We start from the raw sequence: 72,089 nt of genomic DNA, 5'->3' as shown, positions 1-72,089 counted from the left end.
CCTCAAGTTTTTCTCTGTATATTTTGCTATTTTTTGCCTAAATGGTGTCACCCGGTGCTGTCCGCACATCCGCCCCCCCCCCCCTCGCTACGCCTCTGAGGTAAACTAACCTAACCATCACCTACCACCATCAACCCTTAAAAATTCTACCGCGAAAGTATGCAAACAAAAAAAAAGTTATCTTTTTGATCAACAATATTCAGAAAAAGATTCATCAGCTTAGGATTAACATTTGGACCGACCAAATATATTTTCCCGGCGTCGCTAGTTTTTTCATACCTAAAGTAAATACATTACTTTACTTTAGGGGCTTATATAGATCGTGACTTCTTGAAGAACTGGAAGAAGATAGTAAGACTATCTCGGGGGTCAAATTACCACGAGAAGAATTCAGAATTTGAACGGAGCTTGGAATGTTAAAGTTTACGTAAAGTGCGCAGCATGGGTTTGTAAAGAATCCTCTTTACACCTAGCGATCCTTTGGGTAAATGAAGTAAACTTCATTTGAATCTTGACCGCGGTATATGTGATGAAGGTGTGGTCAGCACTTTGCCTAGCCGCCTTTACATTCCCTAGCATGAGTTAGGTACCCATTAGTGCTGGGTGGACTCAGAGATGTTCTACTGACTTGGACCCGGATTCGAACTCGAGACTTTCGGGTCGGTAGACTAGCCCATGTATTTAGTGCGCGCGGTGTTCTAAAAGTCATATAATTATATAATTAGTATTTTACAATGGATCGAAAGGTCTAATGAGCATTTTTCACCTACTTTACTTACACTAAAAAAACATATTCCACGCTAAAAACATATTCCACGCCAAAAACATGCTCCACGCTAAAAACATGTTCCACGCTTAAAAAAACATGTTCCACGCTAAAAACATGTTCCACGCTACCTTATATCCGATGGATGGAATGTAGGAAATGAAAACATACCCCCCCTACACACACCCAAAACGTATATACAATTACAATATTAATATGTATTGTCTTACATGTTAATTACTCACCTAAATAGCAGTGATTTAAAATTTTCCAGTTTTAAAAAAAGAACGCACAATTTTATTTTTTGTTCACGTGGTATCATTAACAGTACATCGTTTGGATAAACTTTTCGGCTCCAAGTAACCCGTCAAAAAAAACACAACAACCATAAAAACAACACACCCAGATATCCGTTACACCGTCGACTAAACGGCCAGTCCCCAGCCTGGCGCGTACCGCGGTTTTGCGTCACGGTTGGGTGAGTTTCACGCCGTCACAACGCGTCTGAGCGCGGCATGTTGTGTGTCCCACATTTCGCGGTGTGGATCCACGGCGTCACCCACCCGTGGTAGTGCCATACAGATCTGACGAGTTATGGACGAGCGCTTCTTTGACAGGGGTCGGGTTAAGTAGTTGATCTGCATGCCAGGAATCTGTCGTTCCACATGAGTGGTCATCGTAGACAATAGTTCCTGGGACTGCGTGGCCTAAGCAGTAGAGTGTAGACTGCTAACCCGAGTCTGAAGTTCGAATCCATGTCGAAGTCAGTAGAACGTCCCTGAGTCCACCCTAGAAACATACGCACTCTACTTCATCTGAACAGCTGAATAACCCAACAGCTCAACAGCTTCATCTCAGTAAAGTTCTGCTGCTTGCAGACGGTAATAGAGAGGGTATGAATAATTGAACATCACACCGGCAAGCTCCAATCTAGAACAATCGCTGTTGCATGTAGAATTATCAGATCATCCTAGTTCACGAGAGATCAGGCCACAAAAGTTTAAGACGTAAATTATGTGCGTGTGTGTGTGAGAGAGAGGGAGAGAATGTGAGCGTGAGTGTAACTGTGAGTGTTAGAGTGAGTGTGAAGTGTGCATGTAAGTGTGTGAGTGTACACAAATGGTGAATGTTAGAGTGTGTGTGCAGTGGATGTATGAGTGTGTGAGAGTGTGTTTACGTGTGTATAAGTGAGTGTCATTGTGTGAAGTGTGTATATGACTGTGTGTATGTGTGAGAGTGTGTATGAGTGTTTACCTGCGTGAGTGTGTGTGGAAATTGGGGATGAATGATGAATGGTGGGGGAAGGAAAGATGGAATAGATCCAATTATACAACCATGTCTTTTGTCCAATCGACCAGAACGGGACTAAATGAAACACAAAACAACAAAGCCTGAGTTGTACACATAATTAAACCATAAAGTTTTTGTTCTGTCAGGGTTAGTGGGGGAGGGGTCACATTGTAAAAACTTTGTTTACGTGTAGCTTTGCTGTGGGGAAACTATGGAATCTGGTTGGGCAAGATTCACGTAATTCGATAAATCAATACGATTTCGTTTTGATTTGTTTTTTGAGGTAGTTAGTTATTCGGGCAGTTAGTTATTGGGACAGTTAGTTATTGGGGCAGCTAGTTATTGGGGCAGTTAGTTATTGGGGCAGTTAGTTATTGGGGCAGTTAGTTATTGGGGCAGTTAGTTATTGGGGCAGTTAGTTATTCGGGCAGTTAGTTATCGGGGCAGTTTGTTATTCGGGCAGTTAGTTATTGGGGCAGTTAGTTATTGGGCAATTAGTTATTGGGACAGTTAGTTATTGGGACAGTTAGTTATTGGGGCAGTTAGTTATTCGGGGAGTTAGTTATTGGGGCAGTTAGTTATTGGGGCAGTTAGTTATTGGGTCAGTTAGTTATTGGGTCAGTTAGTTATTTGAGCAGTTAGTTATTGGGGAAGTTAGTTATTCGGGCAGTTAGTTATTGGGGAAGTTAGTTATTGGGTCAGTTAGTTATTTGAGCAGTTAGTTATTGGGGAAGTTAGTTATTCGGGCAGTTAGTTATTCGGGCAGTTAGTTATTCGGGCAGTTCGTTATCGCGGCAGTTAGTTATTCGGGCAGTTAGTTATTCGGGCAGTTAGTTATTCGGGCAGTTCGTTATCGCGGCAGTTAGTTATTCGGGCAGTTAGTTATTTGAGCAGTTAGTTATTGGGGAAGTTAGTTATTCGGGCAGTTAGTTATTGGGTCAGTTAGTTATTGGGGCAGTTAGTTATTTGAGCAGTTAGTTATTGTAGAAATTGTAGTTATTAAGGAGTTTAATGTGATAGTAGAGTGTGTGTGTGTGTTTATGGGTGTGAATATATGGGTGTAATAGTAGAGTGTGTGTGTGTGTGGAGTGTATAGATGGGTGGGGGTGGGGGTTAACTAACATCAGACACTCTTAAAATTTATTGTGATATCAGTGTGTGCGTTTGTGTGTCTGTGTGTGTGTGTGTTTGTTTGTGTGTGATGCTGTTGTTTGAGAAAATTGGTTGGTTAAAATATACCTGTTTCTTTTCAGCCATTGTTGAAGTATTCTTTTCGGACAAAAAAGAAGGGTGGAGAGGTAGGGGTGTGTGTGTTTGAAACCTCTGAGTTGGGCGGGGAGGGCGAAGGAAGTGCTGCGTGAGTGTGTCGTCGTCATCCCCCCCCCCCCCTCCGCACACACCTTGAGAAAGGCCTGAAACAAGCAGACAATTATCGTGACCTTTACCTGAAATCCGAGCGTATTTTGCACGTAGTATTCAGTGATGACGTAAGTAGGGGAGATAACTGGGCCAGGTGACCACTAGTCAGTGACAGCCAATCAGGGAGAGCGGGGTCACGTGCGCGTGACATGTGACATGGGAGATGGGAGATGGGACATGGGAGATGGGAGATGGGACATGGGACATGGGACATGGGACATGGGAGATGGGACATGGGACATGGGACATGGGACATGGAACATGGGACATGGGACATGGGAGATGGGAGATGGGACATGGGACATGGGACATGGGACATGGGACATGGGACATGGGACATGGGACATGGGACATGGGAGATGGGACATGGGAGATGGGACATGGGAGATGGGACATGGGACATGGGACATGGGACATGGGAGATGGGAGATGGGAACTGGGACATGGGACACATGAGTGTGTTTGTATATGACTGTGTGTGTGTGTTTTTGTGTATGTGTGTATATATATATATGTGTTTGAGATGCGTGTTTGTGTGTTGTATGTGTGTAGGTCCTATATATGTGTGTATGAGATGTGTGTTGTTGTGTATGTGTGTGTTGTATGTGTGTGTTTGCAGGATAAAGTTGGCGTACCGTTAAAAAATGGAGACTTTTTTTTCTAACTATCCGAAACGGAATTAAACCGCTCTAAAGTTATTTCGTTTAGGAAATCAAAACCATTGTTTAAAACGCCACCGACTTCAATCAATTCAATAACATGTTTGTAATCGGATAAGGGCGAAGGATGATTTCACAAATCGAACTGATCGAAAGATCGATAATTTTTTTGTTGTTTGGGGATAGAACTGTGATTTGCCCGTCGGAAGAAGAAGTACATCAATAAAGACACAAAAACACACACATACACATACATACAGTAATGAATATACACACGTACAGACGTAAAGACAAACACAAACACATATATTCGCTAATGCGCACACAGACACACACAGGAAGCCTATATATATATATGTATAAATATATATATATATATATATATATATATATATATATATATATATATATATATATATATATATATATATATATATATATATATATATATATATATATATATATAACTATTTTCTATTCAAACACTATACAAATAAATCGATATCGCTTTATTTATTGTAATTCAAAAGCGCTTATTTTATATGAGCTTTCTTTGTGTGCGTACGGCGACGGACAATACATGTGCAAGTTTAGCCAGAGTTATCATATTGAAACAGCTGGTCCTACTATTGCGTGGGGAAGTTTCCTTTATAAATCGTCAAGCTAAGGGACACAAAAAAAAAAATCCGCTTGCGTTGGCGTAACAAAAACCAGCAACACAAAGGGGAGATAATGATTTATCTCCCCTGGATAAAAAAAAAATAACAATGTTGATCTTATACCGTCAGTGTTGCGCTGTTTCTTCTCTTTTTGTAACGCAAGATAGATTTACCACAAGCAAGGAGCTAACACTCGTTGGGGGTGGGGTTGGGGGGGGGGGGGGGGGGGTGGGGGGTTGCAGCAGAACGTAGTTAAGCAGTAAATTTAAGTGAGATTTGGATGCAACAAGAGCTATTACTTTACACAGCGACGGTCATTAAGAATTTTAACAAAAAATTGTGTTTTTAAAAGATGGACTTCGTCGTAATTCTCATAACAATTTTATAATTGTATTTCTACGTTTATCTGTTGAAGTATAATTTATATATATATATATATATATATATATATATATATAGGCTATATATACGTATATATATATATACACTAACATATATATATATATATATATATATATATATATATATATATATATATATATTTATATGTTGATACACTAACATATATATATATATATATATATACTTACACATATATGTATATTTATACTTACATATATATATAATATATATTAATGTATATATATATATATATATATATATATATATATATATATATATATTTATATATATATATATATATATATATATATATATATATATATACATATATATACTTACACATATATATATATATAAATTTATATATATATATATATATATATATATATATATATATATATATATATATATATATATATATATATATATATATATATATATATATATATATATATATATTTATATATATATACATATATATTTAAATATATATATAATATAATATTATAAAATATATTTGTAGCCTATATATATTTAACCTACATATATGGCCCATATATATATTTATTATATACATATCAGCGAGAGCAACACTTGAGTTAGTTATGTAAATGCGTGTAGACGACTGTACAATGAGAAAGATCAGGTGGCGATCTAATCTTTGATAGATAACAACATAACTTTCCCCAAACGTTAGACAAGTCCTTTAACTATGACTAATATGACTATTTTGGCTCGTGTAATTAAGCTTTCAAACACGCGGTGGCCGTTAAGTCAAAAGTATAGTTGATTGTTGTTGGGTGAAAATCCGAGTTTGGTCTACCTTTCCAAAGTCGCTCATTCTGATACAAGACAATGTCTGGTCGGGTTGGTTAAGCTCATGGTTGCTTAGCCGAACAGTCCAGAGTTCGAATCACCGGACAGGTGAGGCTAGACAGCCACTCATCTAGGGGAGACAACTCCAAATTCAAACAGCTGTCTTGTAGTTTGTTCTTGGTTGGGGAAAGGCTATGGAAGCACATCCAGAAAGAAAAGCGCTCTGAAATCGTAGAAAACGTGCAGTATTTCTAATAACATATTTTCCACGTAATACTTTATATAATACTTCCAACATAAAATTAAGAAGGAAGAAAAAAAGCAGATACAGCAATTACATTTGTTAGGCAACTAACTATCTAGTTTTGTTTCTAATTTTAAAGAGCGGGTTAAATGCTGATTCGTCTAATCTAGAAATAACTGTCAGATTAAGCTATCGAGCTTCATCCGTCCGAGGGTTCAAACTCGACACTTTTTCGATAAGAACTATGAGCTTTACCGACCTGACCACGCCTGACTTTACGTCCGACTTTTTAAGCTATTTTTCTCTACTTCGTCATCGATATCTGTAACGATTATATAATGTAAAGTAACTCTTCTACCTAATATATGTGCTACCCACAAACTGTGTAACTATTATATAATACGAGCTGACCCGCGCCGTAAGCATACACCGCTATTTAGTTATTTTATTTTCTACTTTTCAGTAATTCGTGATTTGTGAACTCCACACTACCCTCTGGGTGAACCACAGCTCCCCAGACTCGTGGGGGTGGTACCGATATGCCTAGAGAGGAGGGTAGGAACGGCTAAGCCCTTACATGGTGGTGTCTCGCATGGTCCCCACGTTGTGAATTTTATATATAGATAGATAAAAGTAACTCTCCTAAGTAATGAAAGTGCTGATAACAAAAGACCAAGGTAGAAATTTATGCCAATAGTATTGCGCCATCAAAGCTGAAACAACGTGCAGTAGTTGTAAACCTGTCACAATCGTTGCCATTTTTTGTCACTTTGTCGCAGTAAACTTAAGAGGCAGCCGTTATAATAATGACATATTTCCTTCTACATGCCATATCAAGTCCATGCTAATTTAAAAAAAAAAACTATTCCTTACATTCGTTAAAATTATAATCTGTTCAAAACACTGATTCAAATTATCATCTGTTTAAAACACGCATTCAAATGATCATGTATTCAAAACACTCATTAAAATTATCTATTCAAAATACTCAAATTATCATCTATTGAAAACACTCGTTCAAATATCATCTTTTGAAAACACTCATTCAAATTATCATCTATTTAAAACATTGATTCAAATTATCATCTATTAAAAAAACTCGTTAAAATTATCATCAATTCAAAAGACTCGTTCAAATTAATGTTAGAAAATGTGGAGTATAATAAAAGGAACATATTGCCATGGTTTCTTCAAGCTTCGCTCACTTGTTTCATTAACTTATAATTAATTATTTACACTAATTGGCTTTTTGAATAGATAGCCGCATAAGAGATTAGGCCAATGATTACAGATTGGAAAGTAGGATTTTAAAGTTAGCTTTCCATCAGATCGTGTTTGAGATAAGTGAATCCAGGTCAGTTTAAATGTGATTTTTCTACAGCTGTTGTAGTGTATCACTGCAGGTCATAAAATGTAACTTTTTTTTTGTTTTAAACAATTAGGTCATATACACTCAGAAAAGTTTTTTTTTTTTTTTAAATTTTGTTTGCTGTAAGTTAATTTGTGTTGCAATATTGGCTTAACTTACGAACCTCCGCCTCCCCTTCCCCACCACACCGCCCATCTTGAGCTTACACGAATATATATATATATATATATATATATATATATATATATATATATATATATATATATATATATATATATATAATATATATATATATATATATATATATATATATATATATATATATATATATATATATATATATATACATTGGCTTGTTTCACGCGTAACGACATGTTACCTTATGTCATTATAATTATCATCGTGTTTCCTTTTCTTTCCTTGTGGAGCATAGGGCCGCTTGTCAAAGCTTTCCAAAGTCTCCTGCTACTCTTTTCAGTGGTTAATTTTAATTCATTAAAACTATTAATTCATTATTCAACACGCGTTTTTCTTATCTTTGTTTCGTTTTTAATTATGATTTTTTTTGGTTCCCATCATCGTTAGTATGTCCTTATTGAAACCTCATTCGGGGGTTATTGTCTAGGAACTGGTGTTATGTCGCTGGTTTTATGTCTAAGGGGTTTATGTCCAGGGTTTATGTCGAGGGTTTATGTCCAGGGTTTATGTCCAGGGGTTCTCGTCCAGGGTTTATGTCCAGGGTTTATGTCCAGGGGTTCATGTCCAGGGGTTTATGTAAAGGGGTTTATGTCCAGGGTTTATGTCCAGGGTTTATGTCCAGGGTTTATGTCCAGGGTTGATGTCCAGGGGTTTATGTCCAGGGTTTATGTCCAGGGGTTTATATCGGGGGTTTAGGTCGGGGAGTTTATGTCCAGGGGTTTATGTCCAGGGGTTTATGTCCAGGGCTTATGTCCAGGGGTTTATGTCCAGGGGTTTATGTCCAGGGTTTATGTCCAGGGCTTATGTCCAGGGGTTTATGTCCAGGGGTTTATATCGGGGGTTTAGGTCGGGGAGTTTATGTCCAGGGGTTTATGTCCAGGGGTTTATGTCGGGGTTTAGGTCGGGGAGTTTATGTCCAGGAGTTTATATCCAGGGTTTATGTTCAGGTTTATGTCCAGGGTTTATGTCCAGGGGTTTTATGTCAAGAATGAAAAAAATGAATGACATAAAAAACGAAAATTCATTTTCATAATGTTTTAATGTAATATGATGTATAAATGTATATATTTTAGTTTTGTAGCTACTGCTGTGTCCTTGGCTTCAGTGCAGACGTTAGGGTCACTCATTGTCTGGAATCAAAGGTTTAGGGGCGACTTCTGACGTCATCATGTGGCTGGTGTTCTATAGGTTTTTAAATCTGCAATAAATTAACAGAAACATCATTGTGATATCATTTTCATTTTCATCGTCATCGTCATTGTCATCATCATCATCATCATAATCATCATCATCATCATCATCATCATCATCACCATCATCATCATCATCATCATCATCATCATCATCATCATCATCATCATCATCATCATCATCATCATCATCATCATCATCATCATCATCATCATCATCATCATTATCATCATCTTCATCATCATCATCATCATCACCATCACCATCAACATCATCATTATCGTCATTATCGTCGTCATCATCATCATCATCATCATTATCATCATCATCATCATCATCATCATCATCATTATCATCATCATCATCATCATCATTATCATCACCATCATCAACATCATTATCCTCATCATCATCATCATTATAATCATCATCATCGTCATCATCATTATCATCATTATCATCATTATCATCATTATCATCATCATCATAACCATCATCATCATCATCATCATTATTATTATCATCATCATCATCATCACCATCATCACCATCATCACCATTATGCCATTATCATCAAAATACGATTAAATTTACGTTCAATGTCTAGGAATCAATAACCCCCAATAACAACCTTGCATTAGCTCGTGTTTTTATAAGAGGTGGTTTGGTATTATTCGAACAGAGAAAGAACAACATTCGCAGTAGCCGAGGGGCGGTCGCCCACCAACCTATTACCTTGAACACCATGAGTGGGGTTGAAATATTTTTCCATATGTATAAAATAATATAAATTTTAAAGTATATATATATATATATATATATATATATATATATATATATATATATATATATATATATATATATAGGGATGTAAGCCCATTGGAGGGGTTATATCCCCAACCCCCCCCCCTTGCCTACGCCACTGCTTAGATTGTTGTGTGTTTGTATGTGAGTGTGTCTGTGACTACGTGTATGTGTGTGTGTCTGTGGGTTTCTGTGTGTATGTGTTTAACTGTGTGTGTCTATGTGTATATGTGTGTATGTTTGTGTGCGTGTGCGTGTGCGTGTGAATGTACGCGTGTCAGTACCTATTTGTGTATGTGTGTGTGCTCTTGTATGTATGTGTGTATATGCGTGTATTTTTGTGTCTATGTGTATGACTGTGAATGGGTCTATCTGTGTTGTGTGTGTATGTGTGTGTGTGTGCGTGCGTGTGTGTGTGTGTGTGTGTCGGCTTAAACCAGTAAGAAAGAATTTCGATCTGCAGCGGTTACGTATCTTTACAATCGATGACCGGATGACCGGTAAATCAATCACAACAATAACCGCCATGGTCTAATAAAAAAATGAATAAAAACAGAAACAGTTCGTGTGCCTGGTCGTGTCTGTCTACAAGTGTAGAGATAGCACACGAATGTTAATCCGGAAGGTCTCCGGTTCGGATCCAAGGCTCTGAGGGCTACCTGACTCCTCACGTTAGGAAAACAATGGCGACTGATGTAGTGTTGATCACACTGTCCCCAGGTTAAAACACATGAACTCTACTTCACCTGCCTCATGTTTAATTGGCACGCATATAGAAAGATGATAAAGTGTAGCCTGCGTTTAAACGACAAATAAAGTTGAAAAGTAGATTAAGATTACACATTGGTAGAATAATTCAAGCAATATGTCGAAATAGTTTAAAATGCATAAGCATAGATTAATTGCAACACGCTATTCATAAACTATAAATATGTATATAATAACTAAAAGTGAACATATAAATTAAATTTTTACCTAATTAATCTCACATTTAATTATTCTCTTCTTGCTTATTCTTGCTTATAATTAGTCAAAAAGTATCAGCAATCAGAATTGTATGTTCCACTCATCCATGCATCTACTTTCTCGAATCCTAATTAAAATGTCCGATAACATGTATGCTAGGTCAATGTCCATTATCTTGACCGCAGCGCAGATATCTAATTCCTCTTCGTTCTTACTTTCTTCTTCTTCTTCGTTCTTAGTCTTATTAAATGTCCCTAGTCTTGTCTGCTAATTAAATGTCCCTAGTCTTGTCTGCTAATTAAATGTCCCTAGTCTTGTCTGCTAATTAAATTATCCAGTCTAGTCTGCTAATTAAATGTCCCCAGTCTTGTCTGCTAATTAAATGTCCCCAGTCTTGTCTGCTAATTAAATGTCCCCAATCTAGTCTGCTAATTAAATGTCCCCAATCTAGTCTGCTAATTAAATGTCCCCAGTCTAGTCTGCTAATTAAATGTCCCAGTCTAGTCTGCTAATTAAATGTCCCCAGTCTTCTGCTAATTAAATGTCCCCAGTCTAGTCTGCTAATTAAATGTCCCCAGTCTTGTCTGCTAATTAAATGTCCCAGTCTAGTCTGCTAATTAAATGTCCCCAGTCTAGTCTGCTAATTAAATGTCCCCAGTCTAGTCTGCTAATTAAATGTCCCAGTCCTGTCTGCTAATTAAATGTCCCCAGTCTAGTCTGCTAATTAAATGTCCCCAGTCTAGTCTGCTAATTAATGCCCCTAGTCTAGTCTGCTAATTAAATGTCCCCAGTCTAGTCTGCTAATTAAATGTCCCAGTCCTGTCTGCTAATTAAATGTCCCCAGTCTAGTCTGCTAATTAAATGTCCCCAGTCTAGTCTGCTAATTAAATGCCCCTAGTCTAGTCTGCTAATTAAATGTCCACAGTCTTCTGCTAATTAAATGTCCCCAGTCTAGTCTGCTAATTAAATGTCCCCAGTCTTGTCTGCTAATTAAATGTCCCCAGTCTAGTCTGCTAATTAAATGTCCCCAGTGTAGTCTGCTAATTAAATGTCCCTAGTCTAGTCTGCTAATTAAATGTCCCCAGTCTAGTCTGCTAATTAAATGTCCCCAGTCTAGTCTGCTAATTAAATGTCCCTAGTCTTGTATGCTAATTAAATGCCCCTAGTCTAGTCTGCTAATTAAATGTCCCCAGTCTATTCTGCTAATTAAATGTCCCCAGTCTATTCTGCTAATTAAATGTCCCCAGTCTAGTCTGCTAATTAAATGTCCCCAGTCTAGTCTGCTAATTAAATGTCCACAGTCTAGTCTGCTAATTAAATGTCACCAGTCTAGTCTGCTAATTAAATGTCACCAGTCTAGTTTGCTAATTAAATGTCCCAGTCTAGTTTGCTAATTAAATGTCCCTAGTCTTGTCTGCTAATTAAATGTCACCAGTCTAGTCTGCTAATTAAATGTCCCCAGTCTAGTTTGCTAATTAAATGTCCCTAGTTCTGTTTGCTAATTAAATGTCACCAGTCTAGTCTGCTAATTAAATGTCACCAGTCTAGTCTGCTAATTAAATGTCCCCAGTCTAGTTTGCTAATTAAATGTCCCTAGTTCTGTTTGCTAATTAAATGTCCCCAGTCTAGTTTGCTAATTAAATGTCCCCAGTCTTCTGCTAATTAAATGTCCCCAGTCTAGTCTGCTAATTAAATGTCCCCAGTCTAGTCTGCTAATTAAATGTCCCCAGTCTAGTCTGCTAATTAAATGTCCCCAGTGTAGTCTGCTAATTAAATGTCCCTAGTCTAGTCTGCTAATTAAATGTCCCCAGTCTAGTCTGCTAATTAAATGTCCCCAGTCTAGTCTGCTAATTAAATGTCCCTAGTCTTGTATGCTAATTAAATGCCCCTAGTCTAGTCTGCTAATTAAATGTCCCCAGTCTAGTCTGCTAATTAAATGTCCCCAATCTAGTCTGCTAATTAAATGTCCCCAGTCTAGTCTGCTAATTAAATGTCCCAGTCTAGTCTGCTAATTAAATGTCCCCAGTCTTCTGCTAATTAAATGTCCCCAGTCTAGTCTGCTAATTAAATGTCCCCAGTCTTGTCTGCTAATTAAATGTCCCAGTCTAGTCTGCTAATTAAATGTCCCCAGTCTAGTCTGCTAATTAAATGTCTCAAGTCTAGTCTGCTAATTAAATGTCCCAGTCCTGTCTGCTAATTAAATGTCCCCAGTCTAGTCTGCTAATTAAATGTCCCCAGTCTAGTCTGCTAATTAAATGCCCCTAGTCTAGTCTGCTAATTAAATGTCCACAGTCTTCTGCTAATTAAATGTACCCAGTCTTGTCTGCTAATTAAATGTCCCCAGTCTAGTCTGCTAATTAAATGTCCCCAGTCTAGTCTGCTAATTAAATGTCCCTAGTCTAGTCTGCTAATTAAATGTCCCCAGTCTAGTCTGCTAATTAAATGTCCCCAGTCTAGTCTGCTAATTAAATGTCCCTAGTCTTGTATGCTAATTAAATGCCCCTAGTCTAGTCTGCTAATTAAATGTCCCCAGTCTATTCTGCTAATTAAATGTCCCCAGTCTAGTCTGCTAATTAAATGTCCCCTGTCTAGTCTGCTAATTAAATGTCCCCAGTCTAGTCTGCTAATTAAATGTCCCCAGTCTAGTCTACTAATTAAATGTCCCCAGTCTAGTCTGCTAATTAAATGTCCCTAGTCTTGTATGCTAATTAAATGCCCCTAGTCTAGTCTGCTAATTAAATGTCCCCAGTCTATTCTGCTAATTAAATGTCCCCAGTCTAGTCTGCTAATTAAATGTCCCCAGTCTAGTCTGCTAATTAAATGTCCACAGTCTAGTCTGCTAATTAAATGTCACCAGTCTAGTCTGCTAATTAAATGTCCCCAGTCTAGTCTGCTAATTAAATGTCTCCAGTCTAGTCTGCTAATTAAATGTCCCTAGTCTAGTCTGCTAATTAAATGTCCCCAGTCTAGTCTGCTAATTAAATGTCCCCAGTCTATTCTGCTAATTAAATGTCCCCAGTCTAGTCTGCTAATTAAATGTCCCCAGTCTAGTCTGCTAATTAAATGTCCACAGTCTAGTCTGCTAATTAAATGTCACCAGTCTAGTCTGCTAATTAAATGTCCCCAGTCTAGTCTGCTAATTAAATGTCTCCAGTCTAGTCTGCTAATTAAATGTCCCTAGTCTAGTCTGCTAATTAAATGTCCCCAGTCTAGTCTGCTAATTAAATGTCCCCAGTCTAGTCTGCTAATTAAATGTCCCCAGTCTAGTCTGCTAATTAAATGTCCCTAGTTCTGTTTGCTAATTAAATGTCACCAGTCTAGTCTGCTAATTAAATGTCACCAGTCTAGTCTGCTAATTAAATGTCCCCAGTCTAGTCTGCTAATTAAATGTCCCCAGTCTAGTCTGCTAATTAAATGCCCCTAGTCTAGTCTGCTAATTAAATGTCCACAGTCTTCTGCTAATTAAATGTACCCAGTCTTGTCTGCTAATTAAATGTCCCCATTCTAGTCTGCTAATTAAATGTCCCCAGTCTAGTCTGCTAATTAAATGTCCCTAGTCTAGTCTGCTAATTAAATGTCCCCAGTCTAGTCTGCTAATTAAATGTCCCCAGTCTAGTCTGCTAATTAAATGTCCCTAGTCTTGTATGCTAATTAAATGCCCCTAGTCTAGTCTGCTAATTAAATGTCCCCAGTCTATTCTGCTAATTAAATGTCCCCAGTCTAGTCTGCTAATTAAATGTCCCCTGTCTAGTCTGCTAATTAAATGTCCCCAGTCTAGTCTGCTAATTAAATGTCCCCAGTCTAGTCTACTAATTAAATGTCCCCAGTCTAGTCTACTAATTAAATGTCCCCAGTCTAGTCTGCTAATTAAATGTCCCTAGTCTTGTATGCTAATTAAATGCCCCTAGTCTAGTCTGCTAATTAAATGTCCCCAGTCTATTCTGCTAATTAAATGTCCCCAGTCTAGTCTGCTAATTAAATGTCCCCAGTCTAGTCTGCTAATTAAATGTCCACAGTCTAGTCTGCTAATTAAATGTCACCAGTCTAGTCTGCTAATTAAATGTCCCCAGTCTAGTCTGCTAATTAAATGTCTCCAGTCTAGTCTGCTAATTAAATGTCCCTAGTCTAGTCTGCTAATTAAATGTCCCCAGTCTAGTCTGCTAATTAAATGTCCCCAGTCTAGTCTGCTAATTAAATGTCCCCAGTCTAGTCTGCTAATTAAATGTCCCTAGTTCTGTTTGCTAATTAAATGTCACCAGTCTAGTCTGCTAATTAAATGTCACCAGTCTAGTCTGCTAATTAAATGTCCCCAGTCTAGTTTGCTAATTAAATGTCCCCAGTCTAGTCTGCTAATTAAATGTCCCCAGTCTAGTTTGCTAATTAAATGTCCCTAGTTCTGTTTGCTAATTAAATGTCCCCAGTCTAGTCTGCTAATTAAATGTCACCAGTCTAGTCTGCTAATTAAATGTCCCCAGTCTAGTTTGCTAATTAAATGTCCCTAGTTCTGTTTGCTAATTAAATGTCCCTAGTCTAGTCTGCTAATTAAATGTCACCAGTCTAGTCTGCTAATTAAATGTCCCCAGTCTAGTCTGCTAATTAAATGTCACCAGTCTAGTCTGCTAATTAAATGTCCCCAGTCTAGTCTGCTAATTAAATGTCCCTAGTTCTGTTTGCTAATTAAATGTCCCCAGTCTAGTCTGCTAATTAAATGTCCCTAGTCTTCTGCTAATTAAATGTCCCTAGTTCTGTCTGCTAATTAAATGTCCCTAGTTCTGTTTGCTAATTAAATGTCCCTAGTTCTGTCTGCTAATTAAATGTCCCCAGTCTAGTCTGCTAATTAAATGTCCCTAGTTCTGTTTGCTAATTAAATGTCCCCAGTCTAGTCTGCTAATTGAATGTCCCCAGTCTTCTGCTAATTAAATGTCCCCAGTTTTGTGTGCTGGTCAAATGTCCACACCCCCGTCCGCCAATTAAAAGTCTATTCCACGTGTGAACAGTAAATGTCCAGTTTCAAGTATGTTCAATAAATATTCAGTAAATGTCCAGTTTCAAATATGTTCAATAAAAATTCAGTAAATGTCCAGTTTCAAGTATGTTCAATAAATATTCAGTAACTTATTTATTCCCTAAAAGTTTATCAAACGCTATGAACTAGCAAATCATATACTCAGTAAATGTCTAGTGCTATATCTTTGTAGTATATTTCCTGCAACCTATATGTTCAGTCAATGTCCAGTATATGTAGCCTATATGATAACTAAATGTCCACTATTCTGTCTGTTCAGTAAATATCCAGTATCCTACATGCTCAATTTAGGTAGATTATCCAATGTGTTTGCGAAAAACAAAAATATTTCCTGTTTGGTAACTAGACGTCCATTATCTTCAGCAGTAATAAAAATTAATCTCATCTGTCGCTTCTTGTGAAAAACTTCCTCCATACTTAGCACATTAACACCACCAAAACTAAGGTATTAAATTATCACATTTTTTTTTCACACAACATAATTGTAATACCTTTTTCTTTAAACATAAACATTCCTTCATATAAATCAATACTTAATTAGTACTATTATATTTTTTTAAACAAATTTGTCAAAATTAAAATCCATAAAAATTGCAACTGTTAGTTCACACATAGATAGTAAACTATACCTCATGAACAAAAGATTAACACTTTTTTTTAATTGCGAAATTCGACCATAGTTGGTGGACAAAAAACGGAGCTATATAAGTAGCTTGTGAGCCTGGGTCTAAGTGTGTCTTCTTAGAGGTACTCCCTGAGGCACGTCAAGATGAAGATCATTTTAGCTTTGGTCGTTCTTGCCTTGGGTAAGCCCAGCGCTTTTGTTAATTAGTGTAATTAATAAGCCAAGGTGGATTTTGAAACATGGAAACTTAAATATTAGGATACTCAAGTTTTGAAACAATGTTAAAAATATGTGTTAGTTTATAATTTAAACCAAGATAATTTTTAACAATTAAATCTGAAATATTCTAAAGTTTTAAAACAATGTTTGATAAATTAATTTAGCTTATAATTAAAACCCAAGATAAATTTTAAAAATTAAAACTAAAATATACTAAAGTGTTATAACAACTTTTGATAAATTCATTTAGCTTACAATTAAAACCCAAGATAAATTTAAAAAAAATTAAAACTGAAATATACCAAAGTTTTAAAACAATGTTTGATTAATTTATTTAAAACTTACGATAAATTATCAAAAAGTAGGATGTTACTTGAACAGAAGGATACCAAAGCTTTAAAACAATTTTAATCAATTTAACAAACCTTTACAGAACATTAACTCATCAATGATACAGAGATTGTTTTCCTAATACGTGATCAATATAATACTTAGGAATGTTAGCTGTTCAACTGATGTTATGTACCCAATAAAGCTGGGTAAACTCAAGGGGCCGTTCCTTTTAGAAAAGCCTTACGAAAGCTCTGATATTTTTCAATAAAATACGCTCATATGAACAGAACTGCAACCATATTGTTTACTCGGGTGAACTTCACACCAAAACAACGTGTACAAATGTAAATAATGGGTCCGGTATTAATAATTTTGTAAAAAATTATACACTATAGTATCAAAAATTAGATTTAATATTTTTTTTTTAAATATAACAATCAGATAAGAAAACGTTCCAAGGGAAACTACTTTGATTAGAGATAATCTTAATGATTTCTCTCCCTTTCAGCTGAGGCAAGGCCGTCAGTCCGCCAAGCCACTGAAATCTTCACCAGAGTCAAGTAAGTTGATTTTTTACTTTTTTTTTTAACCCTTTACTTTCTTTTTATAATATTTTCCACTGTATTGTACATCTTAAGTTTTAAAAAGTTTTTTTTATGATTTAAAAAATTAAAAAATTCTTTCTTTTTATATATTTAAAAGAAAATTCCAACTGTATAATGCATTTAGTTATAAACTTCCTTTTAAACTTACAAATTAGTTAGACTTTGGATTGATCCGTAGTACACTGTATCAAGTGCCTTGATTAGTTGTAAACAGCTTAAGATAATAAATAAAGAAGACAATCCTAAAACAAAACAAGCTTTCCGTATCTTTAGTAAAGTTGATCTGTTGTTTTGTTAAAAAATTAGAAGGCTTAGTTAGTAATTATATTATTAATTTATAACTGACACTGGTTTTTAAATTCAATCAATATGCATATATCAAAGACACCCAGTGTAGGTGTAAAACTTACGTTGGCTGTAAATGTAATTAGAGTAAGAGCACTTAAAAATAATAGGCTAAAATGATATATACGATTATTGTTAGATTAAGGTTAATGTTTAAAATAAGATCATGGTTAATTGTTAGATTGTGTGTGCGTGTGTGCTTAAGTAAGGATACGAGTTAAGTTCTTGGTATTGCGTAGTGTGGTGATATCGTATAAATAAATAAGAGATTTGCCTGTTTGTTTAACACAGCCGTTAATTTTAACACCCTTGTCTAGCAAAACATTGTAACTTTCCGCTGTTACTTTTAAAACACTTCTCTAATAAAACATTATAACTTTTAGCCGACAAGTTTAACATATTTGTCTACCCATTATTGTAACTTCCAGTCGTTATATTTGACACAATTGTCTAGCAAACTTTTATAACTTTCAGTCGTTATGAGAAGATTGACGCAGCCGGATGTGGTCAACGCCCTCTGGTTTCCGGAAACGGAGTGTCTGAGCTTTCATTGGTCAACAAGATCGTCGGTGGTCAAGAAGCTGTTCCATACTCCTGGCCAGCTATCGTAAGTCAAAGACAATGTTTTTTATTTAAACATTATCTAAATGCACTATTATGTAACTATATTAGCACCGGGCGCATGCTTATTAAATCTTAGAAAGGGTATTCAGTTTCGAAAAATAATTAAGCTATCGATTTTGGAAGTAGGCTAATTGGCTACCCGTGCTTTTTATATAAAAGTAGGGGTCTATACTAAATCGGTACATATATAATCATTCTTAGATCCTATTTACATTAAAAATTAGCCCCAAAAGCAAATTCCTTTTATGTACATGAGATACCGACCAGTAGTTTTCTTTGCAGTTATCTATAAAGTAAAACAGCATTTTCTTTTTAAATCGTATTACTTTATATTCTAAGAATAAAAATAAAAGCTTGTTATATATTTTATTTTTATTCAAGTGCATGCGTACACGATTTTTATTGTAAAACTCTTTATTATTTGTTTTAAATTTTATTGTTATGAAATTCCCACAATACGTCATGCTAATAATGTATAAAAATCCACCCCCCACAGTGCAGTTTGAGATCCTCCACCTCACCAAACTCCCACATGTGTGGAGCTAACTTGGTCAAGAACTTGGCCGGTCAATATTTCTTGATCACAGCCGCTCACTGCACCACGTAAGTCCTGTTTTTGTTTTGATGTGTGTCTGTGTGTGCGTGTGTAGATCTATATATGTTTATTACCACAAAACAGTGCCAAATTGCGTGTTATAGTAGACGGATAAAGTAGAGTTCGCGTATTTCTCTGTAGATCTGCCTTTGAACTCGTCGTAAAGGAATCTATATTCAACATAGCTTTCAAACCAACAGAAATAATGCAATTTTAACTAAAATAAGGCAATTTTAAAAACTATGTTCACGTATATTGAAGATGATGCCTATAGAGATATTCTTTGCATTTGGGCTACAGTCGTGTATCCCAGTACCTATGTGAACATGTATAGAACTATTCTAAACATTATGGTTTAAAATCGTGAATTCTTGTACCAGTCTATGTGATCATGTGTAGAAATATTCCTTACATTCTGGTTTAAAATCGTGAATTCTTGTACCTGTCTATGAGATCATGTGTAGAAATATTCCAAACATTCTGGTTTACAATAGTGAATTCTTGTACCTGTCTATGTGATCATGTGTAGAATTATCCCAATGTTTTTTGATTCCCCAGCAACCGTCAAGCCTCCAGGTACGTTGCCCACTGTGGTATCTACGACAGAGCTGCCACCACTCAACCACACAGAGTCATCATCTACTTCTCTGAACTCAATGTACACAGGTGAGTTGGGCACAGGTGTGTTGTCACAGGTGTGTTGGGTACAGGTGTGTTGGGCACAGGTGTGTTGGGCACAGGTGTGTTGGGCACAGGTGTGTTGGGAAAAGGTGGGTTGGGCACAGGCGTGTTGGGAAAAGGTGGGTTGGGCACAGTTGTGTTGGGCACAGGTGTCACAGGTGAAGTGGCCACAGTTGTGTTGGGCACAGGTGTCACAGGTGAAGTGGCCACAGTTGTGTTGGGCACAGGTGTCACAGGTGAAGTGGCCACAGTTGTGTTGGGCACAGGTGTCACAGGTGAAGTGGCCACAAGTGTGTTGTTATAGGTGTGTTGGGCACAGGTGTGATGGTCACATGTGTGTTGGGCACAGTTGTGTTGTGCACAGGTGTCACATGTGAAGTGGCCACAGGTGTGTTGTTATAGGTGTGTTGGGCACAGGTGTTTTATTTTGAATACTGCTCACGCGTGTGTTAAAAGTTTCATCATTGTAAAGTAAAAACAGCCGTCAGTGTATGAACGTATCATTCAATCCTTCCTCTACCAATCTTCCAGCCAATACAACGACTAAAGGTAAATGTATGAACATATCATTCAATCCTTCCTCTACCTGTATCTTCCAGCCAATACAACGACTAAAGGTAAATGTATGAACATATCATTCAATCCTTCCTCTACCTGTATCTTCCAGCCAATACAACGACTAAAGGTAAATGTAAGAACATATTTAATCCTTCCTCTACCTGTATCTTCCAGCCAATACAACGACTAAAGGTAAATGTATGAACATATCATTCAATCCTTCCTCTACCTGTATCTTCCAGCCAATACAACGACTAAAGGTAAATGTATGAACGTATCATTCAATCCTTCCTCTACCTGTATCTCCCAGCCAATACAACGACTGGACCTTGGACTACGACATCTCCATCTTCCGTGTCTCCACCGCCCTCCCCACCAACTCCTACATCTCCGCCGTCTGTCTACCCAACGAGGGCTGGAACGAGGGCGAAAAAGCCATCGTCGCTGGATGGGGAACTCTTACCGCTGGTGAGTGTACGATTACCCCGTACTGAAGGAAACGGAAATGCCAAAATTTTAAAATAGCCCGTACTGCCTAAAATAAATGCCAAAATTTTAAAATAGCCCGCACTGACTAAACCAAAATGCGTATTTTTAAATAACCTATACTGTCAAAATCAGTAATATAGTGGGGGAAATTACAATTTACAGTTCTTATATTTTAATTTTATAAATTTCAAACCATATCTACTTATCAATAAATAGACAAAACAAATATCACCTCTGCTGATTGATTTCGAATTTTGCCATTTTGTTTTAAATTTTTAATTATCATAATTATTGTTAAAATTTCGTTATTTTATCCTCCTCGTTTAGTTGAACGCTTTCAGTAGGATTTTATTGAAATTTTTACATTTTTGTGCTTGAAATTTTGAGCATGTTTTACGTTTTGTACTTGACTTGTGTGTAACTTACCATTCTATTAAGAAATTTTGAGTATGTTTTACGTTTTGTACTTGACTTGTGTGTAACTTACCATTCTATTGAGAATTTTGAGTATGTTTTACGTTTTTTGTGTGCAAGTAACTTGAAAGCTAAACTAAACAAACTACTTTTTGCGATCTTCAGGTGGAACCTCACCCTACAGACTCCACCAAGTCTCCAAGCCAATCAAATCCAGACAAACCTGCATCGACAGGTACGGTGCTGGCTCCATCACCTTGAGGATGTTGTGTGCTGGTTTACCTGAGGGAGGTGTCGACTCATGCCAGGTACGTACTCACTCTCAACTTAACCAGTAGCCGTTAATTTAACCAGTTTTTTGTAAGTCTAACTTTTTAGTGTCTACATAAAGATTCGTGGTTATAAAGGAGCGGTTAACTTAGCCGTTAATTTAACCAGTAAAAGTCTAACTTTTCCCTGTCTACCTAACGATTAGTTGTTAAAAAAGGAGCGGTTAACTAAGCGATTAATTTAACCAATTTTAAATTTTTAGTGTCTATATAACGATTAGGTTGTTAAAAAGGAGCAGTTAACTTAGCCACTTATTGTTAGTTAGCCAGTAACTGTAGTCTTAATTTGTAGTTGAGAATCTGAAGTTTTATGCTAGGCTTTAGCTGAGCCCATGTAAGCCCACAAGCCTGTTCTCAAAGTTTGACCATTTTTAATTGTTCTATCCCCAGGGTGACAGTGGCGGCCCACTCTACACCTACAGAGAGAACAGGTGGACACTCACAGGTAAAAACATCACTCTTCTTCCCCTCCCCCCACCCACCACCATCTCTATAATATGCCATAATGCTAGAATCACTTACTGTTTAGTTCACTACACTTCTTAACTAGTCTGCCGAGAAAGAATAGATACATCTCCTTATAGTTTATACCACGTCTAAATTCAAATCGTGTGTTGCTTTGATTCGACTTAATAATTTAAAAAAAAAAACATATAAATTCTAATGATTGTTCCAAAAATCTATTACAGCAGATATTTTTTTCTTAAGTTAAAAACAAAAACAAAGTTTCTTCTTTGTTTTTGTTTCTTTCTAATCTATTTTAAAAACACATAAACACACACATTCACACACACACTCACACACTCACACACACACTCACATTTACACACACACTCACACTTACACACACATGTAAAACTGATAGTTCGCCCCAGGCGCCGGAGTTGATGGCTACGCCTCTGTATCTAGTCACTACATTTATAACCGACGTTGAACATTAATCATTCAGTGGTTACATCAACTCACATGTCTATCCTATATTTATATCTTTTATATATTTCTAGGACATTTTTTTTTCTCTTTTTTGTTTGTATGTTGTTGTTTTTTTTTCGGTATCACCATCCTCATACACTCCACCACCCCCATCCCTCATCTTCATCACCTTAACCGGCGACTGGGGCCGGCTAACCCCATTGTAATAGTCCCTATTTTAAAAACGCAAATCCAATTTCCCCAGGTACCGTAAGCTAGGTAAATAACATTTATTATTTGAAAACAGCTCCAAAACAGCTCCTAAACAGCTCCTTGTATATTTTTTCCCTAGGTATCGTAAGCTGGGGCTACGGCTGCGCTGAAGCCGGCAGACCAGGTGTCTACACTGACGTCATTGAGCTCAAGAACTGGCTGGCTCCACTCCTCAACGGTTAAGTCAAAGACTTCCAGGAGAGCGATACTTCTCAGGATAGATTAAGCCCTACTATCGCAAGCTTAACTAATACTTAATTTTCCATCAGCTTTGCTACGCCGTTTTACTGTATACGTTATATCGAATAAAAATCAAATATTAAAGCTAAATATAATTCTTTTTACCTTTCTTTTTGTATAATTGTGAACAATATTTATTTTTTCTCAAAAAAAAATCACCTTTGATATTTGCAAATTTGGGCTAAAATCATCATAGAATTGGTGTTTTTGAGTTACAATCGAAGATAGAATTACCGTGAAAATATAGTCTATGGTGATTATTTGTTTTTTTTTTCACAAAAGATACAATTAAGAATTAACTTATAATCAGATCAAGAATTACTGTGTAATTATGTAATTTTTCAATCCTTTTTCCCTGGTGTTGGGTGGATTCTGACAGTCAATGCTGAGGAGTCTTCTGGTACTTATAAGTCTCACTGGTCTAACCCCTGTAGAAGAGCAGGAAATCGAAGATTATGCCAAGCAGCACACGGAGTCACACGGCCAATCATATTCTACAAATATACCAATCTCCCTTAGATCCAGCATTCAACTTAGCTTGACCGTTCAGTCAATATTACACAACACCTTTGTGGTCTACATTCCCCAAAACCCTTGTGGTCTACAATATACAACACCATTGTGTTTTACATTCCCCAACACCTTTGTGGTCTACATTACACAACACCATTTTGGTCTACATTACACAATACCATTTTGGTCTAAATTATACAACACCATTGTGGTCTAAATTATACAACACCATTGTGGTCTGCATTACACAACACCATTTTGGTCTAAATTACACAATACCCATTAATCAACATCTCACTACACCGCTGTGGTCTATACTACACAATAACATTTGATCAACATTACACTGCCCCCTTTAGTCAAGATTAAACTACTCAAAAAAATCAACCTTTAACCGGTTAAAACCGAAATCAACAAAAAATAGCCAAGTTACCATTTTATCTTACTAAGTCTGGGAAAACAAAATGTGTTTCTTATCTAATTAAAAAAAAATTAAAATTTCATTACGTTGAAAGAACAACAAAAAAAGCGTCTAAAAACTTCAAGTGGCGATTAGATTACGCGGCAGTGTTAACATCATTTGCTGTTTAATTAATTAATCAAAATGACAAAAAACTATATGCAATGTAACAAAATAATCAAACTACATTGTTAGAAGAAGCTGTTATAGACATCCAATTTGTTTTTTATCTCTGAGTTATAATATGATTCAATAAATGAAAAACAAATATATCATTGATATTGCTATTTACTAACCCGGATAATCTTATACTATAATTATAATAAAATACCTTTAGAAAAGCGATCAACAATTTTTTCCTCTTACCACAAGTACATTTTTTAAATACCCTGGTTATGTATAATGTACATACCAATATACTCTACAACATTTGTTGTTCATTTTAAAATAACAAGTTCTCAATATCATCAAGACTTATATTTTTTTTAACTGTTATAAACATCACATACAAATGTTCATGACTTCAATATTTCGAGTTTCATCAATTAGGCCAATTAATTATACACTCAGCTGGTCTAATTTTTAAAAAAAAATGAACTTTTAAAAATTTAAACTTTAATTATTTGTGTTTTTTACGTGGATACAATATAGATTACTTTTTTTTAAAGCAAAAGCCAGTCCATAAAAAACTAAAAAAGTTAAAACAGAGAAAATGATCAGACAGAAATCAGTACAACGACCGTAAATTCTTATTTCAGATTATTTTTCGCATTTGAAAATAATCATCAGCTGTTCCGAAATTGTAATTTTTATTTATAGAAGTAAATAAAACATAATTATACCAGTGGCGGAACTAGAAAAAACGGGCCACCCCGCAAAAAAAAATTTCTGGGCCCCCCTCTTATATATATATATATATATATATATATATATATATATATATATATATATATATATATATATATATATATATATATATATATATATATATATATACAGAGGCGTAGCGACCCTTCCATGCGCCCGGGGACAAGCTTTCGATTTGCACCTCCTCCCCCCCCCCTCGAACTTTTGATTTTCTCACCCCCCCCCCCTCAAACTTTCAATTTGTTTTTCAAACCATATTTGGCGCCCCTAAAGTCGGCGCCCGGGGACACATGTCCCCCCCCCCCCTCTCGCTACGCCTCCGTGGATTTATATACAAACACAGAACACATAAATTAGATACTCATTTCTGGCCTGATCGGGTTTTAAAAAAAAATTGTTTTTTTTTTCAATTTAAACAAATTACAACATGTCATGTGTGTTAGTGCATTGGTCTGTTTTGATTTATTTATTTATTCTTTTTTGAATTTAGAACTAGTTATTTTTTTATTATACTTTTATTTGCAATTAAAACAAGTACATCAATATCAAATTCTTTACGTAATTTAGAACTACTTTTTTCAATATGTTTGCTGTAATTCAGCCGACCCTTTTAGTATTTACCCGGTCAAAACATATATAACTTGAAAGCTTTGTATGTGTAATGGTTTCTCGTGTTATGTTTATTTCTATGTTTTTTTGGTATTTATTTTACTTGTTTTAAATATATTTCCTTTTTATACTACGCCAATCTTTAGATTTTATTTTTTTAAAATAATATTTAAGAGAAGTAATTGCTTTTAATTTGTTTAGTACAAATATATTAAAAGGAGCTTATGAGTACCCCTATTTAACCATTTAAAAAAGGGAAATAAGTCATGGAAGGGTTTTGAACGTTTGCCTATCTTTCACACTACAGCTCAGGCACATATTTTTTTTACGCAACAGCATGTGTTAGCTACTATATAAGATCACAACTGTAGTAGATCTGTTTGTTATTTACAAAAGCTTATACCGTCAAGTCAAAAAGTGCAAGAAATGTTTTTTGTAACTTTAAAAAATTTATTATGGTCGGCTATGGGCCCCTAAAATAGCGTGGGCCCCCCCCCCCCCGCATTGCGGGGTCTGGCGGCACTGTAGTTCCGCCCCTGAATTATACTCTAACAACAAAATGAACGGAGAGTATATGTATTTTTTTAAAAGACGATTCAAATGTAAAGGGTTCTAGAAAATTCCGCAAATATAAATGTATGTGACCCAAAAAAAAAAGATGTATTATTTTTTTAATAAACTAAATTATTTTTTTTTTAAATTTAAAAAAAAAGTGTAACAGCTAGTCGTGCAGAACTGAAATTAATCTATTTACAACACCTGCTAATTCGCACGCAGATAATTAACCTAATTAGATGTAGTTCGTGACGACCAACTAGCTTATAATTACAAATTAATATTTTTTAAATTATTGCCATTTAACGTGAACGCCATACGTCTGATAACACTGCAGGTATAAAACCTTGAAAAAACGTGCAGATGTAATCTACCTGCTCAGGTAAAATCTTCCAGGATGAAGATTCTATTGGCGGTGCTATTGGTGGCGCTAGGTACGTTGTCGCATCGCTGGACGGATGCTGTGGATTTATTTACAACGCAGAGAATCTATGGATATTATAAGAATTTGTTGAATGTTGAAATTAATGTTGAAATTAATGTTGAAATTTACGTTGAAATTAATTAAGTTCGAAGTACGCGATGGATATTGTGTGATGTCGAATTGAGGTTATATGTTCGACTTTCGAGGCAGATACTTGTGTTACGATACATCGAAAACCTGGGTTTGAACTTCAAGACGCGTATTAGTTTGATGGTAGAGGTCTTGGGTTCGAAACTCGAAGCGGATAGCAATGAAAACGCTTAGTATTCTTTTTTTTTCTTTCCGTACAGAAAATTATGTTCAAGCTTCTCAAATGAAGGAATTTGAATTTTTACATAACTTATTGTGGCGCCCAGCCGACCGTTCGACGAGTTGATCTCGCCGACTTAACTCTCACCTAGTCGACACTAATAATAAATCAATTAATTAATACTGACTTGAGAAACCGTACTACGCCAGAGTAGGTGATCTAAATGTTGTATTCCTACCAAGGGTATTTCTTGGGGAATTTATTTCAATTCGGATAAGCTAAGCTAGAATAAAATATTAAACGATTATCGTGTTTTCTTTGGCGTCAGCATAGAATCTCGTATAAGGCATCGACTAACTAAGAGCAATTTATCTCGACGATAAAGTTCAAATGCTTGGATCGATGAGTGACTGTCACACTACCTTGCGTGTTATGTTAGAGATAATTTTACAACGAAAGTGAAATAAATAAATATTTTTTTATTTGAACCGGCATTTCAACTCAGAATTTAAAAAAAAATATCCTTCTTCTGCGTTCTTAATTTTAGTGTTGTAATGGATCCCCTCCATTAAAGAATGCGTGTCAACTGGTTATGCGCCATTGAGGCCATTGACTCCGTCTAAAACCTGTTTTTGTTTTTGGTTTGCTTCCATAGCCTTTGTCCTACCTAGAACAAACTACAAGGGAGCAGTTGTTTGATTTTGGAGTTGTCTCTCCTAGAAGAGTGGCTGTCCCCAGCTAACGAGCCTCATCTGCCCGAGGGTTCGAACTCGAGACTTTTCGGTTTAGCAACGATGAGCTTTACGACTCGACCATGCCGACTCATTTTTTTAAATGTATCTAGCTGATTCTCATTTTAAAGAATTAGTGGTTTTCGAATACAAATTTTTTGAGAGTAGTTTTGTGTAAAATAAAGATCTTAAATTAGAATTATTGTTTCGGATATAATAAATCACTCTTAAGAGAAAAATGTCATAAAAATACGTTTTAATAACAAGCTTTTATGTAATAATGCACTAAAAAGGAGAAAATAAATGATACACTACTATTTAAATAACTATAAGGAAAAACGTGGGTCTCTTCCTAAATATTAGTAAAGGTATCCAATAGATACTAAAGTGACCAACGCTTTTCTTTATAGTTATTTAATTAGTAGTGTATAATTTACGAGCCGGCCCGCGGCATAACATACGCCGCTATTTAGTTGTTTCTAATTTTCAATAATTCATAATTTGTGAATTCGACAGTACCAACGCTGACACTGAAAATATTTCTTTAAAACACTATAAGTAGCTCGTTAAGGACCATAACCCCCCCCCCCCCCCTTCCTTCCCTCCCCCCTCCTCCCCCCCCCCCCCCCTACGTTTAAAATCGTTGGCTCTGCTTGTAAACATTTAGAGTGAACACAGCTCACTAAAACCATGTAGGGGTGGGGAGGTAGGGAGAGCGTTTGCAGCTTGTTTTCTAACGGCTCGAAGAAGAGAATTATATATATAGATTTTCTCCTTTTTAGTGCATTATTACATAAAAGCTTGTTATTAAAACATATTTCATGAATTTTTTTAGTACTTTACATGTTTTTATTTACAATAGAGTTATATGACTAAAAGCCATTGCGCACCTATTGAACGTGATGACGCGCTTTTGCCGTGATGACGCGTGTGGATAGAACTGCCTACTAATTCGGTCCAAATTTTAATAATTCATAAAAAAATTAATTAGGCGACCAATTAAGTCAAATTGAATGTCATGATGCATTGTCTTCATGTCTTGACCCACGTACCAACTACGAACCGTATCTGTCAGTTAGAAATGCCTGCAATTCCGCTCGGCCGTTTCGATCTCAACTGACGACAGACTGACGAAAGAGGAAGTGAGTTAAATAAAAGCTTGTAAAAATACACTTTACAACACCGCCAAAAAACCTTCGTTTCTAGGCCCTTCCTAAGTAAAGAATAAAATATATTAGCTGCTTGGTTAGGGGGGGGGGGAGGAGATGCGACATTTGATCTTTTAATGGATCTTCGTCACACAAAATTTAAAGTCAATGTGAACTGGTGCAGGGGTAGAACTGTGCTCTCCTATAGTGTCCAGAGCTTTAATTTTATGTCCGTACATACAGACGTTCAGTATATTCCTGTACAACTGTGACATACACTGTCACATAACACATTGTTGGGAATTACGTACTAACACTTTGCGGTACTGTCTAAAAGCCAAACTGAACTTTTAACTGGCAACTCGGGATATAGGCATGATTTTTAATCCATTTTAAATACTTACACTTTTTAAAATAGAATAAAATCTCGTAGAAAAAAGAATTGCACACAAAGTGAACGCTAAATAAAATGTGTATAACAGTGTGGAATATTATTAGTACTTTATAAATTCACATGCGATTTTTGAGTAATCGGAAATAGCAAAAATTACTACTTCCGGCCAACGGAAATTACTCAAAATTTGACAGAAGGTAGAGAATTAGATCTTTTAATTACATGTTAAATCACATTTAACTATCTGAAATAGTACTCAAGTTATAGGCTTTTGAAAAATTCAAAGTCGAAAATGTTCCACTTCCGGTTATTGGAAATCGCTAAAAAGATGATACGGTTCTACGATTTTGATATTATACTTATATATGAAATTCCATCAACCTAGCTGTAAAGGTACTCAAGTTATCGTGTTTACACACAGACACACACACAGACATACGGACAAGATTGCAAAATTATGTTTCTCCGACTCAGGAAGGTGTAAACGTCGAGATTTGTAAAAATATCGATTTTTTAATTTTTTGTTTGCACGATAACAAGACTTTCTCCATACTTCGTATATACGAGAAAGTAAACATTCACTGAAGAAAATCTCAACATGCAAGGGAAACAACTAAAAAATTAGCTCTTGCAATTTAGTTGTAGAACATATGAAGTAAAATCTTGATTAGTTTATTCAACTTTTAAAATAATCGTTTTTCTATTGTTATTAACCTATGTATTTCAAGGATACATTCCTCATTCTATTTGGCTGAATTTCTTATAGTTGTTAGTTTCACAAAATTAATGTTTCTTAAAATATGAGATTTTATAAGCATACCGTGATAAGTAAAACAAGAGCAAAAGTAATTGGCTTTACACGGCAGACACTGTACAATTACTCTTATTACACAATTTTGTTTTCATTTTGCTTACATGTGGATTACATTTGGCTTACATTTTGCTTACATTTTGCTTATATTCCACAGCCCATGCTAGGCCATCCTTACGTCAAGCCCATGAAATCTTTACCAGAGTCAAGTAAAGTTGTTTTTTTCTTTTACGTTATTGCTAAGTTATGAAGGAAATATACGCGTAGTCTTGCTTTCATGATTTCATTCAAAACGTATCTCTCTCTAATATAATGGTTTCACATACTTTTTTTTAGCCGTTATGAAAAAATTGACGCAGCCGGATGTGGCCAACGCCCTCTGGTTGCCGGAAACGGAGTGTCTGAGCTTTCATTGGTCAACAAGATCGTCGGTGGTCAAGAGGCTGTCCCATACTCCTGGCCAGCTATTGTAAATACTTTTTCTTATGAGTTTTTTATTGGCTTAATATTTTCCAGAGACGAAATGTTTTTAATATATATATATATATATATATATATATATATATATATATAATATATAAAGCTCAGTTCTGTATGTAACGCATGTGTTTGTCGTTGGTCTTGCATGGATTAAAGTGTTATAATATTATCGTGCGCATTTCTCTAAATTTATGAGTTAAAAAATTACTATTGAATGTGTTGGGAAATAATTTTCATTTTTCAAATTAAAGTAATAATTGTCGGCATGTTCATTAAACACAAGTTTTAAAAAAATATCATCTTTTACAAAAATTCTAATTATGTCTTTATTTAGTCCTATAGCACATACGTCCCTTTGATAAATTAGGAAAACACAATTACTTCCCTTTATATAACCATTGTATTTTGTGGAAAATAATTTACTTTTTAATTACTTTGTTTTGGTGTTGGGAAAAAAAATAATTACATAATTAGCGGGGATTGATCAAGTGCAAATGTTGTAGGTATTTTACGGATAAGCTTGGAGTATTATAATTGTTCATTAAATTGAAACAGGCGCGTTCGTTTAAGTGAGTGCAAAAGACTATGAATAAGTTGGGGTACTATAGTCGTTCATTAAGCTAAAACAGGTGATTCCGCTCCGGGCGTTTATGTTCGCGTTAGTGTTTTCTTTGTGTTTAGGTGGGTTTGTGTTAGTGGTTACGTTTTGATTTGGTTCGTTTTTGTTCTTTCTTTTTTCGTTTTTGTTTGTGTTTTTTTGTTTGGGTTTGCATTTGTGTTTTTGGTTGGTTTTGCGTTTGGATTTGGTTTGTTTTCGTTTGCTTTTTCGTAGTTTTTTTTTTTTTGTTGGTATTGGTGTTTGTGGTTCGGTTTGTTGTTAGGTTTTTGTTTTCGTTTGCTTTTTTGTTTTTTTGTGTGTTTGTATTGGTGTTTGTGGTTGTGGTTTGGTTTGTTGTTAGGTTTTTGTTTTCTTTTGTATTTGTAATTGTGTTAGCGTTATGTTTGCGTTTTGTTGTTATGGTTGGTTGTGGTTTGGGTGGGCAATGCCGGGTTTATGATGATTACTAAACACACAGGTAATGGTCTTTAACAGAAAGGTTTTTCACAGAAGCCAGAGCAGGGCCTGGCCGGGACGGCTAGTCTAATATATAAAGCTCAGTTCTGTATGTAACGCATGTGTTTGTCGTTGGTCTTGGATGGATTTAAGTGTTAGACAATTATCGTGCGCATTTGTCTAAATTTATTAGTTAAAAAATTACTATTGAAAGTGTTGGGAAATAATTTTCATTTTTCAAATTATAGTAATAATTGTCGGCATGTTCATTCAACACAAGTTTTAAAAAAATATCTTTTACAAAAATTCTAATTATGTCTTTATTTAGTCCTATAGCACTTACTTCCCTTTGATAAATTAGGAAAACAAAATTACTTCCCCTTATAAAACCATTGCGTTTTGTGGAAAATAATTTACTTTTTAATTACTTTGTTTTGGTGTTGGGAAAAAAAATAATTACATAATTAGCGGGGATTGATCAAGTGCAAATGTTGTAGGTATTTTACGGATAAGCTTGGAGTATTATAATTGTTCATCAAATTGAAACAGGCGCGTTCGTTTAAGTGAGTGCAAAAGACTATGAATAAGTTGGGGTACTATAGTCGTTCATTAAGCTAAAACAGGTGATTCCGCCCCGGGCGTTTATGTTCGCGTTAGTGTTTTCTTTGTGTTTAGGTGGGTTTGCGTTAGTGGTTGCGTTTTGATTTGGTTCGTTTTGTTCTTTCTTTTTTCGTTTTTGTTTGTGTTTTTTTTTTGTTTGGGTTTGTATTTGTGTTTTTGGTTGGTTTTGCGTTTGGATTTGGTTTGTTTTCGTTTGCTTTTTGGTTGTTTTTTTTTGTGTTGGTATTGGTGTTTGTGGTTGGGTTTGTTGTTAGGTTTTTTTTTTCGTTTGCTTTTTTTTTGTTTTTTCTTTGTGTTTGTATTGGTGTTTGTGGTTGTGGTTGGGTTTGTTGTTAGGTTTTTGTTTTCGTTTGTATTTGTAATTGTGTTAGCGTTATGTTTGCGTTTTGCTGTTTTGGTTGGTTGTGGTTTGGGTGGGCAATGCCGGGTTTATGATGATTACTAAACACACAGGTAATGGTTTTTAAAAAGGTTTTTCACAGAAGCCAGAGCAGGGCCTGGCCGGGACGGCTAGTATATATATATATATATATATATATATATATATATATATATATATATATATATATATATATATATATATATATATATATATATATATATATAATGTGTATTAGATAATTTTTTTTCCTTTTTTCTAATCCGAAATCTTTCAACCCCCCCCCCCCCCCCCCACAGTGCAGTTTGAGATCCTCTACCTCACCAAACTCCCACATGTGTGGAGCTAACTTGGTCAAGAACTTGGCCGGTCAATATTTCTTGATCACAGCTGCTCACTGCACATCGTAAGTCCTGTAGATTTATTTTTCTGTCCAACTTTACAACTGTCTCCGTTTGTAAACTTTCACGTAAAGTGTAAATAACGAACAAACTACGCCAGCCTCAACAAACTGGTATTTAATTGTAAAGAGAAATATATTAGATATTTACTTCACGTAAAATAAATAGTTACTAAAAGCTACAACCGAAAAATCCCCCGTTATGTTCCAAAAAACATTGGTCATGAAAATATTTAATTTCTCCAAATAATGCCGGATATCCAGTTTAGCTGAGTAGTCTCAGGTATCTGGGTAGGACTAGAGCTGAAAATTGTGTCTGGTCTAGTATTCGAAATATTATAACCGGAAGTGATAAACTTTGGAATCAAACGATGTCATTCTTTAAAATCTTTATATTATATTTTTTGTATTTTTACTCTTATTGATAGTTTTGATCGATTTTGTTAACATTTGCTTGTTGAGAACTCCAGTCTAGTCTTTGGAGTTTATTTAATGTTTAATTATATAAAATTTTAATGTCTTGAAACTACTGCGGTTTGTTGCAAAATTAGGATGTGCTGATTACATTCATTATTTGTACATGCTGACTGAATTAAAATGTGTTGCTCAGAGAAAGAAGAGTAGGAAAAACACGAATAAATTTTTAATTTTTTTTTTTGCCCCCAGCAACCGTCAAGCCTCCAGGTACGTGGCCCACTGTGGTATCTACGACAGAGCTGCCACCACTCAACCACACAGAGTCATCATCTACTTCTCTGAACTGGTCGTTCATAGGTGAGTTTTTCACATGTGTGTTGTAAGATAAGTCACAGGTGTTTTGGTCACAGGTGTTTGGTCACAGGTGTGTTGTCACAGGTGTGTTGTCACAGGTGTTTTGTAAGATAGGTCATAGTTGTGTTGGTCACAGGTGTGTTGTCACAGGTGTTTTGGTCACAGCAGAGTATGAAAGTCACATATGTGTTTAAATATAGGTTGTATATTAGAAAATCACAAATGGCAAATGGTATTTTTGTCAAAGGTGTGTTGGTCACAGGTGTGTCGGCCACATCTGTATTTGGAAATTGACCTCATGTTACTTAAAAATGTCCAATTGTTTTCGCCTGCAAATACCTGATGGTACTTTATCTTTATATTCCATCCAATACAACGACTAAAGTAAATGTATGAACAAATTATTCAATCCTTCCTCTACCTGTATCCTCCAGCCAATACAACGACTGGACTTTGGACTACGACATCGCCATCTTCCGTGTCTCCACCGCCCTCCCCACCAACTCCTACATCTCCGCCGTCTGTCTACCCAACGAGGGCTGGAACGAGGGCGAAAAAGCCATCGTCGCTGGATGGGGAACTCTTGAAGCTGGTACTTTCTATTTTCTGGAATTTATTGTCTAAAAATTTTTAAAGTTTGCATCTATATATATTTATATAATTCTCTTCTGGGAGACGTTAGACAACAAGCTGCAAGCGCGCCTTGCAGTCCCCTCTCTTCCTCTCTATCGCAAACACCCCCCCCCCCACCCCACATGGTCTGGTGAGCTGTGGGTCACTCTAAATGTTTACAAGCCGGGTTTAGTGACGGCAATTAGGGGCAGATAATTTAGTTTGAAACGATTTTAAACTTAAAGGAGGTAACTAAGGAGGAGGCTGCTTTCACGGGGGGGGGGGGGGGGGGTTAGTATTTTAAAGCAAATATTTTTAAGTGGCTGCATCGGTACTGTCGAATTCACACATTATGAATTACTGAAAAGTAGAAAAAACAACCACTAAATAGCTGCGTATGATACACCGCGGGTCGGCTCGTGTGTATATTATTCTCTTCATGGAGACCATAGAAAACACCACGCAGCTTAGCCACCACCCTCATCCCCCACCTGTCAGGTGAGCTGTGGTTCACCCCGAATGCTTACAATCGTAGAGCCGGGTTAGTTACGGCTTTTAAGGGCAGATAATTTAGTATTAAACGATTTGAAATGAAGGGGAGGTAACAATATCTGATTGATCTCTTCTTTGTAAACGGCTGCTTTCAATGGGCGGGAGGGGGGGGGTAGTGTTGAATTTACAAATTATATATTGCTGATAGCGGCGTATGCTACGTCGCGGGTCAGTTCGTAATGTTTTTATTTTAAAATATCACACAAAGCTGTCGTAGTCGGATGGGAAAACACTTTAATTTTAAGAATTTAATGTCTATAACTTAATTTTGTTTCCTTAAAAAGTGTGGTTGACATTTACTGTATAAGGCTTTTTGTAATACACCCACTGGTTTCTATTACTCATTCGACATTCAACTTGACACCCATAAGGGGTCTCCATAAATGACGTCACACTCGTAGGGGGAGGGGGGTTCGTAATTTTGTGACGGTGTATGATGGGAGGGGGGGGGGCTCAGATGGTAGGACGTCACACTTTTGCATTATAAAAAAGCAATGTTAGAAAACGAATTTTAGCCGTTATTTCGCGTTTTAGAAAACTGTTTTAATAAATTGTAATAGGAATTGATTAAAATACTATATATGTAGAGAGTTCAGACAAGATTTTGGAAAATATCGATGTTTTAAGAAAAATTCAACTGCAATTTTGAGGGAGGTAAAAATCGTCCAAAAAAGCGTGACGTCATTTATGGATGACCCATAATATGCATAACTTCATTATAAAACGTAGCCCGTCCTGACTAACCAAATTATACAACTATTATAAACAATGAAAGCTCTAAAAGCCAATTTAACTATCGTATTGCAGCTAAGTAATCAATTCCTAAATTGGCAGCATACATATTTTTTTATAACTACAATATATATATATATATATATATATATATATATATATATATATATATATATATATATATATATATATATATATATATATATATAAAATATATATTGATTTATTTATATATATATATATATATATATATATATATATATATATATATATATATATATATATATATATGTATATTGCATATAGGATATATATATATATATATATATATATATATATATATATATATATATATATATATATATATATATATATATATATATATATATATATATATAAAATATATATTGATTTATTTATATATATATATATATATATATATATATATATATATATATATATATATATATATATATATATATATATATATATATATATATATATATATGTATATTGCATATAGGATATATATATATATATATATATATATATATATATATATATATATATATTTATATATATATATATATATATAATATATTGAGATATATATATATATATCTATGTATGTATATTGCATATAGTGTATATATACATAAATATTTATTTATTTATTCTTATATACATATATATATATATATATATATATATATATATATATATATATATATATATATGAGTACGCACGGAAGTCTTGGTTTTTTCTCACCAGGTGGCGTGTCACCCTACAGACTCCACCAAGTCTCTAAGCCAATCAAATCCAGACAAACCTGCATCGACAGGTACGGTGCTGGCTCCATCACCTTGAGGATGTTGTGTGCTGGTTTACCTGAGGGAGGTGTCGACTCATGCCAGGTACGTAGGCCTACTTCCTGTAACGGTTAACCTTTCATCAACTGCTGTTAGTTTAACCAGTAGTTGGCCTTTTGTAGTTAGTTAAAGCAATGTTTCTAAACCTAGAAACTCGATGTCTTCTTACACCTGAAGTTCTGACGTAGCAGTCCTCAACTTAATCATTAGGTCTTAATGTAACTGTGGCTAATTTAACCAGCTGTTAAAAACTTAGCTTTCTGCTGCCACCTAGATCAGTGGTGTCACAAGGTCGAGTGTCACCTGGCACTAGGACGTCATACCAGCCCTCTTGGAAAATATTTCAATTTCAGTTTGATGTGACCCCTACTATTTCATTGTTGTAACTGGATAAAATATTAATTTTACATTAAACTTCGATTTTGAAAAAAAAATGGTGTCACCCGCTAAATGATGTTACTCATTAAAGGATGTAACTCGGGGGAACAGCACCTCACGACCCCGCGTTTCGACGCTACTGAGACTAAGGTTTTATCAGCTTAACCTGTTGAAAAAAAAATTCCGCCAATTACGTCAAATTTTCCTTGATTTTTTTTGTTCTACAGGGTGACAGTGGCGGCCCACTCTACACCTACAGAGAGAACAGGTGGACGCTCACAGGTAAAAACTGCTTCATCCTATCGTCTTTTGAACACAACAACCATTCTTTCCATCTTAATCCAGTGGCGGAACTAGAAAAAAAGGGCCCCCCCGCAGAATTTTTTTGGGCCCCTATATATATATATATATATATATATATATATATATATATATATATATATATATATATATATATATATATATATATATATATATATATATATATATATATATATATATATATATATATATATATATATATATATATATATATAGGGAAAACAAGGATCGCTCTAAATTTAAAAAAAAAATTCTATCTGGCACACGAATAAATCAAAGGTTTTCCAACACACGAGCTGGCCCCATTCAGTTTTCCAAGTGAGAAGCACAGATTCTCTAAATCTAGTCCTTCACACCAAACTGACGCCGATTTTTTTGTAGCTTTCATCAAAACGTTACCAACCCTGTGCCCTGTTTTCCAGAAGTTGAATTAAATGTTAACAATGTCGGCAGTTCATTTCTTGGATCTTAGGGCGCGGCTTTGTCCACACTACCAACTAGACACGCCAAAGCATGCTGTAAGTCCCTCGGCGACGGCGCTCAGGATGACACTGCCGCAGGTGGATTCAGGCAGAGTTTCTTCCAGGCATCTCTTCGGGGGGGGGGGGGGGGCTCCGCCCCCACCGAAGAAAGTCTACCGCCCCCCCCCCAAACGAGATGGATTTTAATAATATAGTAAACATACACTTTTACTAGTGTCCGCCCGCCCCCCCCCCCCCGAAAAATTTAGACCGCCCCCCCCCCTCCGAAAATTTCAAAAGCCCCCCTCCCCGGAGAAAAAAGTCTGGAAAAAAACACTGGATTCAAGTAGTAACCCCATCCGCTTATGTAGGATCTTGGGGCGCTATATCACATATTTCCGTAAGGCGTCCCCACTCCAATATGTAAAAAAATGTTAGGCCTATGACAGAAACCTCTGCGGGGCTGTACTCAACAGCTTCACAAGTTTTCATGGCGATTGGGTGAATGATGCAGTAATGCATAATGGACAGAAAAAGGTTTTTCACATGTACAACTGTATGTGGCCAGCTCACGCGTCGGATAACCTTCTGATTGGGGGGGGGGATACGCAAATGATGTCACATTTTTTAACGACTAACAAAAAGCCAGACACTCACACCTCCACCTCAATGACGTCATTTATAAATAGTAATTGACTATTAATAATTTTCAATTAATTCCAAACGTTCTAATTAATTTCTAAATAATTATATAATTTAAATAATAATCTTACCTTCCCTGTTTTGTGAATTAGATGAACATAATAGCCTAATACTATACAAGTAAATTAATATCTGTTGACTAGTGCTGTCTAATGTCTGACAAAATGTACTGAAGTGGTGAATCGTACGGTTAGGAAGTAGTTCATAAACGATACATTGATCTACTCGATACTTGCGAGGTTAAGAAAGAGGGATGGGATGGGGGTCGGCTCGGGAAAAAACTTGAAAGAGACAATAAAACGCCTTTGTACGTCAGCATCGCCCATTAGAAAACTTACTCGGGGGAGATAATTCCAAGTATAAGCCTTAAAAGTTTACTATGATATTTCTTGTAAAAGCAAAAACAAGTAAACGTATATAAAACTGAAGTTTCAAGCATTATATTATTTTTTATTATCTGTAGGATACAAGATAGTACAGGATACAAAATCAACCACTAGCACAAACACATATTAACATTGAAAAATGTACAATGGATTTCGGGTCCCTAACCAATGCCGCAAAGAAGAACCGCGCATCATGAAAGCCCGCTTCATATGTAGCGGCTTCTCGTGATATGGACTTTAATGTTTTTTAAAAAGAATTTTTCCAACGACAGCGTGTGTTTGATTGTAGGGAAATAGAACTCGGCCTTGACGATGGTTAAAAAATACAACTATAAATAACTTTTTAAACATAAAAAATTTGACGACAATTTTTGAGCCCCCTTTTTGGTCCCCATCCCCTGCCCCATCTGCCACAGAACACTTTGGAGGATCGGTCAAACAGTTACGTGTCCTCTATTTAGCTATCAAAGGGGGGCAACGAGTCAAAGAAGTCATTCATATTTGAAGAGTTGCCTATATTTTACACTGTAGTTTGTGTAATGGATTTTATTTTTTGCGGAAGAGCGTGGTATAGTGACTGTAAAATAAAGATAATCGTATCGCAGCTACAGTGTTTTTCTTTTACAAACCAAATATTAAGGCAAAAATGCACGAAAATGAAATTCAAAATTTTTAAAATTATTAATTATGGTCGGCCGTGGGCCCCTAAACGGCCTGCCCCCCCCCCCCCCCCCCCCCGCGCATTGCGGGGTCTGGTGGCACTGTAGTTTCGCCCCTGTCTTAATCAATGCAATTTAATTAAGTTGTAAAAAAAAATAATTATTGTTTAAAACTACAAACCAATTTATTCCTACAAATAAAGCTACTTTTTTTCTGATTACGTATTTTAAACAAATATGTCCTTTTTCTTTCTCTACACTTGAAAATAATTCAAATAAGTTGCAATACAATTCGCTTGTTAATAGACATTTATTTATTTTAAACTATTATAAATTAACATAATGTATTATACTTTATATATAATTTATTTTATTTATTTTATAGTATAAAAATAGTTTCTGTTTTAAAACGGTAATGTAAGCTATCCATAATCAGAGTCAGACAGAGCTACCCGGATTCAAACTCGATACTTTCTGGTTAGAAGTCGCGCTCTACTGTCCAACTCAGCCATCCTGAGTAAATAATCCATATTGCTTGAAAAAGCTCCTAAACAGCTTCTATACAGCTTCTTGTATATTTGTTCCCCAGGTATCGTAAGCTGGGGCTACGGCTGCGCTGAAGCCGGCAGACCAGGTGTCTACACTGACGTCATTGAGCTCAAGAACTGGCTGGCTCCAATCCTCAACGGTTAAAGTTAGACACCACAGAGCGTCACCGTTTAGGTTAGCATCAGCCTAGGTGACTCGGGCTAAACCAAAGAGAAGTTTTTCTAAGATTATTTACAAATCACATTATTCATGTAGTGATGATTAAATCAAAATATTGATAAAGAAGATTTCTAAGATTATTTACAAATCACATTGCTTTTGTGTTAATGATGAAATTAAAATGTTGATTAAAGAAAAAGACTTTTTTAAAATTGTTTACTTGTGTGTTAGTAATGAATTACAGTGATTATCATGTTTTGTAATTACGGATGATCAATGCGTAGAGATTAAGATTAGAATTTGAAATGATTTCTTTAAGTATTTATATGAAGATTTGGGGGAGCCGGTGTGGTCGGGTTGTTAAATCACATTGCCGCCAAACCGAAAATTCTCGAGTTCGAACCCCCTGCAGATGAAGTTCGATACCTGGGGACAGCCACTCATCTATGAGAGACAACTCCAAAATTTTAAAAAATGCTGCCGTACAGTTTGTTCTTGGTTGGACAAAGCCTATGAAAGCAAATCCAAAACGAATAGCAGGCTAAAATCGTAAATAGTGATCTGCCTTAATTGCGCATTACAGATTGAGAAGTAATACTTAATTTGTAATACTTAATTTGCAATACTTAATTTTTAATTGTCTTGGAGGAAATGCCGTTAAAATAATGTATTACTACTAGTCATCGTAAGTAGTAGGCTACCGCATCCCCAGTGTAGGGCGCTCTTTAAAGTAAATGTAAGCGTATAGTGCTCATAAGGTATCCCAGTGCGCTAATGGACACACAGTTTTAGTTTGACCGTTGACTTGAGTACTTCCTCTGACCACGGTCAATCGGCGGGCTCCAGTGAGTAGGGGGCGCCCTAAGTCCACCCCCGTAGCCCCATCCCTCCTTTATTTATAAAAGAGACAGAAACCTCCGCGAGAGTGCACTCAACAACTGCCCAAAAGCTACATGGTGGGTAGAGAAAGACATTGTATTTTTGGAACTCTAAAAGCCCACCCAAATAATAATATTTTTTTTTTAAGATTATTTTAACAGACGTGGAGATGTTAAGAACAATCTGATCTTCATAACCCGACCGCTACAGCTACTTCTCCCCCCCCCCTCTCCCCATAAACACACGCACACATACACAAAAGGATCGTCAATGAACATCAGCTAATATATATTACTTTTTTATATTAATTAAGTTTTAAAATTGACTAAGACATGCTTAAACCGAATTAAACTATAACATTCTAATTTGAACCGCATTAAAGATATGCTTTTGGTGCCAACTAGTTTTATGACATCAATCTGGTGTATAATTATGTAGGGCCCATTTTATTTTTAATCAAGGTTGACAGTAGGTTTAAATTACAGTTCGTATCCTTGCTGTTGGTGCAAAAAGATAAACCAATGCACGATTTTTAGGCAAGAATTAGTTCGGAAAAATGGAAACATAATAGCTGAAAAACGTGAGTCAGGGAGTTTGCAGCATATGAAACATCTGCGTTTTATTACAGTACAAAAGTTTTTGGAAAAAAATTAATCATTTTTTAATTGAATAATTTTGCTAACATTAAACACAGGGAGAAAAAAAACATAAAATCAGTCAAAGAGGTCGATGTAGTATTAACCTAATTTCGTATTTACTATGACTGTATTAATATTGTATAAAGTACTGCACTTACAATATCTTAAAAAAATATTATACAAAAACTGCTGAACCAAGATTGCATGGATATAAAAGTCAATGCACTAAAGTAAAAAGCATTTATAAATTTAGAGGCTGATGATGCGATATATATACATATATATATATATATATATATATATATATATATATATATATATATATATATATATATATATATATATATATATATATATATATATATATATATACATACTAGCCGTCCCGGCCAAGCCCTGCTGTGGCCTCTGTGAAAAAACTAGTGTGTTTATTAATCATCATATATTCGACATTGCCCACCCTAACCACAACGAACCAAAACCAAAACAAAAAAACAGCAAACATAACGCAAACACAATTACAAATACAAACGAAAACAAAAACAAAAACTTAAAAACAAACCCAACTACAACCACAAACACCAATACAAACACAAAGAAACACAAAGAAAAAACAAAAAAGCAAACGAAAACAAACCAAATCCAAACCAAAACCCAAACAAAACACAAAACACAACACAAACTCAAACACAAACTCAAACACAAACACAAACACAACACAAACACAACACAAACACAACACAAACACAACACAAACACAACACAAACACAACACAAACACAACACAAACACAACACAAACACAACACAAACACAACACCAACACAACACAAACACAACACAAACACAACACAAACACAACACAAACACAACACAAACACAACACAAACACAACACAAACACAACACAAACACAACACAAACACAACACAAAAACAACACAAACACAACACAAACACAACACAAACACAACACAAACACAACACAAACACAACACAAACACAAACACAAACACAACACAAACACAACACAAACACAACACAAACACAACACAAACACAACACAAACACAACACAAACACAACACAAACACAACACAAACACAACACAAACACAACACAAACACAACACAAAAACAACACAAACACAACATAAACACAACATAAACACAACATAAACATAACGTAACACAAACACAACACAAACACAACACAAACACAACACAAACACAACACAACACAACACAACACAAACACAACACAAACACAACACAAACACAAACACAAACACAACACAAATACAACACAAACACAACACAAACACAACACAAACACAACACAAACACAACACAAACACAACACAAACACAACAAAATCACAAACACAACACAAACACAAACACAACACAAACACAACACAAACACAACACAACACAACACAAACACAACACAAACACAAACACAACACAACACAAACACAAACACAAACACAAACACAACACAAACACAACACAAACACAACACAAACACAACACAAACACAACACAAACACAACACAAACACAAACACAACACAAACACAAAACAAACACAACACAAACACAACACAAACACAACACAAACACAACACAAACACAAAACAAACACAACACAAACACAACACAAACACAACACGAACACAGCACAAACACAACACAAACACAACACAAACACAACACAAACACAGCACAAACACAACACAAACACAACACAAACACAACACAAACACAACACAAACACAACACAAACACAGCACAAACACAACACAAACACAACACAAACACAACACAAACACAACACAAACACAACACAAACAAAACACAAACACCAACACAAACACCAACACAAACACCAATACAAACACCAACACAAACACCAACACAAACACCAACACAAACACAAAGCAACACAACACAAACACAACACAACAGAAACACAACACAAACACAAACACAACACAATCCGGGACGGCTAGTATTATATCAAATGGTGTATCTTCTTGTAATTTGGTGCAGGTGTCTATAAAAGAGCTTTCTGATGTGACCGACAAATAGGAATTCACCTTCGTGCGCAAAAAAGGACAAACAAATCGAATGCGCAAAAAAAGACACAAATAATAATCTGCGGGAATTCCCTTTCCCGAATAAAGCAGTATCGTTTTTACTTATATTCCTTTGTAATACACGACATACAAACATATATAATTGAACTGTATATATTATATATATATGTATATATATATATATATATATATATATATATATATATATATATATATATATATATATATATATATACATATACATATACATATATGCGTGTGTTGTGTTGTGTTTGTGTTGTGTTTGTATTAGGTTTGTGTTCTGTTTGTGTTTGTGTGTGTTGGTGTTGTGTTTTTGTTATGTTGTGTTTTTTTGTGTATTGTGTTGTTTTTGTGTTTTGTTTTGGTTTTGTTCGTGTTGTGGTTGTGTTTTTTTTGTGTGTGTTGTGTTTGTGTTTTGGTTGTGTTTGTGTTTTCTTGTGATCTGTTCTTAAGTTGGTACATTTAAAGAAGATTCACCGTGGCGGAACACGGGTATACTGCTGGTATATATATATATATATATATATATATATATATATATATATATATATATATATATATATATATATATATATATATATATATATATATAATAAAATACATGTTAATTCACACGAAGATAATTAACCTAATTAGAGGTTATTCGTGATGTTGATTAAGATTATAATCAAAACTTTAAAAAATTATTCCCATTGAAGGACACACCTCAGATAACATGACAGGCTATAAAAGACAAGAGAAGTCCCAGGTGTGGTCTACACACTCAGGTAAAATCTGCCAATATGAAGATTTTACTGGCTCTAGTCTTGGTGGCGCTAGGTATGTTGTCTGTTCATTAGTCTGGTACCATGGACAATACTTTAGATGGTCGTGTGGTTGTTGTTGCATGTCCGGGTGTTTTAAACACTAGTCAGTAGTTGTAAATCGGTTTAGACAGCAGTTTAAAATAAGTTTGTAGCCTTTTTGAAAGAGAGTTACTTCTTTGTTTCAGTGTTTTTCATTAGTCAGAAATGTTTTAACCTATTGAAAATCATTTCTGTATGACTTGTAATGGATCGAATGTAAACTAATCAACGATATGGTAATGTGGGTTGAAACTTTAGTTTGATTTTGGAGAGGGGGGGATGATGTTTAGATATGACATACGTACAAGGAGTCGGCTTGGTCGAGTCGGCAAAGCTCATCGTTGCTAAATCAAACGTCTCGAGTTCGAATCTCCAGGGCAGATGAGGAGCTGGGGATAGTAGTTTGTTCTTTGTTGGACAAAAGCTATGGAAGCAAATCCCAAAATGAAATCCAGAGTGAAATCGGAATCAACGGTCTATATGGCTCATAACAAGTTGACACGCATTATTTAATAGTGTGTTGAGGGAATCCCTTCCAAAATTAAAAATTAAAAACGAAGAAGAAGAATAAAGACACATGTACCGGAGGGTTGGTTAGGTCAACAGGTTCATTAAATATTTAACAATGTATCATCAAGCCATTAAATAGAAAAACTCTACTCAAAAGTAAAAAAGAAAAAATGTATACACACACACATACATACACACACAGTCTTCGAGATCAACACTGTTATAATAATAGTTCAAAAATGTTCTTATTATATGAATGTAGACATTTGATTTAAAAATGTTAGCTATTACAATTGCTAATGAAATGTTTAAAGAGACACTATATTAGCGTGAGTTAAGTAGGGGGTGGATGTTAGTTTTGTGTGTGAATTAATGGGATAGGAGTGTGCGGGTCTTTTTGTGGGGTGAGTTGTGTGGTTTGGAGTAGACGACAGAACGTTTTCCAATGGGAAACTGTGTCGTCTAGTATATAAAGGAACGGGTTGGTGTAGTGGTAGAACATGTGCTAGCTAACCTGTCAAGCATAGGTTTGAAACCCTGGTTCTTACATTCTAGCCAGAGAGTGCGATACCATGTGGTGGGGGAGTACAAATACGTAGTGGAAAATTTAAGGTTATAGTAGCTAGACACACTGGGGAGAGAAATGTGTGTGTTTTTACCTTGAGCCAGCAATAACGACAGAGAGAGAGATAGAGAGAGAAAGAGAGAGAATGATAGAGAGAGAGAGAGAGAGAATGAGAGAATGAAAAAGAGAGTTGTACGTAGAATGATATCAGTTTAAACTCAATAAGAAAAACATCACAACTCTTCGTCTTATATCAAACTTGTTTTATCTTTCCCAGCCCAGGCTAGGCCATCTTTGCGTCAAGCCCATGAAATCTTTACCAGAGTCAAGTAAAGTTTTTTTTTACTTTATTGCTAAATTAAATGATGGAAATATACCAGTTTCCTTGCTACAATGATATCATTTTAAATGTAATTCTCTGTAATATAATTGTTTCAAATACTTTTTCAGCCGTTATGAGAAAATTGACGCAGCCGGATGTGGCCAACGCCCTCTGGTTGCCGGAAACGGTGTGTCTGAGCTTTCATTGGTCAACAAGATCGTCGGTGGTCAAGAGGCTGTCCCATACTCCTGGCCAGCTATCGTAAGTTGTTCGTAGTTTTGTTAGAAATATATCATATAAATGTAAACAGACGACAGTCATTACATTAAAGATAATTGTGTGTGCATCATTATTAATTATCAGAACTATATATATATATATATATATATATATATATATATATATATATATATATATATATATATATATATATATGTTGGTAGACCTCTTATTGTTATTGAAACTTCTTTCTCACCCCCACAGTGCAGTTTGAGATCATCCACCTCACCAAACTCCCACATGTGTGGAGCTAACTTGGTCAAGAACTTGGCCGGTCAATATTTTTTGATCACAGCCGCTCACTGCACCACGTAAGTCTTCTTTTGTTTGGGTTTACTTTACTAGTTACCGGTATAATTGTTGTGTATTAGTCAGTATGATTTTTAGAGAGATTAAGGCCTGATAAATATATCTTGAAGTGAGGGACTGTAGCTAATAAATTAAAATGTGTTTACCACAGCAACCTTCAAGCCTCCAGGTACGTGGCCCACTGTGGTATCTACGACAGAGCTGCAACCACACAACCACACAGAGTCATCATCAGCTTTTCTAGTCTAACCGTTCACAGGTGAGTTGGTCACAGGTGTGTTGGTTAAAGGTGTGTTGGTTACAGGTGTGTTGGTTACAGGTGTGTTGGTCACAGGTGTGTAGTGATATAGACCACAGGTGTGTTGGTCACAGGTGTGTTGGTCACAGGTGTGTAGTGATATAGACCACAGGTGTGTTGGTCACAGGTGTGTTGGTCACAGGTGTGTAGTGATATAGACCACAGGTGTGTTGGTCACAGGTGTGTAGTAATATAGACCACAGGTGTGTTGGCCACTGGTCATTAGGTCACAGGTGTTGTAATATAAACCACATGTGTATTGGTCACATGTGAGTTATCACAGGTGTGTTAATCACAGGTGTGTTGGTCACAGGTGTGTTGGTCACAGGTGTGTTAATAATTGGCGTCATGTTACTTTCAAATCTCCCATTTTGTTTTTTTATCACCTGACTGTTCTCTACCAATCTCCCAGCCAATACAACGACTAAAGGTAAATGTATGAACGTATCCTTCAATCCTTCCTCTACCTGTATCTTCCAGCCAATACAACGACTGGACCTTGGACTACGACATTGCCATCTTCCGTGTCTCCACCGCCCTCCCCACCAACTCCTACATCTCCGCCGTCTGCCTGCCCAACGAGGGCTGGAACGAGGGCGAAAAAGCCATCGTCGCTGGATGGGGAACTCTTACCGCTGGTGAGTGAAATATTGTACCGTACTGAAGGAACCGGAAATGCCAAAATTTGAAAATAACTGTGCCTAAACCAAAGTGTCGAATTTTAAAATAACCCGTTCTGTCGAAATCAGTCAGTACTTCACCAGGTAAAAAAACAACATTTTACATTTTAATTCTATAATTTCATTTCAAAACAACATATCCACTTATTTATAAACAGACAAAACGTGCTGACTTTTATCACATTGATGGGATTTAGCTGGCATAGCTATTGTTCGAATTTCTTTAAAGTTTCTTAATCTTATTTAAACTTTTATAAGCCCTACAGAATATTTTTAGTAAGTTTTACATTTTGTACTATAGTTTTGTGTATGCAGCTTAAAATCCAATTCAATTTCGATTTTTTAGTATGTTTTACATTTTGTACTATACATCTGTATATTCAGCTTAAAATCAATTCAATTGGGATTTTTAGCTTTTCGTACTTAAAAGCCATTCCATTAAGACTTTTTATTATGTTTTACGTTTTGTACTTTGCCTGTGTGCACGCAATATAAAAACCAAACAAAACGAACTACTTTTGTCTCTCTCCAGGTGGAACCTCACCCTACAGACTCCACCAAGTCTCCAAGCCAATCAAATCCAGACAAACCTGCATCGACAGGTACGGTGCTGGCTCCATCACCTTGAGGATGTTGTGTGCTGGTTTACCTGAGGGAGGTGTCGACTCATGCCAGGTACGCTTTTTGGTACACTTTTGGTACACTTAAAGAACACTTTTAGTAAACGTTTAGTTCCGAAGAGCCTGGTTTGTCGGACTCCCAATTCCCCTACATTATAGCGTGGGGAGGTGAGGTGCAAGACTGCCGGGAACCAAAAGATGTCTGCTCTCGACCCTAACCAGATATTTTGACTTTAAACTGCGGCCTTGACGTGGCTTCGGAAGAGTGTCATTAGTCGGACCAAGCTCATGACCCCCCTAGTGGGTGCGGAATGGCTAGGGTAGTTAACAGCAGCTAGAGGCTTTTGATCTGGCCGAATGCCCTACACTATCAAGCTGGGTACCAGACGGTTGGACGACGTCCCGCGGCTGGTGGGTGGGGAAGGAAAGCCCGGTGAGAGCCGACGGAGAAGCGACCGACGTACGACTTGTTACTGCCACCATGTGTCGGAGTTTGCTACACTGAGGCCTGCCTGGCGAATGGGAGTCTACCTCCTGAGCCGGTTTCCGTATAGAGAGAGAGAGAGAGAGAGAGAGTAAACGTTTAGTACACTGTACTCTTTTAGTATTTTAGTACACTTTTAGAAGACTTTTAGTACTTTTATTGTATGTAATAATAACATAATAACCAAATCAGTTTTATTTCTTCTGGTTTGTTCTGTTAGTTTTTTTTTTATTTTTGCTTTTTTTTGCAAGATATTTTATTTTTCTTAAACATATTGATGTTGTTGAACAAGGATGTTTCCTTACGAAATGTTTTAGTTGTGTCAATTATATTGTTGTTGTTGAACAAGGATGTTTTCTTACGAAATGTTTACTTATGTCAGTTATGTTGATGTTGTTGAAACAAGGTTGTTCTGATGTTGTAGAGTTGACGCCTCTCTCTTCCCCAGGGTGACAGTGGCGGCCCACTCTACACCTACAGAGAGAACAGGTGGACACTCACAGGTAACTAGTGGCATTTTAACCAGATCAAAATTGGGGGACATACGGTGGTGTAAACGTTAAAGTGTTAGAATCATAAAAACACAAGGTTGCATAACTCACGTATTACATGAGAGGGGGGATTGAGAAAATCCTTGAGCATGCCCAAACGCATTCAAATTACAAACTATATATAAAGGATGACGGGGATCCTCATTCAAACAACTTTGCAAAAGTTGAACATGAAATAGGAATAGAGAAAAAACTGCGCGTAGTGTTGTGTAGTATTTCTCAACATCGCCACCACTCCATATAAAGAAATATAACTTAATGATAAGCCATCCCAACAACTACGACACTAACGTTTTAAGTAAAAGAATATACTTTATCCATTGTCTGCTTGCTGCTATTTTTGCAGACAATTCTCACGATCTCTCATAAAAATCAAACTCTTAGATAAAATAGATAAGATTCGTGTAGGCTATATTAGCAGAAAGATTTTTTTTCTCACATTTAAATGTAGCCTTTTTAATTTTAGCCTAATATAGCTGTGAAAAGGTTAGATGTTACGTCTCCTAAGAAAAACTAACTTCGAAGTTTTGCGTGTATATTAGAAACTTGTTATTCAAAAGTCGGTATTTACCTGGGTATTCTAATCAAGTTTCCTTTTCGAATTTGCTGACTCGTGGGTTAGGTCGCGTAAACTTTTTTCTCCTTTCGTAGTCTCATTATATGAAGGGTTAGTGTGTTCAGCACTATGCACAGCCGAATTTTTTTATCCGTAAAGTAAGTCAGGTACTCATTAAAGCTGAGTGGACTCAGGGACATCCTACAAAATAGTCTCCGGATCCGAACTCGAGACTTTAGGGTTAGTAGTCGCGTTCTACCTTCCAACTCAGCCGTCGCTTGTAAATAATACATATTGTTTTAAAACAGTTCCCAAACAATTCCCAAACAGCTTCTATGCAGCTCCAAAAATGCTCCCAAACAACTGACTTAGGAACATCCTACAGAATTTACATTGATCCGAACTCGAGACTTTAGGGTTAGAAGTCAAGTTCTACCTTCCAACTCAGCCGTCGCTTGTAATTAATGCATGTTTGAAAACAGCTCCCAAACAGCTCCTCTACAGCTCCTTGTATATTTGTTCCCCAGGTATCGTAAGCTGGGGCTACGGCTGCGCTGAAGCCGGCAGACCAGGTGTCTACACTGACGTCATTGAGCTCAAGAACTGGCTGGCTCCAATCCTCAACGGTTAAGCCTACCTGTACCAGAACGAGTCCTAACATAAAGAGTCAGAGACTTAAACCTGCCCATATTGTGTACAAGACTTACAAAAACGGATGATAAAATTATGGTCATTATATTTTTTTTATGAAATAAAACAAATTTTGCACAATGACAAGCTTGTAACATTTATTTTAGAAAATATTTCCTCATTAAGACATTCTCAGAGAATTTTTCTTTTTTTCTTCTTATTCTTCGTTCTGAATTTGTAATATTGGAAGGGATTCCCTCTAACACAATTAAGTATTTCATGTCAAAGGCTTAACATAGAAGCTAACTGCTTAATGTCAGAAGACTAACTGTCCAAATGTCAGAAGACTAACTATCCGAATGTCAGAAGACTAACTATCCGAATGTCAGAAGACTAACTATCCGAATGTCAGAAGACTAACTATCCGAATGTAAGTTAAAAATGTCCAAATGTAGCCCGATGTCATGTTTTTAACTTCCCCCAACCATGAGTTCCACCACATACCTTCACGCAAGTTCATATTTCACTGAACTATATCTTTACCTCCGAACCAAACGGCAACTGAAATAATTCAAATTTACAATTTTTCAAATAAGGAAGGGAAGTCTCCTGTTCAACATTGTTAAACCCCTGTCTTCACATCTCGATGTTAAAAGTTTGATTTCTTTTACTAGGCGCTCTGTGTTTTTAACCTTTTCACTATAATAGTATTTACGGTTAAGCGAGCGAGAATTACAAAAACAAAGTAAAAAAACGGGAACCTGTCTTTTTTTTTTAAAGGTAAATGTTTTCGTTTGGTAGTTCTTTAAGGAACGTAAACCTGCCCGGTGGGGGAGGTAAATATTTAAGGAGCAGGTGAAAAAATCAGGTACACCCAGAAGGTGTGTAGACAGTAAGTTAAACGTGAGCACAAAGCTAGAAATCTCACGTGAAAAACTCACGTATATATAAATGTACTGAAAATTTAAGTTAACCACAGATATTCAGGCCTATGTATACACTAGTCATTGAAAAAGTTATTTCGTCTTTGCGGACTATTTTTTGCGTGTTCTACTTTTTTCTTTCTTTATAGACACCCTCTTAGGAGGTGTCTTCCATTAGCCAGCACTTAAATTTTAAAGGGGGGAGGGGGAAGGGCACACTCTGGTTAAAATATATATTTTCTATATCAAATATATTTTTTTGTATTTCGTACAGCCTTAATTGTAGTATTGTAAGAGATAACCACCAACACAATTTCAGCCTGTTTTTCTTTTTTGATTTGCTTCAATAGCCTGTGTTTAACCAAGAACAAACTACCAAGACAATTTATTTGATTTTGGACTCTCAATATATTTTTGATGTCCTAGCTGTTTTCTTACATTAAAAACAAACTAGTTCTAAAAATATAATAGTCACAACTCACCCCCCCCCCCCTTTCTACCCCCCACCCAACCCCAGCTTCCTAGAGCAAAACCGCGACATGAATCTATGATGACAAAATGAATGTTAAACTAAATGAATTCAAGACGTGTTCGTTTTTAACACACAGTGCTACAATGCTTCACTGGATTCAAACCATCCAATTGATTTATTTAAAAAGATATTCATTCTGAAGACGTTTCTAAGTAAGCCTATTCAAGATGTCGTCGGGCTAAGCTTAAGAATGGACGTGCTTAGAAAACACTTTAGCAATGCAATAATAATGGGTGGGGAGGAAAAAAAACTAACGCACACTGTGAGGTGGGTGGGGTGGAAGAAGGGAATCTAATGGTGGAGTGGGTAGGGCGGTGTAAAGGATAAATAATTGAACAATAAGAAGAAGAGTGTGTCGTGTGTGTTTATTGGTTTAAAGCTTAATTATGCCCCGTTAGTATAAAAAAACATTCCTTTACTCGATAGACATGGGGCAAAATAAAACACTTCAATTGTAAAACAATATATATTTTTAGTATATTACAAATATTTAAAAATGAAATTGAGTCTTACAAACATCAAAATACTAGAACAAGAAATAATGTTTTAAACTTATTTTCCGCAAGCAAAAACAGAAACATAAAATTTGAAATATCTTTAAAATGTGGAACTTCTTCTAGCGTGTACAATCAGCTTAATTTTAAAAAATCACTTTTTTTTTCCTGCGTGAATTTTTTTTTCTAGTTCCGTCTACGCCACTCATCCAGTTTCAAAATCAAGGGCTACTAATCCGCTAAATTCTCGCGAAATGAGTTGCCCTCCCCCGTACAGTTCTGAGATAGATCAGTATCGCAGCCTCGACTATCGATTCCACACTCCACCTAAACCCTCTCGCATCACGGCTGGTTCCGTATTGTATCTGCCAGTCTATTGTCAGAGTGCTGGCGTCTGTCAGTCTATTGTCAGGCTTTTAGTCTGTGGTATCAGTAAGACTATTTGCAGTCTGTCTGTTGTCTAGAATCTGTTGAATTCACCGACTGTGAGTAGAGTGCGAAAATTATCAGTGCTCACCTTTCGTTCATGGACGTGATTTCTTTTCTTTAAACTGGAGATATTTTTAAAAAATGTTTCTTTAACCCTAAGGTAAGCTACATAATCGTGAATATATTGCTTCTTTTTTTTATGTTAATCTAATCTTATATATAATCTTATATATATATGTGTACAATTGTATTCTAAATAAAATCAGTAAATTGTAAGTTAACATATTCGAGTTTAAGAAACTAGAAATTAACGACATTTGCAACGAGACTTTTTTTTTTCACCAACAAAGGCAAAATAGGTCGTTTAAAAAGGTAAATACAAACAATTTCAAATTGATTGTTTGAATTCGATTAATGCCGATCTATCGTAACGCAAAACTAATAGAATTCATACAATGTAAACATGGTTTTCTATTTTAATTAGCAAAATTGACACCGTTTATATTTTTAATCTGAGAAAGAAAGAAAAATCGTTAACAGACGCCATGTTAGATTCAAGTAAATTCTATTGGGTAAATTAGGTTTTGTGAAGATAAACTAAACTATTGCTAAGCGTATATTACGATAATAGTTAAATATTACGAAAAAGCAGCGAGGTTTAGCACTTTAAATCTTTTTTGTCTTCAAACGAGAAGAAACTATCATAGTACCATGAGAATTCAGAAACTAATTTAAATATTTTAATTAACGTTTGTAATTAAATAAATCTTAAACCAACTTTACTATAGCTGTAATTGTGTTGCGTTTAATGTGTTCAATATTTATTTTTGTTTAAAAAAAGTAAACGATTAATTTCGAGATTCGCGGATATATTGAAGCACGCAACGACCGCCATTTTGCGGGAGATTCATCCAACAGGACGGAAATGGTGAAAAATGATTTATTTATCTGCGCATGACAAGACTCAATGGAATGTGATACTTTAGATGTGTAGACTTTTTCCACATTGTTTTTTTTTTTGTTTATTGTACTTCACTTAAAATAAAAGATCTAAGAGAACGCCATGTTTTTTTTTTTACATATTTAATGTTTTGACCGACGAAAGTTTACATTACAAGTATATTGGTTACAAACGGAAGAACTCATAAAGCTTACATTTTGCGATCTATTTGTCTCTATAGTTAGGTACTGGTTTTGTTTCATTTGTTTATGTTATCTGTGGGGTCCTGTTTATGGTGTATTGAGAGGGGAGTGTTGACAAGGCCTCAGTAGGGGGGGTCCCCGTATTTTATAGATCTTAATTGAATTGCTGGTAGCTGTATGGGGATATAATGACATTGCAAGGGGTCAGGGGTTTTACAAGGAGGAGCCAGGCTCAGAATTAAAACGCCATTGGCCTTTATGTCCTGTCCATATCAAAACCACATCATAAACATAAGTAGCATAAATACACTACTGGGCGCATATATATATATATATATATATATATATATATATATATATATATATATATATATATATATATATATATATATATATATATATATATATATAAACGAAAGAAGTAAAATCTACATTGGTACCTTTCGATTATCAAGAATCATGATTGAAACCACTCTGTGTTAGCCATAAAGGCCATGACAGTACTGGTAACACTAGCTACAACTAGGGGTGGACTGGCCCGCCGGTATACCGGTAAAAATCTTGGTGGGCCAGCAGGGATAAACCTCAATGGGCCTTAAGGAATGGTGCTGTAATAGTCCTATTAGAATTTTGATTGTGTTTAAAATTGTTGACTTTTTACAATTTCTTCATGCCAAGGCGTAAAATCCAGGCTTTGATAGGGAAAAAATACACAAGGAAAAATTTCAACGTGGGTTTGGGTAACCGCTTTTAAAATTTCCAGAGCATCTGGGACCCAACCATTCCACTCTTTGCTCGAACTCTAACGTTTTGTTTAGTAAAATAAATAATGTATATTAATCTTACTATGTAGATAGTATATCTCTACCAAACAGTTGATTTATTGAATTAGCATTTTTAATGTTTCACTCTACAGTTGAAAACCGGTGTTTATACACCCCCTCCCTCATATCTCATTACCCGTATTACCACAAGGAATCGGTCAATCATCGATCGATCATCATTACTCCAGAACCAATCACACCCTAACTAAACATTCGAATTATCTCCGCAAATAATGCTCAGCACAGCTGGTGTAACTATCAGCGCCCATAACTCTGGTAACTCCTATGGTGTAGCTAACAAAAGGAATCGCTACACGCTCAAGGGCGTTCATCATTTATTCATGCGACTCACAAACAATACACGTTATATCCGCCCTCATTATATTACCAAATAAGATAAATTATGATTCATGCGTTTAATGAATCATAAAAAAAGGAGATTTCTTTATACAAATATCGAGATATTTGTATATCTTTCGTTTCTTTTTTAAAAAATGTATAGAGATACAATTTTATATACGTATGACTGAAATGTTGTAAACTGTGTGTGTATAAAGTGTGTGTAAACAATGGGTACTACAGTTTGTAAGCTGAATTTCAGTTCGGATCCAAAGTAGTCACGTCTGTATTTCGGCGGCGTCCTAAGGTTTAGCTCATGACGTCATCTGGGCTCATAATTTCAGTTGGTCCTATAACATATTATAACATGAATTCAGATATAAATATAAACTATATGTATGGATCAACCCTGTTAGCGTTTGTTTAGTGTAACTGTAGCAGCATTGGAAGTACGGCTATAGTGTAGCGTTTTGTAGTAGCGTTGAAAGTACTACTATACTCAGACTTTTAAATTAGTACTACTATATTCGGGAGTTTGTTTCATGTAGTTACTACAGTATTATTATACTCAGACTTTGTAGTGTAGCATTAGAAGTACTACTATACTAAAACAATATGTTTCGAGTAGTGTAGCGTAGAATCCATAGTACTACTATACCCAGACTTTGTTCTGTGTAGCGTAGAGTCTGGTTCTCCAGTTCTCTCGCCATCGATCACCTTGATGACAACAAGCCGACAGATAATTGATCTCAGCCCAGGTTTTATTCTAGTTCCAGATTAGCCTCCAGCCGACTCATCTTAGACTCGTATAGAAATGTGTGCGTCAGTTTAGTACACAAATCCGTAAGATTACTACACAAATCAGCGGGGATGAAAAACATTTTTTGGTCCTAACCGTGTATTAGCAAAAGTTTTTTTTGATGTTGTTGTTGCTTTGCTTAGTTTAAAGACGGTTTACTTTTCTTAATTTTTAACGTTGTTGATATTCTTATAATCAATATGGAATGGGAGGTCTAATCACAAGACTGATTTTATGCAGCAGGAGTCTTATTTTATAAAGACCTCTCGTTCTGTAAGTTATAATGAGTTACTTACATAAATTGGAGAGAACCAACTGTACTAATGTGTTTGTTACAGTTTCCATTAGCCGAACTTACTATTACATTTAAAATTCCGTCTAAAATAACCGTTTACTGTAAAAAAAATTACTATTTTATTAATGATATGGAATGGATATTTAGGCAATAATTAAAACAAAATAAATAACTTCAGGATAACTATTTCATTGAAAAATAACAAAGCGGAATTATGTTCCCCTGAACATTCTCTTGTATTTATGTATAACAGCAAAGGTTGGGACGTCACTTAAGTGAACTCCGGCTATAGTTATGTTAGGCAGTGGCGTCGTTAAGTCGTGAGTCAGACGGTGCGGTCCACACAAACATCCCTCGCGACGCCTCTGATGGTAGGCAAGTTAATGACACACACAAAAAATTCCTGTACACGAAAGAGCAAAAAAAAATATTTAATTTTATATTAATACCGGTAACGAAGTCGATAGCGTAGAGCAGTATACAAAGTTGACTATATACATACAAGGTAATTTTTAATTTTGTAGAGCTTTCATAAATAATAGACTGTTTTAAAACTTTCAATGATTTATTTTTCAGAAGTTGAAAATGTTATGCTGTAGGCCTATCCCGGAGCCTAAGGAAGACACGCCCCTGATTGTTGATCTGAGGGATGTTCTGTGTGACAAGTAGGTTCAAGGTTGAATTGGTGGTGTCAGGGAGATTTTGTAGGTTGTTGATATAGGGGAGGTTTTGTATGTAGTTGATTTAGGGGAGATTTTGTAAGTTGTTGATTTAGGGAAGAATTTGTAGGTTGTCGATTTAGGGGAGGTTTTGTAGATTGTTGATTTAGGGGAGATTTGAAGGTTGTTGATTTAGGGGAGGTTTTGTAGGTTGTTAATTTAGGGGAGATTTTGTAAGTTGTTGATTTAGGGGAGATTTTGTATGTTGTTGATTTAGGGGTGATTTTGTAAGTTGTTGCTTTAAGGGAGATTTGTAAGTTGTTAATTTAGGGGAGATATGTAAGTTGTTTATTTAGGGGAGATTTTGTAGGTTGTTGTTGAATAAGGGAAGGTTTTGTAAGTTGTTGATTTAGGGGAGATTTTGTATGTTGTTGATTTAGGGGTGATTTTGTAAGTTGTTGCTTTAGGGGAGATTTTGTAAATTGTTAATTTAGGGGAGGTTTTGTAAATTGTTGATTTAGGGGAGATTTTGTAAGTTGTTGATTTACAGGAGATTTTGTAAGTTGTTAATTTAGGGGAGATTTTGTAGGTTGTTGATTTAAGGGAGATTAGTAAGTTATTGATTTAAGGGAGATTTGTAAGCTGTTAATTTAGGGAAGGTTTTGTAAATTGTTAATTTAAAGGATAATTTGTAATTTCAGGCATACTTTTCGCACCCCCCCCCCCATCCCCCCTCCCTCCAGGAGAAATAAATTTGAAAGTAACCGTGTGCGTGTTTTGTTATCAAGATTTCATCAGAACCAGTCGCCGTCTATTTAATGACTCCCCACCCCCTCCCCCCTCCCCCCGTCTGTAGTACATCCGGGCACTAGTTGTATCACACAAATGTTTACATTCATGTTGTAGCGGTCAGCTGACCCTTCCATCCCCAGGGCCTGGAACTGCTTCCTGTCGACCTTGACCTCCTACCAGCGCTGGTCCATCAAAAGGGAGAACTACCTGTTCGACGTCCCCGAGAATTTCTACACTTTTGAGAACGTCAGCACTGACCTTGAACTCTCGCCCGACTACACGCCCGTCAAGGTCAAACCTAACCCGGAGGAAGGTCATGTGACGCCAGTGATGAAGGGCAACAGATCTCTTAAGAATGATCTTTCAAAGTGAGTAGAGTGTGTGACGTTTGGCGACCTTTTTTTTTTGTTCAATACCCTTTGCAGTAATGGTGTTGTTTTTTTTATCTGCTACTTATGAAAGAAATGGAAACATTGTAAATAGCGAAACACATTGAAAATATCGCAGTGTTGGATATTGGACGACGAGATCGAATAGTTAGGCTGACGATTGCTGAGTCAGTATGAGGACACTCAGCTCTAATTGGTACCTGACCCTACTCGAGGAAAATAAGTTCGGTTGAGCATATTGTACCCCACGCACTTGCTTTATATTTCTGAGTTCAAAAGAAACAGATCAACTCTACTTCATTTCCTCTCTCGATCGTCAAACCCGAAAGGAAACATTAGCCTATATATACGCTGAAATATCTTCCATGTAAATTGGTATGTAAAGAGGCCTACTATTACGGGAACAGAATGGTGTGTAAAATGACATATTATAACCCATATAAAATGCTATACCCCGGACAACGATCACATATAAAACCTAATATTCGTTGTGAAATATGCTAAACATTTCCTTTTATTGGTTACCTGTTGTTATAAACTATAGGCTAAATTTTTCTTTTGTTTATCCGCAGACCGGAAATAGTTTCCTTGGAAACCGTGTTTGGCAACGACACCTCCGAAAAACAAACGTACAAGTTCCGGTTTGAGAAGAACCGGAAGACGGTGATTAGCGTGTCCTTTCATCGTGGGTTCACCTTTGGTGGCGCGGCAAGGTTCAACGTCGGCATACCCAAGCAGCTGGGCTTCGGCTTGGAGACTGACATGCATTATCAGGTACACATCCCATTACTTAAGTAGCTTGGCTTTGGCTTGGAGACTGACATGCATTATCAGGTATACATACCATTAGCAAAAGAGCTGGGCTTTGGCTTGGAGACTGACAAGCATTATCAGGTACACATACCATTAGCTTAATCGCTTGGCTTCGGTTTGAAGACTGACATGCATTATCAGGTACACATACCATTAGCAAAACAGCCTGGCTTCGCTTTGTTGTAGATAAAAATACAGAACGTCCAGTGGTAAATTAGTTTACAAATTTAGATTTGGCCCATCAACAGGTTGATAACTGAACATGTATTTCAGTATTAACCATTACATTCATAATTCATTTGATAACCAAGATACATGTTTAATTTTTGGAAATTATACTTAGAATGTTTACTTGTAATTTAGTTCATGCGTTTTTTTAAATAATAGGGATTATCTCAAAACTGTATTCCATAAGTTCTTTTAAATTACAATCTCAAATCTGAAAATTTTTATGTACATGTTTATATGTTCCTTTATAGTAATAGTGGCCTATATTTAAATTTTATTTTATAAGTTCAATTAAATTATGAAGGGCATATCTCAGCATTATAAATTAATTTTTCATTTGAAAAGGACAGAAGACCAGATGCTAAAGAGACAATTTGAATACCGAACATTCTGTTTACTTGCATTTTATTGCATATATTCTATGAAATTAATAGGTCACAGAAATATTAATAGGGGTGTATCATAAAATTTAAAATGAATTTTTCAGTTGATGTAAATAGAAGGCCAACCATTCTCTTTACGTGTAGTTTATTTCATAACTTCTATCAAATTAACAGTTCAATGAATTTACTAAGGGTCCTTCTGACAGAGTGCCCAAATTTCTTTCTACTTGCAATTTACTTAATAAAGTCCATCAAATTATACGGTCAATGAATTGAAAATACCTATTTCAGATGACAAAGACAGAAGGCCTAATGTTTTATTTGCTTGTAATTAATATCATCAAATTAACGGTTCAATAAAATTACTGAAATTTCAGGTGACGAAGACAGAAGGCCTAATGTTTTATTTACTTGTTATTTTAATTCATCAAATTAAAAGTTCAATGCATTTACCAAGGGCCTATCTTAATGAATTGAAATGCCCATTTCATGTGACGAAGACTGAATGTCAAATGTTTTATTTACTTCAATTATTGTTTTCATCAAATTAACAGTTTAATAAAATTACTACGGGCCTATCTTAATGAATTTTAAAAAAGCCTTTTTTTTTAGATGACGATGACAGCAGCCCATATGTTTGTAATTAATATCATCAAATTAACAGTTTAATGAAATTACTGAAATTTCAGGTGCCGAAGAAAGATGACCTAATGTTTTATTTGTTTGTAATTTATATCATCAAATTAACAGCTCAATGAATTTACTAAGGACCTATCTGAACGAATGTACAATGTCTATTTCAGGTGACCAAGACTGAAGGCCAAACCTTTGAAGAGACGGTCATCATGGAGGCCACTAGCGACATCTCGGTGGCCCCACACAGCTGTTGTACGGCCAACATCCAGCTCCAGGACAAACCCCTGCACACCGACTTCAAAGTCGTCATGCGCATGTCCATCCCACAAGGCCGCGCGCCGCTGTACATCCGGCGAAAGGCAGACGGCAAGATGGCGTTTATCTACGTGGTGAAAAGTTTGAGGAACGCGTTCGACGCTTCAAGCGTGCCGTGTAGTCAGGATGTGGTTGAGCAGGATGGGGGTGTGTCACACACCAAGTTGGACTTTGTCGTGGAGGGAACGCTGAACGGTGTTTTAGCGTGTAATCATAAAATCTTGCTGAGTAGTGACTCAGCTAAACAAAATACCTAGCAAGGAAGATTAGTTGTTTTAAACTACTTCAGCTTTTATTTGACAGTAACCCCTAAGGCTTTCAAACGGCTTTAAATGGCTTCTCGGTTCAGTTCCTGCATAGAATACCAAGGTAGTTTAACTATATTAGAAACTTTTTTCCCTTGAATTATACAGGAAACTGTGAAATTTTTTTTTACAGAAATTTATTAGAATCTGTATCTTATTGTCGAAAATTTGCACTTAAATGTTGACAATGTACATGATATACACAAAAGCTAAATAAAAATAGCACGTAATATAATATTCCCTGTTTTGTAACAAGAAGTTGTGCTAAAGATTAAAAATTCTGAAAAAAAAGGAGAGTTTAACGGGCCAGCATTAAGATGTTGTGGTCCTTTCCCCAACAAGCATTGTACTAGTGTCTCTGTTGTGAAATATTGTGTTTTCGAGGGATAAAATTAACCCCTTATGGTTTATACAATACGTAACAATTTATGTAACATTTGATTGTAAACAGATATATGTGACATTCAGAGCTTTAGTGACTAAATATATGTGTTCAGGCACTGACCAAAACAATGGGATTCGATCCTAATATAACATAATCTATCTACATTTTCTGAAAATGCATGTCTTTGTCGGGATATTGATAAAAACAAATGGTAGCTGCAGTGGGGTTAATGCAATCTATATATACAATTCTCTTCTGTGAGACGCTAGAAAACATGCTGTAAGCGTGCTCCCTACCACCCCCACCCCACCCCTACATGGTTTGGTGAGCTGTGGTTCACGATAAATGTTTACATTCGTAGAGACGGGTTCAGTGACGGCTATTAGGGGCAGGTAATTTAGTTTGAAACGATTTTAAACTTAGGAGAGGTAACTAAGAGGAGTTTGCTTTCACGGGGGGGGGGGGGGGGGGGTGTAGGGTAGGGTAGGGGTTGGGGGAAAGGAGGGTGGGGGTAGGGGTTGGGGGAAAGGAGGGTAGGGGTAGTATCGTTCTTAACGACCTACTGATAGTGTTTTAAAGCAAATATTATCAGTGGTAGCATTGGTACTGTCGAATTCACAAATTATGAATTACTGAAAAATAGAAAGAAAAAAATAAATAGCGGCATATGATATGCCGCGGGTCGGCTCGTTAGTAATAAAACAGTGTTAGTTACCTCACAAGTTAAATACAGTTACAAGTACTATGGACGTTTCGACCCAAGGTCTTTGTCAGCACACAACAGTGTGGTTACAGATTAGACAAATAAAGGCAAACAGTAACACATTTTTTGAACTTAGCTCGATAGTGAAAACACGTCTTGTCTGCTAGGCACGATATCCAAAAGAAAAGACGCGTGAGAAGGACGCTTGGACACCGTATAGGGGTGTGTTGGTGGCGGGTGTATGGGGGAGGGGGGTTGGTTAGGTGAAAGATATCTGCATATCGGCATATTGTAATGGTAAAGCGTACGACTGCTAACCTGAAATTATCGAGTTCGAATCCTGGGCCTGATTCCGAAGAATGTCTCAAGTAAGCTTACCCGAGTTCTGATGGCTACCTAACTAATGGGAAAGTAAATTACTGTGCTATCCCTACATATGCCGAAGTCAAAGAAACAGGTGAACTCTACTCTATCTGCTCCATGGATGTACCGCCAGAAATAGTATCTTTTTTTACAAGACTTCTTTAAGTCATGGAGCCGTCTCAAGTACTAATTGATTAATCACAGCTCTAATTAACTTTTGAAATAGAAATTATAACGTTTTTGACGCATAATAGGTCGACAGGAAATACTTGTTTTGAAGTAAATCCTGTCCAACATTACATTTAAGAACAAAGAAGAAGATGATACACTTTTTATTTGTTCAATGACATTCTGATATTAAAAAAATAATTACTTAGCCATTGTTTTATTAAATGCTTGTCTTGTTCTCTTTCTTTTATCTGAGCAATGATGTCATTTCCTTCAACTCTCAAACTCGAACCTGTTTTACTTGGGTTTTTTTATGTAATTCGTTTAATCTACTCTTTAATTTATTATATTTCAAGTAGGCTTCGTTAAAAACTAAATCTTAAGTGTCTATCAGCAGCTTCTACCGAAAAATGCTTTTCATTTATAAATTTAATGCTTTTCATTTATTTCAAAATACAAATAGTAATGGTTTAAAATAAGGGATGTAAACTATTTAAACAAGACTTTCTCTATACTTCAAATGTATCTCCTAAACACCCGGGGCTGACACCCCTACCTGGTAACGCCACAAAAGCCACTTTAAGGATTAGACTCATTAATTAGGCCGTAATTTCGGTGTTTTTATTACAGAGTATCGATGGCGTAATTTCTTTAGAGGGGGGCGGCATAAACGTTCTTACCAGAAGAATTGCATGAAAGAAACACTTTACGCAAACCACTTTTAAGATTAGACTATTTTTACAATATGCTCTATGTGACGTCACGTTTCGTTTATCGAATTACTCTGCAGCTTTTTACTTTGCTTGTGTTTTCTTTATAGCGTTCTTGGCAGATAGATAGATACACAGACAGCGAAACTATTATTATTGACGAGAAAAATGGCCCGTTGAGGAAGTATACAACGGGCGCTAGGTTGATAGTGCTGTCTATTTTCTCTAAACTAAAACCAAAACAAAATCACCACCTCAATTTAATTTAACCAGAAACGAAAAATGACATTGAAAACGGATTTTTATCCAGAATCGGTACTTTAATTTATACAAAATATAGTCATAGGCATATCCCTAAACCATGCACCTAATCTCAATCATGACAAAAGTTACATTTAGAGTTTCTTTCAGGCAACTCTACTTGGGAGGAGGGGGCTCCGCCCCCCCCCCCCCCACACACACCCCCCAAAACATGTCTACCGTCCCATTGAACGAAATATAATTATATCCTAATATATAAAAGCCCAATGTGCGCACATCTCTCTCTCTCTCTCTCTCTTTCTCTGTCCGCAAAAAATTTTCGCCGGACATCACGTCAGAATCGGCAGCGATATATCGAGAATTTTTTACGGACTTTTGTTGAAAATAATATGTTAGATGTTTTAAATGTATAACCACAATTTTAGTTAAAGAAGAAAAATAAAAATTAAAGGCGTATTCGAATGTAGGGAAACAGTATTATTTATGCAACCGGAAAAGCATTAATATATGTGAAAAAGAACGCATAAAACTGTGACGTCACTATTGCTTATACATTAACTAATGACGTCATCTGCCGTGTTTAGAATGAAAAGAAATGAACTATTTCATTCAAATTTGATTTAGATCTACGTACACTATGAAATGTATACAATACAATTTTTCCGGCCTAAACTCATAACATTTATTTTATGTATTTGGATTCTAGATCTAGAGATTCTAGATCTAGACTAAATCTAAATCTAAATCTACGCAATAACTAGATCTAGACGTAGACGCTAAGATCTAGATTTAGACTCTAACTTCTCTAAAATCAATTCCAAAAATAAATTTCTATATTAGGACTAAACTATTTCAAGACTTATTTATTTTATACAAAATCTTTGTTTGGAACTGGCTAATTTGGGATAAAAAAATTAATTTGAAAGAATAGGCATATTCGCGTAAGTTAAGATTTTAAAATACGTGTTTCATTCTCCGTATTTTATAAGGTGCCTAAATAGCGGAGGTGTTAGTGTACATTAAACCACGCAGGTGGTGCGGGTTCGAGACACAGCAAGTCAACTTGGTTAATGTATTATTTTTTATTATGCTCGGGCTAAACTTAAAAAAAAAATTCTTTTAGAAATCTAGATCTAGATCTAGATTGTCGGGTGTCCGATAGGGCACTTCCCGGCGCCGCAGGCGCTTCAAATTTGGCATGATCTTGCCTTGGTGCGACAGAACACGGGGGCCGGTTGGCCGAAAAGTCTACGATGTGGGGGTCAAAACTGACCTCGACTGACCGGTACCTTATATGAGCTATAAATCGAAAAAAAATGTCCACGGAGGAACCTCTTCATAACTCTTGAGGTCGTAGACCGACCTTCGGGCGAATTAATTAAGCATTCAAATTCTCAATGTTTTCGAAAGCCTAAGCGAAGCTGGGCAGCATGCCTAGTACATTTCTAGTGTCCGCCCCCTCCCAGAAAATTCTACCCCCGCCCCCAAAAAAATTCAAGTACCCCCACCCCTCGCCGGGGAGGAAAAAGTCTGAAAGAAACGCTGGTCGCATTTGTAGATCATACAAACTAAAGGAAGAATCTGGGCGGGGCTTCGCCCCTACCGGAAGAGATGCATGAAAAAAAATGTGCACGTTAAACACTTTTTAGATTAGAAAAAGTTCCCCTTCCCCCTCAGGGGAGGAAGAAGTCTGAAAGAAACACTGGTGTCGCGCTTAGCCACTACCCGAAGAATTGCATGAAAGAAACTCTGCACGCAAACCACTTTTTAGATTAGACACATTAATTAGGCGGTAATTTTATTATAGAGTATCGATGAAGAAATTCCTTTTGAGTTGGGGGGGGGGGGGGGGGGGGATTAGACGTTCTTTCGCAAGGGTGGGGCTTCGCTCCTACCCGAAGAATTGTATGAATGAAACTCTTTACGCAAACCACTTAGATTAGACAAAATTTTCTTTTTTACTCAATGTTTACTCGAGAATCAATGACGTCATATTACTGTGAGCACTCTCCGGCTTGATATTATTTTCTACTATATGCTAAATGTGACGTCATATTTCGTTTTCGTTTCACTGTGAAAGTTTTAAATTTGCTTGTGTTTTCTCTATAGCGTTCTTGTCAGACAGATAGATAAACAGATAGATAGACAGACAGCGAAACTATTAGTATTAATTAACTAGAATGGAATTTATAACTAACCGTAAACTTTGTTTTTTCAAATTAGAATTTTTATATATTTAATCAATAATTGTAGCAATGTCTAGGACAGGGGTCGGCAACCTTTTGAGACGGAAGAGCCAAAAGATGCAATTTACAAAATTTATATATATATATATATATATATATATATATATATATATATATATATATATATATATATATATATATATATATATATATATATATATATATATATATATATATATATATATATATATATATATATATATATATAAGTTTTAAATATGAAATAATTTTTATTCATATTTTTTAAAAAATACACATGTTTCGCACAAAACATATTATAGTATTTTAGCTCAACTCGCGATATTTCTTTTACATCTGTCCAGTTGTGCAGCGTAACGTGCATGTTTTACTGGACCTTCAACTATTTTTACTTGCTCTTGAGTTCTGTGAATTTTTCGCTCCACAAATGATACGTTTTCAAATCCAGCAGTTGCATTTGAAGCGAACCAGCATCAATTCCAAATAGCTCAAAGTTAATCTCATATTTTTTTGTGTTGAGAGAGTCTACTATGAACGTCAGAGTACTTGCATTTGTTTTGAATTGCTCAAATCTCTCAGTGAATCCATCCGTCGTTTTGTTTGTTGTAATGCTGAAGCAATTCATGTTAATAGTTGCATTGGTTTCTAGTTGTTTTTTTTTTTCAGATTTTTTTAAATTAAGTAATTTACCGCACTTCATTTCTTCAACAAAAAAAACAGTAATTTTTTTTCGATAAATCCACTTCTCTAGCAAGGCATAGGCTGAGTTTTCCTTTCCTTGCAGTTTTACATTTAGCTCGTTTATTTTCTTTGTGATATTCACCATGAAGTGAATGTTTCAATTCGGGATGAGCAGTTTAACAGGAAGTACATTGAAATATTTGAAAAGAATAGCGAATGTTTAATGTTTATGATTTTAGAATTTATTACTGAGTGTTGCAAAACAATATTTTTAGTTTTAAAAATAAAATAAAATAGTTATTAAAATGTGTACATGGAGCCGAGGACCCGCATCTTGACATCAGAGGAGCCGCCATGCGGCTCACAAGCCGCGGGTTGCCGGATCCTGATCGAGGACAGTTACCATTGTTTGATTTTTTTGTAAGACGTCCCCTTATTTAGGGGATCCAAAATTTTGTTAAACCTTTCATTTTCATCCCATACTGAACAGTTAATGTTTACAAAATTGAATAGAAGTATGTTATAATAAAGTTACCGTTTTCAGACTTTCAAACGAAATCTACAGTCAAGTAATCAATGGTTAGAATATATTGTTTTTACAAGATTACACAGTTAATATAAAAGGTTTGTTATAATTATTATGTAATGAAATTTAGAGAGTTTATTGTGTTTTTCATACACGTCTTGGTTACACTTTGTTAATTTAGCTATTTTTCTGAACGTTATTTCCCTTGGATAAAAATTTTTAAATTTTATTTTCAAATGGGAGATAATTCATTGCTTAACTTCACATTCATTTCAAATTCCGGCACCTTATGTAGACCGCTTACTAATAAATACAACTTTAAGTAATTATTTTCTATTGTAAAAATTATATAGAGCTTAAGTTCTAAACAAAATAGTTTGGTAGGTTTTTTTAGCATTATCAAGTTGATAAACAAATACATCATTAGCCGCTGTAGATTGTAATACTTAATGTTAGTAGACATACAGTCTAAGTCGTAAATTAAACATCTAATTAATTTTCTTTTTCATATTTTTCACCCTCTCCTAAAGGATTCATATATACCAATTTTAGGCTGGAATCTATAACATCTATAACCTTTTATTTTTCAAAAACAAAAAATTGTTACAGAATCACACAATATAGACATTTTACAATTATAACTAAAGACAGTCAAGATTAAAACAGGTAAGTTCCGCTTTGAAATTCACCTTGGGAGGACTGCAGAGAGCCCAACATGACCTATGTCGTAAAGAACAAAGTAGACTCGTTGACTTAGCAACAATTTCAATAGAATGTGATTACGCTTGCAAACTGGAATTGAAGGAATTAGTACAAAATTTTGAGACGAAGGAGGCAAGTAAAATTGGATTTTGATATCTACTTATAGCATGTATGCAATTGTTAATACATTAATATGTCACTTTTAATTAATTGTGTTCTTATACATATGTTTTAGTAATTCATTTGTGTGAAAGGGGGCGTTTTAATAACTTTTGCCTAGGGGCCTAATTAACCTGACGCCGGTACTGCCCATATGTGTGTGTGTGTGTGTGTGTGTGTGTGTGTGTGTGTGTGTGTGTGTGTGTGTGGTATGCTTTTCTTCTTTTTCTAAACGTTGGATATATTAGTAATATTTTTAAATATTTTAAACTTAAAAGTTTATTATTCATATCTCTGTCTAACTGTACTTTTTTTACTAAAATATAAAACTACGAGCCGACCCGCAGCGTATCATACGCCGCTATTTAGTTGTTTTATTTTCTACTTTTCAGTAATTCATAATTTGTGAATTCGACAGTACCAATGCTGCCACTGAAAATATTTGCTTTAAAACACTAACCCCCCCCCCCCCCCTTTCCCCTAACCCCGACCCTACACCCCCCCCCCCCCCCCCCGTGAAAGCAGCCCCTTCTTAGTTATTTCTTAGTTACCTCCTGTAAGTTTAAAATCGAACTAAATTATCTGCCCCTAATAGAAACCCGACTCTACGGCTCTACGATTTGTAAACATTTAGCTTTGTCTTTGTAAACATTTAGCGTGACCACAGCTCACCAGACAATGTGGGGGTGGGGTGGGGGTGGTAGTGATAGTGATAGTGATAGAGAGAAAGAGAGGGGACTTGTTTTCTAACGGTTCTCAGAAGAGAATTATATATATAGATATAAAACTATATAAAAATTAGAAGTAAAATAGATTTTTTTTCAAGGGACGTAAGTAAAAGAATAAGCGTGAACAACTTGAATTTACTGAATTACCTCGCCTGAACACATTAAAATCTAGTTTTAAACCTTTTTATTACTCTAGTGTACGCAAGTTCAGCCAGTTTTAACCTAAGCCGAGCGAATTCTGTTTTTAAATCATTTTACATTATTTTTATAAAAATTTTAAAAAATTTGAAAGTTACATTTTTTTATAGTCTTACAGGCAATGGTGTAAGCCTCCACAAACTTTCAGCTAAAATAAAAGTAACATTTTACAGATTTGTTTAGATTATAATATAACTAATTTAATATCAGTTAAATAAAATATTTTCTCATTACTTTATATTTTCTTAATACCTTATGTGTTAATATTGTTTTTGTGAATATTAAGGTTAACAGTATTTTACTGATTTTTTTTTTAAATTGAAAAAAACGTTTTATTTTCTTCTAAGATGTACATTCGTTTTAGAAATTAAATTTTTACTGTACACACAAAAAACGTTTTCTTTGTGGTCTTTACACATCAAGGACTGAACCGTGATTTGTACAGCACCCCAACCCCCACCCCTGGGGCGTGACGAACACCCCCACCGCTCCCCCAGCAGGCAAAACAAGCCTTCATTGTGCCAGTTGCGTGTGTGTGTGATACTGTGAGTGCGTGTGTGTTGTAGCTCACACGGAGACCAAGGTGTTATTGATTTCATGGCTACACACTGCGCATGTCCGCGTTAATCACACCCCTCATTATGCTAGAACCACTAAACTTACGACTATAATGTGTTTTTAATTATACAGTGTGAAGTATTTCTTACAGTGGAGGTGAAGATGTGTAGTTCTTAGACCCTGAAGTCGGAAGATTCTAGAAGGTATGTATGAGTCTTTGTTCGCGTGAGTCGTGTCTAAGACCTCTGGAACAAAGCAGTGCTCACCATGTTTGCGCTTGCTAGCTTCTCACGCTCCGGCTTACAAGACGTACTCAACTTTTAAAAAACGTTTCCACTAGTTTTGTTTTATTTCATCGACTTTAAAAAGTTATTTTTTTTCAACTAAGTGGTTTTAATTGCTCCGACTAAAATGCACAGAAATCAAAATATAATTTTAATGTAGAATATAACTCCGGAGAAAAATTATATTTCAGTCCAGTGATGAACAGGTAAAGTTCATTTAATATATTGGATTCTTTGTAATACTTCTAAATTATTTGCATAATTTAAATTTCGTGTATATGTTTGTAAGTTTGGTAAGATGAAAAAAAAATGATAAGAATAGATATTTCGCTATCTAGTTTGTTCAAAACAAGTGTTGTGTTATCATCTTGTGATTGAGCCGTTAAAAATGGCGGAGCTGGTGAGTTGAGTTTTCTCAGCTGTGATCAGCTCAAGACTAAGAAAGTCCCGATGTGTTACAAATGAACACGGTGAAAGTTCACTCACGTCCTACCAAAAAGCAATAAATGAAATTCTTTTATAATTTTTAAAATTATTTTTTTATTGTAACATTTAAAATTCGATATTTCTATTTGTAGAAACGATCAGATATTGAAGATTTCTACTTGTAATTTGTGAGATCGATAACGTTTTGTACTCAATCAACTTCTGTGTTGAAATCAAAATGTCTAACAGTTTTTTTCTGTTTGTGTTGTAGCTTAAAAATACGTATTACTTTATAGCTACAAACAGCTTTTCTATTTAGTTATTTTATTTATTTTAACATTTTCAGCTTTCTGAGGGAAAAAAAACAACCCGTTTGATATATTAGACTCCTTTGAGACCGATTGCATAGCTCAATAGTAATGATTGAACCTTTCAACAAGATGTAATGGCGTAAAAATGTGTGTACTCTTTTATATCTGTCTATACATATTCAAGTTTCCGTATTTGACAGTGAATTAATCTTTGGTTTTTATATAAATCTATGACTTTTTAAATCAGACTTCTTACACAGAACGTCCACTTTACATTCTATGTCATATCTTTAATTAACCCTTTACTCTCCAACACCTATAAATGTGCCTGGTCGCTTCTCCTCTAAGTCAAATCATACAAAAAGTAGAAAATATACAAAATAAACTTCCTTTAATTAAAAATTTAATTAAATTGTTAGAATGTAAAGGTAATAAGTAATTTTGTTTATTTCCATCCCACAGGCACGAAAATGTTTTCATGTTGTCAGAAGTAAGTTAACAATATTTTACTTAATTTTTAACCACGTAATTTAATTAGTTTATTTTCAATTCTTTCTGTAATAAAAAAAAATAGGCTATTTTCTGTGACAGGTGCTTGTAGATAATTATAAATGTTGTGGCTTTTAATACATTAAATCTATGCAGGATCTAAATCTAAACGAAGAATATTTTAATAACAAAGTTATTATACTTTGGAATAATATAACTTCTTTGGAACCAATTGCTAAATAATAAAACTATACTCAACATATATAATTTTTTTTCAAATTAATTCAGAAAGTTGACAGTTGAATGAAAACATATACCTCTTTTCCTATCGTTAAAACATAAAATATTCGATGTGCGAAACTTCACTTTCCAAAATTAAATTAAATCTGTAAAAATCTTGTACAAAATGGGTTCCTCTACACTTGCAGAAAACAACCGGCAGAAATCCCAATGGTGGTGGACTTGTCTACAGTCTTAGCAGAAAGGTGAGTGACTCAAAAATACATTTTTATAGCACTAAAGCCGAGTCATGCAGTAATACGGTTGGAGAAGTAAAGACACTGTCATCTTAACTTGTAGTAGGCAGCCTACCAGTGGCGTAGGCAGGGGTGGGGGGATAGGGGGGCTCATAACCCCCCCCCCCCCATAGACCCCTCGGTATATATACAAAAAGTATGAGGGGGGGTGCAAATCGAAAGTTTGAGGGGGGGGGGTGCAAATCGAAAGTTTGTCCCCGGGTAAAAATTGGAACCCCCCCCCCCCATGAGACGATCCTGGCTACGCCACTGCAGCCTACACTTTAAAAATAAATAAATTCAGAAATCTCTTCACATGCAATTCTATCCCCTCCCAGCCAGAAATCTCTTCACAAAGCCTACCTCTGATCCTTCCCCCCCCCCCCCCCCCGCCCCACCATAGGTCTCACTAAACTTGTTACAATCTACCCACATTTTTAATGTAAACTATTGTAGACATGTATTCATCGGGGGGGGGGGGGTCACCCATAAACAAAAACAAGCTGTCGGTTTCCCCTTCCCCCTCCCCCAACCGTGACACATCGTCACAACAAGTCACACGTCACCACCATCACCAACAAAAAACGAAATCAAATGAGTTGTATCCCTTTTCCAGATGATATGCCGAATTACTTAAACTACCGTCGATTGTTTGCTAGATAGGTTGATTTCATGGGTTTGATAGTAGTTTTATTTTTTTTAAAATATTACACTTTTTATCAATTAAAGGTCAAGTTTCATAGTCACGTTGATACATTTTAATAATACAATTTCCATAATTTTTTTTATTAATGCTGGATCCTAAATAACAGATAAAATTCGGTTTAGAAATAAAACTACTCATATTAAAATACACCAATTTCATACTTTCTAAATCTCGATGCTACACATCTACACAAAAATTTGAATTTATTTTCCGAACAAAACAGAACTCTCTTTTGGTGGAGTTTCAGATATCAGAGTGCTACGTTAGCTTTGATATTGTTATCTAAACAACAACAGTGGCTGAGCTGTGTTCTGTTGCTCTAGGCTACTGCATTGCGTTGCGTTGATTATTGTTATCAGTTTTGTTCAGGCATCTCTACAAGAGGAGTTGGGGGGGGGGGGGGGGGGGGGTGCGTGTTTCTCGGATCACGTCTACCACCCCCACCCACCACC

General features: G+C 35.7%; 6 protein-coding genes across 6 annotated transcripts in view; 5 read left to right on the top strand and 1 right to left on the bottom strand.

Annotated features, from left to right (window-relative positions):
• Nucleotides 1-1,179, bottom strand: part of LOC131949578 (beta-1,4-N-acetylgalactosaminyltransferase bre-4-like) — a 54,227-nt gene extending 53,048 nt beyond the window's left edge. Inside the window, exon 1 of the mRNA XM_059311424.1 lies at nt 1,012-1,179. The gene's annotated coding sequence lies outside the window, so the exon portion shown is untranslated. The remainder of the gene's footprint in view (nt 1-1,011) is intronic.
• Nucleotides 1,180-16,484: 15,305 nt separating this feature from the next.
• LOC131949572 (trypsin alpha-3) lies at nt 16,485-23,146 on the top strand. Its single transcript, XM_059311417.1, has 9 exons — nt 16,485-16,615; nt 17,495-17,546; nt 18,411-18,543; nt 19,057-19,163; nt 19,714-19,821; nt 20,705-20,862; nt 21,463-21,605; nt 22,017-22,071; nt 22,891-23,146. The coding sequence occupies exons 1-9, from the start codon at nt 16,579-16,581 to the stop codon at nt 22,992-22,994; spliced, it is 897 nt and encodes a 298-aa protein (XP_059167400.1). The 5' UTR covers nt 16,485-16,578; the 3' UTR covers nt 22,995-23,146.
• Nucleotides 23,147-26,426: 3,280 nt separating this feature from the next.
• On the top strand, nt 26,427-40,038 carry LOC131949574 (trypsin alpha-3-like). Its single transcript, XM_059311419.1, has 9 exons — nt 26,427-26,489; nt 30,031-30,082; nt 30,210-30,342; nt 32,707-32,813; nt 33,474-33,581; nt 34,013-34,170; nt 36,247-36,389; nt 36,950-37,004; nt 39,841-40,038. Exons 1-9 carry the CDS (start codon nt 26,453-26,455, stop codon nt 39,942-39,944), a joined length of 897 nt encoding a protein of 298 aa, XP_059167402.1. The 5' UTR covers nt 26,427-26,452; the 3' UTR covers nt 39,945-40,038.
• Nucleotides 40,039-44,341: 4,303 nt separating this feature from the next.
• Nucleotides 44,342-50,385, top strand: LOC131949573 (trypsin alpha-3-like). Its single transcript, XM_059311418.1, has 9 exons — nt 44,342-44,411; nt 45,790-45,841; nt 45,963-46,095; nt 46,318-46,424; nt 46,574-46,681; nt 47,201-47,358; nt 47,933-48,075; nt 48,953-49,007; nt 50,139-50,385. Exons 1-9 carry the CDS (start codon nt 44,375-44,377, stop codon nt 50,240-50,242), a joined length of 897 nt encoding a protein of 298 aa, XP_059167401.1. The 5' UTR covers nt 44,342-44,374; the 3' UTR covers nt 50,243-50,385.
• Nucleotides 50,386-52,528: 2,143 nt separating this feature from the next.
• Nucleotides 52,529-60,608, top strand: LOC131949579 (uncharacterized). Its single transcript, XM_059311425.1, has 5 exons — nt 52,529-52,779; nt 56,596-56,684; nt 57,611-57,838; nt 58,432-58,633; nt 60,087-60,608. The coding sequence occupies exons 2-5, from the start codon at nt 56,605-56,607 to the stop codon at nt 60,489-60,491; spliced, it is 915 nt and encodes a 304-aa protein (XP_059167408.1). The 5' UTR covers nt 52,529-52,779; nt 56,596-56,604; the 3' UTR covers nt 60,492-60,608.
• Nucleotides 60,609-68,971: 8,363 nt separating this feature from the next.
• LOC131949575 (uncharacterized) overlaps nt 68,972-72,089 on the top strand; it is a 14,358-nt gene continuing 11,240 nt past the window's right edge. Inside the window, exons 1-4 of the mRNA XM_059311420.1 lie at nt 68,972-69,109; nt 69,963-70,074; nt 70,390-70,417; nt 70,845-70,901. Of these exons, the coding sequence (XP_059167403.1) occupies nt 70,398-70,417; nt 70,845-70,901 (77 nt within the window). The 5' untranslated portion in view covers nt 68,972-69,109; nt 69,963-70,074; nt 70,390-70,397. The remainder of the gene's footprint in view (nt 69,110-69,962; nt 70,075-70,389; nt 70,418-70,844; nt 70,902-72,089) is intronic.

This window comes from Physella acuta, unplaced genomic scaffold, assembly GCF_028476545.2.
Source record: "Physella acuta isolate Inbredline_101_S28 unplaced genomic scaffold, ASM2847654v3 ptg000701l, whole genome shotgun sequence".
NCBI lineage: Eukaryota > Metazoa > Mollusca > Gastropoda > Physidae > Physella > Physella acuta.
The sequence above is the reverse complement of the archived record's forward strand: the minus strand, read 5'-3'. Positions and strand labels throughout refer to the sequence as shown.

Bases quoted from the DNA above. Each gene is read 5' to 3' on its own strand.
- LOC131949574 (XM_059311419.1), top strand. From the start codon at position 26,453: ATGAAGATTCTATTGGCGGTGCTATTGGTGGCGCTAG. The intron at 33,582-34,012 runs GTGAGTTTTTCA...TGTATCCTCCAG, and splicing joins TCTGAACTGGTCGTTCATAG to CCAATACAACGACTGGACTT. The intron at 34,171-36,246 runs GTACTTTCTATT...TTTTCTCACCAG, and splicing joins ATGGGGAACTCTTGAAGCTG to GTGGCGTGTCACCCTACAGA.
- LOC131949573 (XM_059311418.1), top strand. From the start codon at position 44,375: ATGAAGATTTTACTGGCTCTAGTCTTGGTGGCGCTAG. The intron at 44,412-45,789 runs GTATGTTGTCTG...TATCTTTCCCAG, and splicing joins TCTAGTCTTGGTGGCGCTAG to CCCAGGCTAGGCCATCTTTG. The intron at 47,359-47,932 runs GTGAGTGAAATA...GTCTCTCTCCAG, and splicing joins ATGGGGAACTCTTACCGCTG to GTGGAACCTCACCCTACAGA.
- LOC131949579 (XM_059311425.1), top strand. From the start codon at position 56,605: ATGTTATGCTGTAGGCCTATCCCGGAGCCTAAGGAAGACACGCCCCTG. The intron at 57,839-58,431 runs GTGAGTAGAGTG...GTTTATCCGCAG, and splicing joins CTTAAGAATGATCTTTCAAA to ACCGGAAATAGTTTCCTTGG. The intron at 58,634-60,086 runs GTACACATCCCA...TGTCTATTTCAG, and splicing joins AGACTGACATGCATTATCAG to GTGACCAAGACTGAAGGCCA.
- LOC131949572 (XM_059311417.1), top strand. From the start codon at position 16,579: ATGAAGATCATTTTAGCTTTGGTCGTTCTTGCCTTGG. The intron at 17,547-18,410 runs GTAAGTTGATTT...TATAACTTTCAG, and splicing joins GAAATCTTCACCAGAGTCAA to TCGTTATGAGAAGATTGACG. The intron at 20,863-21,462 runs GTGAGTGTACGA...TGCGATCTTCAG, and splicing joins ATGGGGAACTCTTACCGCTG to GTGGAACCTCACCCTACAGA.